Source organism: Pseudochaenichthys georgianus, chromosome 6 (genome assembly GCF_902827115.2).
Source record: "Pseudochaenichthys georgianus chromosome 6, fPseGeo1.2, whole genome shotgun sequence".
NCBI classification, from domain to species: domain Eukaryota; kingdom Metazoa; phylum Chordata; class Actinopteri; order Perciformes; family Channichthyidae; genus Pseudochaenichthys; species Pseudochaenichthys georgianus.
This window is the reverse complement of record NC_047508.1, coordinates 33,649,084-33,710,031: the sequence shown is the minus strand read 5'-3', so window position 1 is coordinate 33,710,031 and position 60,948 is coordinate 33,649,084. Positions and strand designations below refer to the sequence as shown.

The following is a 60,948-nucleotide window of genomic DNA, read 5'->3' as shown; positions in this document are numbered from 1 at the left end:
AGGATTTTTTTTAGTGGTGCACGATAATTATCGGCCCGAATTATCTAAATTACTCTCTTCCCATCAATAAAATCTATAACAAACAACTCCAGCAGTCGATTTAATCAATAGCACAGTCTATTCGAAATGCTGCCCCCGTCAGTGAGTTTACAGGTAAATATTGAACCGGGTTGATAAATGAGTGTAGCAGGGTATATGGGTCTAGCTCTTTCTACTGGAGGACTATCAATCAGCCCGACATTTCAAATAAAGTGTGGTCTAACAGCTCTCGAACCCCAGCGCCAGATCATACTGTGACTGGCATCGACTGCAGGTTTGGTTTGCGTGACTGGAAAAGCTTGTTTCTGTTCCTGTTTTTTCTCCCTTCTGTGCCTCCCTCTCTCCCTGGTCAGTGACGCTAGCCAGTACCCATACTGAGCAGGCCATCTGTTGGCTTCTCTTTAGTGCTTGTCAAAAACAAACCCACCACTTTTCATAAGCGCCACCCGCATCATGCAGCTAGATTCATTTTTCTTTTCTTTTTGGCATCACATGACAGTTAAAATATGCTACGAATATATACACTTGAAGTTCTGCGAATGGCTTCGGAAAAATGTGTTAGTGGTGCACGATAATTATCGGCCCGATAATCATCGGTCCGATATTAGGAATTATGACGTCATCCCGATGAACCCGATAAAAGTATTAATATCCCCGATAATATACAATATCTTTTTTGGGTGAAAAAAATACTGCGGTGTGGGTGGATTGGGATGAGGGGCGCTTGTTTTTCACTCGGCTCCTCCCGTTTTGCCAGTACTGTGGTATTGTGGTTTAGGAAGAGGGGAGTTTTTCACAAATCCAGCGCTCACTAACTCATGCCTGGCTGTGACGTAAATGGTGTGCGGCCGTGAAGCCAGGACAGTAAACAAACATGTCGTCGGTGGGACTATTTCAAAGTTTCAGAGTTAGATAGTTCGCTTGCTATGTGTATTAACAAATGCAATGCAGAAGTTCCACGAGGAGGGAAAAAGGCAACGAGCTATAATACTTCCAACCTGATTAGTCACCTGAAACATCGCCATCGGTGTGTTAAAAGCGTAAGAAGACGCCTGCGCTGCTAAACTAGCGGCGAATCCAAAGCCAGCTGCAAAGGCACCGAAGCTTTTACCTATTGACGAGGCTTTTGAAAAAGGCAAGAAGTTTGCCAGAGATGACCCCAGGGTTAGTTTTGTTCATAGTAGTAATGCTCATGTCATTTGCTCACTACTAGTCTTTTTTTTACCACCAGGTGTGCACAAACTACAGGTACATTTATATATATATATTATATTATTATCGGTTATCGGTGTCGGTCTTGAGAAGCAGGAAGTTATCGGTATCGGTTTCAAAAACCAATATCGTGCATCCCATGTTTGAATTCTGGCGGGGCTTGTGTGGTGACCACCTATTTATACACTGGGTTCATAATTCATACATGGAACTACAGTTGGGGGTATTGTTCCAACACGGACATGTTATGTATTTTACTATATAGTTGTGTGCCCTCCTCTCTTCACTCTCTTCTTCCCGGACTGCAACCGGACAACATGACCTGAGCTGCTCTCAAATAAAGTTCCCTTTTGCACCTTCATTGCACCGCCTCTGACTCCCTATCTCTCGGCACTACAATATGCTCTTTGGTAGGCCTATTGTGAGCCTGAAGTAGAGTCTCAGGCAGTATTTGCATGTATTTGAGTAGTGGATTGACTGCAGTCTGAAATGGTGAACAATGGGGGTTGCACTGTGACCTGTCCTTGTTAAACAAGTATTCATGCTGACAATGTATGCTTATATTCTAGCAGGCTATCTTTATCCGTACCCACTCCAGAATAATAATGACATGAGGTTGTCAGCTCTCAGCTCTCTGTCACCCACTGGTTAATCATCAGCCAGCTCACGGAGGGACAGAGTCATCCACATCCCCACAGGAGCTGAATATAGAATGGCTGTAATATTTACCTACAACATGTACAGGTGCTCAGTGAGGAGTTGAATTATTAATGTTAAAACTTAATGGGAACAGTTCTTAGGGAAGCAGGCTTACAGGTGTGTAGGCCTACTTTGCCTTGGCCTTTATTTGGAGCAATTCACTGAATCATACATGCCGACACTTACAGAATGATGCCACAAAACCAGGACTAGTGGATGAGATACTGTCTGAGGCAACTGTTTCCGTGTTTCCTCTAATCTATCCCAATCTGACAGTGGGAATAAATCATCCATGTCCAATTTGCTGAAGTTTTCCTAATATGGGTGTCAATTAGTGCAAGAGTGCTACTGTGGCCACAGCTTTACAGGCAGCAAACTGGGCTGCCGCAGGCAGCACAATGCATTAGCGCACGATGAGCTGTCAGAGAGGATTATTTCAGCCACGCCAGTTAGCGAAGGGGGTGGGTGCCGCTCTGCTGCAATAAACCAAGGAGAAAGAGTGGGCGGGAGACAGAGAAAGGGAGAGAAACACATAGAGGAAAGAGGGAAAGAAAAGAAAGTGTCCATTTCACCGGTTGGATTTTTCCAGAGCACCGAACACCGATGTTGGAACACTCTTCTGAGCTGGCCCTGGTGCAGAGTTTGTATGCCAACAGCATGCGTTGTCCCCCCTCTGCAGCCGGGATCTCTGTCAGGAATGAGGACCTGCCTATGAGGTACGTTTGGGTTGGCCCCTCATTCAAATCTGGGCTAGCTTTTGTGGAGCAGTCCGTATTTGGACTGCTTCTTTGTCTGGGCTGAATATTGTCATAGGATATATTGTTTCCAGCTGAGGCGTTCTCTCATGCTGTGTCTGTGTGACTGTGGGCAGGGTGGTGTTCCTCTGCTGTCCCAGTGTGGTTTTCCCCCCAGCATTCCAGAAACCATCAATTGTATTGTTTGATTGTGGCCATTCATATAAATCCAATTTCCCCTTATCAAAGAAGTGGATTAGAAGTGGATTAGTTGTATTGGAATATAACAATGAATATACAGATTCTCATGTCATTGAATTTCCTTTCTCCTCTTTGCAGAGTTCAACAAGGACTCAGATACTTGCATTAACTGTTAATAAAGAAAGAGACGCAAATGTGTCTGTGATGCTGGTGTTGTCTCTGAATTGAAAAGGACAAACCCATGTAAAAATATATCTACTGAAACCAACCCCAGCCTGTACTCCATCAGTCAAGAAACAACAACATATGTAATTTATCTTTAAAAGAACAAGAAGGAACATCTTGTAATTTGCATAAATTGAGAGGAACTGCACCCTGATAAGGCAGTGTTATCATTATTAGCCTAGGACATGCTGACCCAGTAGATTTCCTCTGAAAGGATGATAAGATGAAGTTCTCTCCATTTTGAGAGCCCTTTAGTTGGTCGCCATTCTGCAGCTTTTACGAAAGGCTCAGTTGAAAACAAGTGACTTCAAGTTTGAGGCGACGTTTTCAAACAGACATGATGTGACCCATTTGGGTTTGAAGTTGGCCTATTTTTACACTGTGCAGTTTGTCACGAAGGGGTGCAAAATTAAATTTGATGATGATGATGATGATGATGATGATGATGATGATGATGATGATGATGATGATGATGATGATGATGATGATGATGGGGGGGGAGTGGAACTTCAGCTCTACTGCATGAGAGCAAATAAAAACAAAAAATGGATCACAGCGGTAATAATACTAACCTAAGATTAAGAATAGGAGGCTATTATTAGAAGATGCAAGCAACCAGCCATCATCTCTTAGAAAGGACAAGGAGATGCATAAACTGGTGCGAAGGCATTATGAATTATACAAAGCTGTGTATATTGTACATACTCACGAAAGAAAGGAACTGCTCTTTAAAAGAATGCTGCTTCTTTTAAAACAAATCTCTTCAACAAGATCCCCTGAGATCTAATTGAGTCAAATGAAATATGTGGTTGCTGAGGATGGGATGACATTATTGTCTTTTTCCTCCATTTTAATGAAACCTGATTCTCCAGAGAGGTTTACATTATCTTTTTATAGCAGGCCCTCAAGCTTAATGGTAATGCATGTTGCATATAGTGGGCTTGTATGCATGTATGGAAAAATAGGTCGCATATCACATTATGCATACAAACCTCTTTTAGGCACTGTTTAATAAAGCATGCTCTGCACTGGTGCCAAGTTGCCTTGAAATTGCTATGGATACAAGGATTACATTGGATTCCATGCATAGGATGTTTCTTAACACTCGCTATGAATAATATTTTTGGATTTTGCAGCTGCTGGAGCAATAATGAATGATTTGATAATTAGGATAGGCCCCAGCCTCTATGCTAAGGCAAACACTACTTGACAGCAGCCCCCCTACTGTTCCCCCCAAGTTAGGAGGCCTCGCCCTGCAAGTCTAGCACAACAAAAGAAGATAAGCCTCCCCTCCCCCAGGGAAACAACAGCCCAGCACAAAGGGGAACATGACCTATGACCCAGGGGGAAAGCATGACTGAAGACAGCAGAATGAATCTGCATTTTAACTATTTGATTTGAAAAGATGTATGGACATTTGCGCAATGTAGGGCATTAAAAAAGCTGGAAATAGTCTTACTTATTCTCATAATCCAATATAAAATACAGGTTCCTCATTTGGACTCTTAATGAAATATGGAAACAGGGGCAGCACCATTAAGCTTGATGATAATGTCCTGGGTTTATATTTAAACAGTTTAAATGGCCCTCTAATCAGGATAATTAGTCCCTGACTCACCCATAAAAAACAAAAGACTGGACATGATCTGATTCTTATAATGTGCCTTTTTTCCTAAAGAGTCTACGTGATATCAGTCATTATACGAATACAAACAGGGATGTCACAGCAGATAAAACATAATAAACTACAAATAGGTCACTCACTACAGTCTTTATAGAATACCACGTGCAGGCCCTGTGGGACATCACAATAATTTTACATCAGGGGGTAGGGGCTCGTGAGGCAGCAGAAGCAGCAGGCAGCATGCTTTCAGACTTTTGTTGAAAAGGCCACGCCTCTGGTTTGCTGCAGCTCAGTGTGACAGCGGCTTGCCTGAATTTATTTCAGTCGGAGACGAGAGAGAAATTAGGAGGAAGGAATAAAGGCGGATACCGGTTCCCTCTCTCTCGTGCAGTTTTGAAGAAGACGCCCCCCCTCCCTGCACCTGTTCTGCTCCGTCTTGTCTCGCAGGAGTTGAGCCTCTTGCGAGTGAAAGTCGCTTCTCATTGTTAGATAGACGTTGTTTTGAGCATGACTTCGGCGTACAACCTGGATTTCCACCCTCTGGCCGAAAGTCGGTTAATGGCTTCGAGCGATTCAATGTAAGTAAACCAGCTATCGATGTGCATTGTGTTCCCGTCTCTTTGTGGACATATTTGTGAGTGTTTTTTTCAAAGATACAACCGTTCAGGGCGAATTAGCTACCGTTAGCTTACGATGCTAACGTTGCTAATCATACGAGCAGTGACGGTACGCTCACCTGGAGTTCAAGTAGTTTGTCTAACTTCGATAATAAGGGGACGTAACCTCAACGGAAGTCAAGTTAAAGTGAATGTAACACGACTCCCAAACACGACACGGTTTGGTGCTAACGTCACATTACTGGAAGTTGCTGGACGAAGAAAACGCAGTTTGCTAGCTATCGGATACTAGGCGCGCTACATTAGTCAAGTGACATGTGCTTCCGGAGATCACACGCTTCGGTATCATATCTAAAAACTGCATTTATTAGATTTTAACAACAACAAGCTGCCGAGTGTGTGTGTAAGTTAACTTGTAGGGAGACGGCACCACCTTCAGAGTTAGGTGAATAAGTTTACTTTGAGGTGTGTGGGATCGAAACGGTAAGTTTGGTGTAAAAACGGGCAGTTATTAACGGTTAATGGGAAGTGCGTTGAAGGGAGTTAACGCGATAGTTTGTGAATAATATGTAGTGTTGCACATCTGATACGTGATTTGCTTTTTGGTTTAAGCTGAACAGCAGAAGTGCAGCTTGTGTGTAGGCTGCACACGGGCTCTGCTTTGCCTGGCGCACAACCAGACCCTCCCTGCTTCTCTGCTAGCTCTCAAGCTAGCTAACCCCGTCCATGTTGAATGCAGAGTGCTTACTTAAAAACACGTGGTTTGCTACATTATTGAGCCATTAATGGACATCTTGTGACAGGGCATGTATACACAAGGGAGAAGAGACATTCACCAAACAGATGGATGCATATCTTGTTTTTATTTATTTCATTTTAGTACAGTCAGTCATGCACAACCATCCGAATATTTTTGCACATTTGTACACAAAGCTACCTCTTTTAATATCTGCACATGTTTATTTTAATAATAATAGATTGAATTTGTTAGCGCTTTTACAGGTGCTCAAAGACGCTTTACAGATATAGTCAAGATAAAATAAAATAAAGGATATATATTGTCATATATACCTAGTGTTTTCGTATCTCTATATTACCCTATATTTTCAATATTACAATAGATTTAGAAATAGAAAAAATGCGATTTGTTTTAGATAACTGTTTATGTATACACCAAGTCACATTCATGTATGTGTAAACCTTCTTGGCAATAAACCTGATTCTGATATTGTATCAGCACTTCTTAAGGGCGTTAAGACCATAGTAATTGTACTTTAACTCAAGTAAAGGATCTTAGTACTTCTTCCAACACTGAAATATAACACCTTCTCTAGATGAAGCCAGCTAATTTTCACGTTTGACAAAAACCCCAATCCTTTTTTAAATACTTAACACTTTTAAAGAGTGCTATATTTATTTAGCATTAAAATAATCCGACTCTCGTCTTGCTTTGCTTTCACTTCTGTAAATGTCATGATCCAACTGTTATTTTGTAACAGTATGTCTTCAGACTGTTTTTTTGCTGTCTTATCATTAACGAATGTCAGTGTGGTTGGCTGCAAGGCCAGTTCTTGATTTGTATTTTTGATCTTTTGTACCACATTTGGTTCTACTGTGATTTATAGCTGAATACATTCCCTCAAGACAACAATAATGGACATGGGTTTTGTCATTTTTCCATTTATAATTACTAACGGTACCTGGTTCCATCTCATAAAATGTGATGGGTTAATGCTTTTCTTTTTCTAATGGGATAATAGATTGTATGTCTTTTTAAGGTTAATGTATTTTAGTTGGACAAAGCAAGCCATTTTAAAATATGACCTTAGGCTGACGGAAATTGAGAAAATAATTGGTTGAATAATTTCTCATGAAAAAAAGTTTTTTGAGGCCATAACTTGCCTTAATAGGCCAAATTGAGGACAGCTTGTGGAAATAATAGGGTGTTTATATCTATGACAGGTTAGATTGTTTATACCAGGGGTGCCCAACCTTTTTTGAACCGAGAGCTACTTTTAAAGTTGCCAGTCTGCCGAGATCTACCAGTCCAAATAGAGAGGCGTAGCCATTACTGACAGTCTACTACCAGGTAAATACACACTTCTACTTGTATAAAACTGACCTTTGTACGATTAATACTTCATAAAATACTATCCTTTATTTTACCTCTGTCTAATCTACACACATACAAGTATTTAACTGAAGTTACACAACAGTGTTGTTGACCCAGAGTTGGCGTTTATTCACAAGTCACATACTACAGTGGGTAATGTTTTCAAGAAACATTGTACAGTGCTGCCACATATGACACAGGAAAAAAGAAAAGACTCTTTCTTTGCCATTATATAAAAATAGTGTTGCTACAAAAGTATAAATTAGGCTTACTAATGAGACAACTCAGATCTGAAGCTACACAGGAATCTGCTGCCAAAGTGCAATAAAAAAGAAAACATTAATAGAATCAAATCCTCTTTTTGTTGCATTTTAGTAGAGTATAAAAAGAAATGCCTTTTTTAAAGATCTTAATGTTTGTATTCTTATACCATTTTGTACAATAATTATAATAAGTTCAAACAAACTAAAACTTACAGCTGATTAATAACGGTATCTAACTTGAGTTTTTATTATATCAAAAACCTGTTGAAATGCTACTGTTATTTTTACTGTTCCCCAAAAACGCGTCAGCAGCCTCCAGGAATGCTTCTTTCACAACTCCGCCGTCTTTGATAGACTTCATGTGTTTCGCAAGAACGTGACTGACACGATAAGATGCTATGGTAGCAGCCTTGCTCTTGTTGTTGGGCCTGGTGAAAATGGACTGCTGTGCATTTAGCTGTCCTTTCAGGCCCCTCCCCTTTTGGGAGCGTAGGGCAGAATTAGGAGGGAATTCCGTCTCGTAGCCCGTCCGTTTGTGCACTGTTTTGAAATGTCGCTCCTAAATTACCCTTCTTCGATAAAGCCACGCTCGCATTGCAGATAAGACAGATTTAATTGGAATAAATAAAAAAATAATCATCCTCCCACTCGGAGTAAAAATTATATATTTTGGGCTTTTTTGCTTCTGCCATAATTGCGGTCTTGTGTGTGTGCGGACTGTCAGTGTCACTCCTGTTGACACGGACAACGTCAGCGAACTAGTGCAGTAAGTGCACTGCCCACCAGCCACGCCCCGACACATGGGGTCACGCCGGCCAATCACAAAGCTTTGGTGCGTTCAAGTGCATTATTCTGGCACAGGAATACTGGGAATCTCACGATCGACTGGTTGGGCACCCCTGGTGTATACTATTTCCCATTTGGGACTAAGGATATTATTTGAACAGTATCTCATCTATTGGACATGGAGATGGTAAGGTGCTGATTAGATCCTGTCCCAGCTGAATTTGATTGATTTATGTCGTTCATTGTTGACAGTGAGAGAGACTATTTGGGCTTAAGTGTGATCCTTTGGCAGCCAACACGGCCATAGTGCTATGTCAGTAAGCTAAGCGTCACAGTGATCCCCTTTTGTTGTGGTCGGGACGCTGTTGATCTGTGCAAAGTGTAGGATCTTGGCACAGAGTCTGGGGGCTGCCCCCGCCAGCTGTTCTGCTCACTGAGGGTGGTGGCGGTAGCGGTTTGAGAGTGCCATGCAGCCAGATGTTGAAGGCCAAGTGTGGGAGGGCTGTGATCCGGCCTGTCACCTGTTTCTGTGCTCCTGCTGCTTGCTTGGCACTGCAATAATTACACGACTGGCTGTCCTGGAGCTACGTGTACACACACAGCCTTGGAGCGCTCATAATCATGTCCCCTATGTAGGGTGGCGAGATCGAAGGTTGAGCAAATTACTGTGCATGCTTTGCAAACAAAAGATATTGTGGGACAGGGTTGCATAGCACCAGATGATCCCACCATGTCCATGAAATTGTCAGTACTGTGCGTCTGTTTAGTTATAAACAAAGCCTGTACCAGAGGCATATCAAATCAGCAAAATAGTGTACGGTACTATTAGATAAATAGATATAAATTAGCATAGCTTTTTTTATATTATGCACTGTTCGGGTCAGCATTCTTCTGACCTTGAATTCAGAAGCGTGTCTGTAGTCCACATGAATTAAAAAGAAAAAGCACTTCTTGAGAGGACAAGTCCAGAGTAGCAGTAATCGAATTCGGATTGGATCGAAGGTATGTGACAACAAGAGAACCTCTCGTTTGGATTGATGGCTTTGTGGGGCAGAAAGCTGCCGTCAGAAATTAGTTGTTATTTATCATATGAAGTATTTGTCTGCTATTTTATTAGTTCGCCTTGTATGGATTATATATTGCCCTTTTAAAAATACAGGCAATGCAATCAAGCATATTATTAACGCTACTTTCAGCTTATACTCCGAACAATGCACTTTTTATATTTTATATTATGGTACAAAAGTGTAAAAAAATTGATTAAACATACTTTACTGGCTCACTATATTGTAAACTGTTATATTTGTTTAGCATAGGAATTAGGGCTCCACGATATTGGGGAAAAACTGACATTGCGATTTTTCCTCCCTGCGATATATATATTGCGATATGAAAACATACAGGAATTGAAGAAAAGACAGTTTTGTTTTTTTCGCAAAACCATTCTTTCTTGAACTTTAATGCTATACAATTGGTATTTTTAAAACTATATTTAACCGGATGAAGGATTTTAGTCACGGACGTCTGGATCTTAAGTTATCAGAGCAACAAGCTGAGCTAGCTCGGTTAGCAGCGCCAAACTGCCCTGGAGAAACACATGAAACTACTTTATTCAGTGTTTTTACCTTTAATCACCAGGTCCGTTTGCTTTGGAGATTTGATTGTGATTGGTGGTTTGCTGTGCATGCAGAGCCTGCTTGTCACTCACTCAAGTACCCCTGACATGAGAGCCGCGCAAGTGTTCCTTTTGTAGCAAGCAGCAAAATTATTGTAACATGACGTGTTTGAGTTAATTTGCCTACTTAATATCGCAAGTCCTAAAAAAAAATCGCACGTCCTGCGATGTGAATATCGCGATTATCGACACGATATATCGTGCAGCCCTAATAGGAATCAATAAGTAAGGGAGTTATTTTGGACACAGCTAGGGATGCTCCGATCGCCAATTTCGGGGCCGATCGCCGGAATCAGTATCGGCCGATACCGATCGAGTGGGCAGGGCCTAAATGGAAGATTTAAACATCACTTTACATCTTCCATTTAAAGTGGTGTTTAAAACTCAGTTAATGGGTCTCATTCACTGGAACTTCCACAAACAACAATCAACTTAATTATTACATTCAAATGATGTACATTATTCAAGTTTACATTCACTTTGGATAATAACACGGGAGAAATGAGCGGAAGCGCTCTCTTTTCCTCTCTCCCCCTCTCTCCCTCTCCTGACAGCCTTAAGTATCTCATGCAGCTCACTGATCCTGTAATGAGTGACCCGACAGTGAAGAATAAATATATTTATAACTAGTGTAGCTTGTTCCAGAGGTAGATACAATAGCTAAATGTGTTAGGTAGGGCTGGGCGATTTTTTCGGTTTTCACGATTAATTTGCATTTTTACTTTCCTACGGTTTGTGAAATGGCTGAACCGAAAAATCGCGATTTTAAAACATTTCTAGACTCCGCAGATTTGTTTTGCTTTAAGGGACTCCGTAGTAGCTTACTCTCACTTTCCAGAATGCGCACAAAACTCAGCCACATTGCCTGTGACTACCCGATGGTTGTTGTCTCGTGCTACCCACGTCTGTAAACAAACGTATTCAAATAAACTGTACCTTCATTTAATATTCAGCAATAATAATATCTCGACGTCTATACAGTAGTTGTAGTGTTGAAATCAGTAGGTTTCGGTGTGCAACACTCCGTGTCATATCGCTACTAAATTCACCTCTATAGTAAATGGTATATTAGCCACATGCTAAATGCTAACCGGAGATGAAGGATTTTCAGAATAAAAGCTTAACAACTGCGCACGAGAACTTCTGGTTTTTCAGTATAAAACAGCATTTAAACTGACGGTATGTTTAAGGTACTTTATGCCATCAAAAACATTGATTTTAATTTATAACACTGTGCGCATGTGCAGAGCTGCAGATCAGGTAGTCACATAGCCTACTACAATCACATTCACCGCTTCACCGACAGATGTACCATAAAAATGTCCACGAACACAGATGAAGAACTCATTCCTAAAAAAGGTGCTACTTCAGTTGTATGGAAGTGGTTCGGGCACAAGCGGTCATACATAGAACACACAACTGTTCTGTGTAAGGTCTGTGGAAAGACAACTTCCTAGAAAGTTAAAGGGATGTTATTTTGTTTGAGGGTATTTTTTTATTATTCATTTCATTATCATTATTTATTATTTGTTGTATTTCATTTTACAAGTTTTTTCAGGGATGGCCTACAAGAGATTTTTTTTTCAGTTTGATTTAAAAAAAATCTTTGCACATTAATGACAACCAAGTGCCGTGGTGCTGTTTTTATTTTATTTGTTTTATTCTTGAACAACTGATTTGTTCACATAGGCCTAGACTACTTGGTAATCTCATTTATTTGTATTGTGTTAATAAAGAAAATATGTATTTACGTTTTGCCTTGGTCTGGTTTGTGTATAAAAAAATCGAGGTTTAAATCGAAAATTGTCCATTAGTTAGGGGAAAAAAAAAAAATCGAGATTTTATTTTTAGGCCAAATCGCCCAGCCCTAGTGTTAGGTCTAACTCTTGTGTGTTTCGCTCCGCTTACCGGTCCGGCGGGCAGAGCTGCAGGATTTCTGCTTCACACACGTTGCATACCGCTATTTTACTGTCTTTTTCGGACACCTTAAAATAATGCCAGACCGGTGAAGCCATTTTGGCGAGCTTGTTTTGCCGCACACAGAGAAAAGTGTCATGTATTTTACGTCATGCGATCGGCTCTCGCGATCGGCATATTTAGAGAGCACCGATCGATCGGTAGAGAGTGAGTATCGGCCGATCTCGATCGGTGACTGATCGATCGGAGCATCCCTAGACACAGCCACATACAATGATATGGTATTTGTAAGCATTACCTAAAAGCACAAAATTACATGTTAGATTGGTACTTTAAAAAAAAAAATTGTTCTATTGCTTATCACGGGTTAGGCTAATGGATGCCGAACTAAGTCAGGGCAGTGTCAAGGTAATAAAGTGTAATTGCAGCGTTTAGTGGTCTGTTTGTCTCTTCATTTGTGATGCATTGGTAAGGCTTCTGCCTGTTCGCTTGAGCTCCACCTGAAGATTTAAATTCAAGCTCCACCTGACACAAACAGAGGTGTGAGCATTGTTTATTTAGTTGGATGTGACTGTTTGGTCACAGAAGCTTCGCTTTAGCAACGTCATCCGTATCCGCCAGGGATGCTTGGTGTGAGTATGGAGCTAATGGGGCGGGCCTTGTCATCAGATGCTGGCCGTCTGTTAACATGAGGCCCATTCAGAGGCTGATTGAACATGTCTGTCTTCATCATGAAGAATGCAACAGTGAAATCAGGCCATATTGAGCTGAATTGGAGTTAATGCCAGGAGGAAATATCATAATGACTTCTCATCAGAACCACAATGTGCTGATTAGGGTCGACCACTTGGTATGGAAATCGAATAACACACAGCCTCCTGTTTCTGCTTTTTAGCCTCAAGCAACATCCATCCAGAGTTGTCATTTGTCCTTTCAAACCTGGGCCACGAGTCTGACTGGTTTTTCCTTAGGGGTCCTACAGCAAAGTTATGTAAATCCTGCTGCTGTCTTCTGTGACCAGTTTTGAAGTTGCAACTCAAAGCCTGTGCCGAAGATATTTTTATGCCAAGCTTTTTGAAAACTACTTCAACGTGTCAAATAATATTCTGCCTCTTTTTGTAGTAGAGGAGAAAATAGATGGAGCTAAAAGAGTGAGCCCTCATGTTGACAGCTGTCAAAGATATTACCATGTCATTAGAGGCATTCTGTGTCTCGTTGAATCAGCTTATAAGGCTGCTTGTTTCCTGAAAGAAAAGCAACTCATGATTTTTCTGAGGGTATTACAAGCAAACAGCTGTTTCAGTTGACTGATTTTCCTCTTTTCTCTGAAGCATTACGTTTACCCATGTGATCTCTGACTTTCCTTTTATCCAGAATAAAGCTTGACAGCCAAAACAGCCCAGGACTAATGATTTTTAGTTTATTACTCCAAACAAGAAGAGGCTCGGCCTTATGTGTAGCATTGCCCTAACAAGACTTGTTCATTTAATATTTTAATTAAAGAAACATTTGGGGTTGAGTACCAAATAACCTGGACAGTATTAATATAAATACATTTAAATTATGTTTGTTGGTTTATTTTAATATAAGTGACCACAACAAATGTGCTACTGCTGTGACCCCTGACGGTTTAGGGATGCTGCTTTCAAAATCTTGTGCATTACCAGTCAAATTGGCCGTCTTTCTATTATGGGCACAGCAAAGGTGTCGCTGGCATACTTGCGCGGTCAGAGGGAGCTCACCAACAGGACAGACACATGGTCCAAATAAATCACCTGTTTTTTTATGGGTGTTGCAGCAGTAAGCATGCAACTGTCGTGGCTCTGAATGACTTGTCAGCTGCTGCAGGGTGTCTCTGGCTCGACGAGCTGCCACATCGCATGGCTGTTCGTGGAAGCTCAGCAAAAGACTTCCTCATTCCTGTCTGGAGCACCCTGCTGGGCTGGTAGAGAGCAGAGCCGGGTCACATTGATAGAATCAACTATAGTATTTTTTTAGTTAGTACCTTTATCAATGATGTGCTAACATTTATTGTGTGTCTGTTAGTACCTTTTCCTTATAGAATATATATAATCTGCAGTAGGTATGACTGATTTAACATCTTGCCACTCCAGTTCTGCTGATGGACACTACTTAATGTCAGCAGGTGTCACTTCAAACTGATATGCTACTAGCAGATGCTATTTGGTTTCTTATAGAGAGTTGGATTTTACAGCATGGCTATTTCTTGGCCTGTACCAAGTTTTAAGTGGTGCTAATTAAATGGATTGTGTAACATTTGGACAGAGCCAGGCTAGCCGTTTGTATCTATTTCCAATCTTTGTGCCAAGTTAACTGGCCACTTTCTTAAGCTTCATATAACCTACTGATATGAGAATGTTTACAATGGGTCTCACAGTTAGAAAACACCCTGCAATTTGAGTTTAAAATTCACCAATGTTTCTATAGTTTTGATTCCCTCTTGGGCATGAACAAAACCTATACTCTAGACTAAAACACATTTACACACACATTTGAAAATTGAAATGTTCACCCAAAAAGTTGATAATTGCTTGTTTTCCTCCATTCACAATTTGTATGATGTAGGATTTTTAAAGATCCAAAATATTTGTTTAAATTAATTATACTTTTTAATTATTAACAAATGACCGAAAGAACGAGATCGCGGATATAAGCGGCCGAGATGGGTTTTCTCCGCAGGGTGGCTGGTGTCTCCCTTAGGGATAAGGTGAGAAGTTCAGTCATCCAGGAGGGACTCGGAGTTGAACCGCTCCTCCTTCGCGTCGAAAGGAGCCAGTTGAGGTGGTTCGGGCACCTAGTAAGGATGCCACCTGGGCGCCTCCCTAGGGAGGTGTTCCAGGCACGTCCAGCTGGGAAGAGACCAAGGGGTAGACCTAGGACCAGGTGGAGGGATTATATCTCTTCGCTGGCCTGGGAGCGCCTTGGGATCCCCCAGTCAGAGCTGGTTGATGTCGCCAGGGAAAGGAAAGTTTGGGGCTCTCTGCTGGAACTGCTACACCCACGACCCGACCACGGATAAGCGGGAGAAGATGGATGGATGGATTATTAACAAATCAGTATGGTCTTTTAAAAATAAACAAACAACACACTAACTTTACCATTAAAATATTAATATTATCAAGTGCATTTTTTGTGATACGTTATATCCCCTACTGACGCTACTACGGTTCTTTAAGGCTAGTTCAGCCGCATTGGCACTTTTAAACTAATGCTCTTATGTATATATCTTTTTTTTTTTTTTTTACTTTCTCTCTGCTGCCCTTTATTCGTTCCTTTCGACTTAAGAGGTCAATACAGCTCTTAGTCTTAGTGTGACTGTGCTCTCTGGTGCACTTTAAAATATTGTTCCACAAGGTTACAACACTTTGAGGCAGACAATTTGAATCAACTATTTTATTTACTTGTGATTTAAAAAATAGATGTTTTGTGTTGTTGCAGTTAAGCTGTCAACTTTGAGCGGGTTTGTAGGAAGGCCAAAGATCTTAGCAGTCTCTCAAGCTGAAGAGACAATGCACAGCTGCAGGCGGCTTGTGCGTTTTAATGAATGCTAAGGAGAGCCAGTCAAAAGAGTTCATTTTGAGCCTTAATGTTTTTGAATGCTGTGACACATTTCCAGTTTTTTTTTTTCTAGTGAGGTTTACTGTTTCTACAGCGGGATTTCATTTCAAATGGCCCTCAGCAAAATGGCGTCAGAGTGCCACTGGCAATACTGGATAAATGGTGTCACCCACCAGTGCTGTGGCCTAAGCAGACATAGCCGTTGATGTGTTCCAAAGCATCTCTCTGACTTGGCCCATTGTGCTGTGGAGGAACGGTGAATAGTGTTCTCCAGCAGGGCGAACACTATGTGATTGTTCCCCCTGCTGTGGTGAAGAAGCTGTAGGTTACTCTCTGTACCATCGCCAAAGCGCCTGAGGAGGAGATGTACCGCAAAATCTCTGTCTGCTAACCAGTGGTTCTCTCAGGTTTAGCGCTCTGCAGTGCTGCTTACCTTTAGCTGGTGGGAGGGGGGCACCCACCCCTTTTTGGTGGAGAGAGGCTTTTGTTTCACTGGAGCATTTCTTTTTTACCGTTTGTGTATCAGCGTTCAAATGTATTGACAGCCGCCAGGGGATAAAGAAAACATTCGTACCGAGGTGTGGAGCTGGATTTCAGAAGAACAAGAACTGAAGTGTGATTTGTTAGCATGTCATTTAGGTCCCTCAAGGAGTTTGGTGTTTCTGCGGAACGGTTGGGCACAATTTGTAAAAAATGGATGGCTCGCGTCCAAAGGTCTGTGTGTGACATTGTTCTTACATTAGTGTATCTTAAACAGTTTTTAAAATGTTGGTTGTGTGTGCTAGACATCTTTTGTACTATAGTCTACATCTATTGACTTGTGATCCTCTGTGGTACTACATAATTGAGAGTGATGCTTCATATTTGCATGATTTGTCTACGCCCATGAAGGTAGCTCCGAGACGAGACTTTTGCACCAGTCAGTAAATGTTTTTTTGCTTGTTTTTGAGTCCGAGTGAGACAAAGTTGCTGTAGTCGTAGATAGACTGGTGGGTATTGATTCTCTGTCCCAAGGCATGCCTCAAAGGAAAATGGCACGATTTAGTACTTCACTCATCTTCATCATTGCTCTACTACCCCGAACACCCAGATTGTTATTCGATATGTTGACTATGCAATCCATTGTTGTTAGACCATCCATTATTGTAAACAGTATATTGTTTCAGGAACTACTTCAGTATACACATCAGCTGGTGACAATGCCAAGGATTAATGCTTTAAAAACAAGACTCCCAGTATTTTTTTTAAATATATAAAACCTATCAAAGCACAATAATAAACCTAATTTTAGGTGAAAATCATTCTCCAAGCTGGCCTGATGGCAAACAATCTAACAAGAGCATTGTTCAAACTGTGAAATAATTGAGTATGTTGTGTTGGCATGTGGAGCTGTACCTACCTTCTTTAAAAAAAATGTTGTTTAACTGCTATTACTTGCTATTGCTATATCACAATTGGTTCAAGCAGGCACTGAAATTGGCTTCCAAAACAAGTTATTTAATGTTGGTATTTAGATTTTTAGGAGATTTTTGTATTTGAAAACCCTTTCTGTGGTTTCTAGCCAAGTACTTGACAGCGTGCAACACAGCGTATCATATTTGAATCTTTCAAATTATAATATTTGAAGACCCTTGTGTACTTAAAACAAATCTATTTTGTTTCTCTCAGCAACGGCAACGGCAGCAACATGAACGGGTCGCTGGAGCAGTTAGATCAGCCGGATCCAGACTCCATCAAGATGTTTGTGGGCCAAATCCCAAGATCCTGGACAGAAACAGAACTCAAAGAGCTGTTTGAGCCATTCGGAGCTGTGCACCAGATCAACATCCTCCGTGATCGCACCCAGAATCCACCTCAAAGCAAAGGTATGTTCCACTCTTTGTTTTACTCGTTTTACCATTTAATAGGCTATACCCCTTACAATTCATGTCTTTTTTAAGATAGTGTTGAGCCTTCTGTTTAATTTAAAACCTACATTCTTTTCAGTATTTTGTTTTTGAAACCCATAATAAATTGTCATATCCAAGCATGGGTCAGTACAGAGAAACGTAGCCCTTTTTGATATGCTGGCCGTTGTCCTCCTCCTGGATTTGCATGGGTTTAGTGGTCAAGCCCTATACACAAAACCCTGTTATAGCCACGTCATCTACCATCACATTTCAGCACAATCCCCCTTAGGCAGTGCACAGCATTGCCTGTCTACACACGCAATGCAGCCATTAGTGCAAACGGATGAGATGATTCAATGGTCTTTTGTTTCAGGGTTAAAAAGCAAGACTTTTCTTAATAACCCTGCCATTATAGGACTATATTTACTATTGTACTTTGCCGTTTGGCTTAAAAGCACCATTGTATGAAGAAAGTGTTACTCGACTGCTATTTTCCATTTAAGACGTCTATCGATGCGCTCACCTTTTTATAAATGGTGCTCGAGTTGAGCGGTTCAGTTTCAGTTCCAATTAGTAGAGACGGTGAAGTGCAGGCCTGCTGCCTCCACCTTCTGCAGAGAGCTGCAAAGTGCCACTGAAAGGGCTCAATCTCCTGTAACTAACTGCAGGTGAATAAAGAAAGCGACAGTTTCACTGATATAACTGTCCTCGGTTTACGACATTACCTACATTTCAAATGAGTTGATGGTTGGATTGCTAAAGGCACTAATCCACTCGGGCGGGATATTCTTTGATGCTGTGTTCTGCGTCTAAATGGAGTTTTGAGATACTAATGCTGTACCGAGCTGCCTGGCTATTATTAAAGAGCTCTGGCCGACCGTCGCTGGTGGTCTTTAAAGGTGTTATTGGCCTTTAGAGCCACTGTTCCACTAGTTAAGCCTGTAACAGTGTTGGTGGAGGCAGACTGAGGGAGAGTGTTGCTCAACTGGCTGTTCAGCCAAGTGAATAAGTGATTTGATCCATTTAGCACAGTAAATCATGTTTTTGCCTCCGCCCTTTTTCTTTTCAAGTGAAACAACAGTGCTGACAACAACGCTGCTACTTGGAGGCGGACATATTGCCTTTCTGCCGTTGTATTCTCCATCTCTTTTTTCCCCCCCAGCATTCATTCAAACGTCATTTGTGAGGCAGTACATTATAAAGTGATGACTGTTGGCTGTTCAAATAAGTTATTTGCCTTTTTTTAAATGATTAGCAGTATAATTGTTTTGATTTTCATGGAAAAAAGGAATTTCTTAACCTCTTAAGCCCGAAGGTCCCCCCAGTGGACCCCTCCCACCGTTTTTTACGAGACTATGTCTCAGGGCTTCTTAACATTTATGAAACTATTAATGTTCCATACCCTTTTAACGGTAAGAAACTCAGCTAACTGACAATATGAACCATGTTTAGCTAAAAGAAACACAAGAGTAATACCAAGCCTTTGAATTAGCATGGAGCGAAAAAATGCTAACTAATGCTAACGGACTTTTGCACAGCACTCACGGTAGAAATGCCCTTATTACTTATCGTAACTGCACAAACAAGATATCCGATTAAAGCTGAGACTCCACACATGTAATGTCATCACTGTACGACCCCGAATTCCTGGAGCTATCACCCAGAAAAGAGAAAGTAAACAACATCCGGTTTCAAAAATATTACAATAATTACGTCTTACCTTTTTTGATTTGTGATCAAAAGTTGTGTTCAACGGAATAAAAACGCCGCTCAAGGTTAATCCAATGTCTTTGTGTCACGTAGAATTTTTTACTGATAATCCATCATCATGTTTATGGCAATATACTGGGTATAAAGTTTTTCCGACTAGGCTTGTACTTTCAGATATGCTTCATTTGCTTCTCTATTACGTCCGCAATGGTAATGTTTACGTGGATTTGGGAACTGCCCATCGATTCTATTGGATGTAATGGTTAAGAAAAATGTGTAAATCGACCAATGGGTTCCAGAGATATGGTCCTGCGTAAAGTATAAAGAATGCCAGCTAGCGTAAGCACATTAAGCAGCAGACTTTCCTTGTTGTTTACTACGTAAGGAAGCAGGAATTGCAGGACCCAGAGCGCACGGAGCACAGAGCGGACAGCAGATAACGGAATTGCAGTTTTATTGCTTATAGATTATCAGAACATTTCAAAGGGGACACAGCCACATTGGATATTAACCTACGGATTAACTACATCATCGTTTTTATCGTTGTAATGCCATTGAAGACCAGTTTAGACCAGGCAAAGACCAAGGTAAGCCATGTTAGCCTAGCGCATGTTAGTACCGAGCGCCTCTTGTTTTGATGTACGTTTTTGTTGATAACGTTGCGAGCTTGTATCTTTCAGTGTTGAGGTGGGCACCGTTAGATTCTGTGTCTTTACGATCATAAACGATGTGTTGGATGTGCAGCTAGGATAAGTAATAAGGGAGCTAGGAGTGATTTTCGGTGCAGTAATAGGTTAGCATTTTTCGCTCGGGGCTAATTCAGAGGCTCAACGTTAGCATTGTGTTTTTTTGTGGGGAAAAAAATAAACGATCAGTTAAATGAGTTTTTCCCCGTTATATGGATATAAAATATTCATAGTTTATTAAATATTAAGGTTCCTTAGACGTTGTTTCCTGCAAATGACGCGATTTCGGGTCCGTGGGGCCGAAGAGGATAACAGAGTATGTTTTTAATTTTATTTTGTACACTTGTATTTGGATGGAATGAATACCTATAGTGATAATTCAAAGTAATAAAATAATTTTTACAGTGAAAAAGGTCAAAGGGAACTGATGGTTCCCAAATTACCCAGAGGTGAGTCCTCTGGGTAATTTATTTTTCTAAACCTCTCTAAAAAGGTAACATTTCACTTGTTTTGCATCAATATTGATACAGGGTACTTATTATGTTATAGTTTGGATTCCTAAAGCTTTTAGTCTACTAACCCATCATTCAAGGGTGGTTTTCACTATAAGTAATGTTTTTTTTTTAGGCGGACATTAGAATTTACATGTTTTTACTATGTTCCATCTGAATTTACTTTCAAATAAAAACATCTATATTGAGTCTGATACTCCAACTCACAGATGTAACCTTGCTTTGAGAGAAAAGATTATTAATTTACCCCTTTTAGAAGTGAAGATATAGTCTTTGTTGTGTTAGTGGAATTTTCGAGCCTGAAACCTGAAAACAGGCTCAGGGCTTAAGAGGTTAACTGAGACTATTTTTTCCAAAAGAGACTTTAGCATAGATTGTAAAATATCTTGACATTTTGGAAATTGTTTACTTTAAGGCGAGACACGGCAGGCAAAAACATCGTTTTTCAACCTATTTTGATTCTATAACATGTTTTCTTTCAGGATCTTGGAAAGAAAATGTACAAAATACACATTTAAGTGTTTATTTGACTATAGTTTGTCTATTTGCGTCTGTAGATTTCTCCTAAATTCACCAAAAGTTAGCATTCTAACGTAACATAAAGTACTGCAACCGCTGTTTGCACCATGTCATCAGAGATATCGTTGGAAAGCTCTGTCGCTCCTGCACAATCTCATCGGATCCAAATATGGTCATTTCCTTTGTATCAGCAACCAATAGTGAAAGTACAGAGGGGTCTTAAACCAAGAAACAAAATCTCATTGGCTGGTGTAAATTTCTGACAAAGTGATTCGTTCAGATGCGTCACGTGGTGTGCTAAAACACTTCCTGGTTAGCTTTCCGCTAGAAATTTAAATCTCAAAATGGCAAAAGAACGGCGAAAAAAACTTTCACAGAGAAGACGACAACAATCGTCACTTGCACGAAGCAAGGTTATACCCCAAACATGAAATACCTTCACGGAGTGCGTCGATGCGCAAGCTGTCATCCAAAGAACAGGAGGGTTTAGCTAGCGCCTCACTGCAATCTTTAAAGGTAGTTTCCTCAAAATGAGTTTTTTTCTCCTACTCTGAGTCTGAGTCCGAAATGTCCACTTCAGTAGCACGTAGATACACCAAACCTTCCAGTTATATTCCTATCAATATTATGAAGGCTTTTACAGAAGGGTTTGTTCATATATCATTCATAGCCTGAATTATACAACATTGTATACCTAAAAACATGGCGAAAATTGATATTTTAGGGCTGTTGACAGTATTTTCTGATTTATGGAGTGATAAAAAGAGATATCCAAAATCCCTTCTGTGAAAGCCTTAGATACTAATATGACTACAAAATGAAACAAGAATTGTGAACCTGGCTTTATCCAAAGTTCAGATTTAGATTCCTGAAATGTGTTAAAATATGCGCATATTTAATGTATGTATTGTATATTTAAACATGCTATTTCAGAAACCTTGTAATACAAAAAACAATTGCCTTACTGTAAGTAATTAACTGGAGATATGTCTAGCTGATATCTTTAAGTTAAAATAATTACCCTATTCACCTGGGGTGTCTCGCCTTAAATCATTTTTCTTTTGAAGGTTAGTATTATGCTATAATTTGAATATACTCCTCGTAAAACCCAACCAGAGCGGCTATGCATTAAATATTCATATATATATTTTATAAAAATATACAATCAAAGTTAATATGCATAGCTGGAAAAATAAACAAAATGGAAATGCACATTGATTGCTGTGTGTATAATTTGTTTAATTTCTCAGCACTGCATTTATGGTAATTTCAATATTAACATTTAGTTATTTCGTTTTTTTTAGCTACCTTTTTTAAAAGTGTAAAAAATCTATGCAACAACCCTAATTACAGCACACCATGTGACCTACAGCACTTAATTCACATGATCTTTTTAACAAGATATACACATCCGACAAGGCCAACATATCCTACATGTGTTCAAAGTTACCCCAGCAAAATCTCAGGGGTAATTATAATTCTGTGTATAAAGAGATGTACAGCCAACACTGCAGTTCATTGAGAGGATGGATAGTTCAAAGCCTCCTTTTCTTTCTTTTTTTAGCAAAGACCTCCCCTGTTCTATGTCGAGTGTCAGCTGTGATGGCCTATTGACATGTTAATGCAATGTTAATGTATTCTAATAGATCATCTGGCCTGATCACAGCAGCCTTTGGCTCACTCAGACTGTGTGAGGTGAATATGGTGCAGACCCACGCCCATTAATTTGCTCTGCCTTCCCCAGTAGTCTGGATGGCAGTTTCATTAAACCAGGATGGCCTGATGATATTTTCCTTAAGTTTATTTGCATGGCAAATAATTCACCGTTCACACCCTTCCTATGTAATCAATCTTCCCTTTTGTTAGATTTGTTGAAATTGCTGTAATCCCCCCTTCATTTGAGTTGTTTACTTTGCCACGGATCTATGACTTCATCAGATTTTGAAGTGTTTTTTGGGTCACGTCTACTTCAGGTCATGAAAAAATCATCTGATAACATCACGCTTCTCGATGGTTTATTTAGCCCCAGTAAATGGGAGGCAGGGCTAAGCAGCAGAGAAAGAGAGGCAGAGCTCAGCTGGTTGTGAGAGAGAGACACAGAGCAGCTCGATGCATATTAGAGTTCAACAGCCCTCCCCGCGGCCTGGGAGCTCCAGTAACAGCATAATACACACTATGTAGGTCAGAGACGCTGCAGTGCTCCACTTCCCCAACCCAGTGAAACTGACAGGCTGGAACGCCACTGGCGGTCTGCTGGGACGGAAGGATGAGAGGCTTTTTTTGTTCTCCCTCCCCCGCTCTTCTTTTCTTCATCCCCCTCCCCCATCTCCTCTCTCCTCCCATGATTCCTCTTCCTTGCTCTCACTCCTTTTCACTCTTGTCTCTTTGTGCTGTTTTTATGCCTCCTGTATGTTTGTTTGTATGCGATTGGATTCTTATGTAATGCAGCACCACTCTCTATGATGTGTTGGTACTGTGCCCTGGCATGCCTGGGTTTTGTTGACCTGTGGACAGTGCATCAGTGCCTCCTGACAGCTACCTAAACCCTGTGGTCATCTCTATGGCCCGGTCACACAGCAGCCTTCAGCTATCTCATTACTCCAGTGTCCCCGCTACAAGCTCCTACATGCTCTGTGTGCAGCATCTAACAGTTGGTGCTAAGAATAACCTGTCACATGTTTTAAACATGTGATATGAGGAGAACATGCACTCATACGACTAGCTCCTTTTCTGCTCTGCAGTTGTTGTGGTATTAGATTCACTGCCTGTATGCGCTGTGTTTCTAATGCTGTTTTTGTCTCCTTCCCCCCGCCCATTGTTTGTCCCTGTTTTTCTCTCTCTGCAGGATGCTGTTTTGTAACTTTTTATACAAGAAAAGCTGCACTGGAGGCCCAGAATGCACTGCACAACATAAAGACTTTAAGTGGGGTGAGTAAGCACAGTATGGTCTGCATTTAGCTGCTTGAGCCCTTCTACAGCCCGGCTACAGCCCGGCTGCAGCCTGTGAGCTTTTTGCTGGCTGATAATGAGCTCTCGGCTCACTGAACGCAAGTTTGCCCTGAAAAAGATCTGGTCCCCACTATGCACTGACATCCAGGGAGGACTGCCGCTGAATCTCAACACACTGAACTGATAAGCCTCCTGAACGCACGCGCGCAGGTGAAGTGTGCTTGACCAGGCAGCAGGTTATTCACTGAGGCACGGAACCTGATTGCCACAAAGTGGAACAAATTATTAATACTTGTCTTCATGAATCATTGATGCACATCTACATTTTTATGTTCTAAAGTTGGAGGAATAAAGAGAAGAGGGATGAAGTCTCTTTTTAACAATGACGCCTTGTTAGAGTGAATGTTGTCTCCCCTCCCCTATTTCCCCTCCAGATTTATCTTCAGATTAAAGCCCAGTCAACCGGAATAAGTGCAATTTCTTGTTAAACCACCACAAATCTGGCCCTCCTGTACGCCGTTCTAAATTACTCTCTTCCCATCAATAAAATCTATAACAAACAACTCCAGCAGTCGATTTAATCAATAGCACAGTCTATTCGAAATGCTGCCCCCGTCAGTGAGTTTACAGGTAAATATTGAACCGGGTTGATAAATGAGTGTAGCAGGGTATATGGGTCTAGCTCTTTCTACTGGAGGACTATCAATCAGCCCGACATTTCAAATAAAGTGTGGTCTAACAGCTCAGCTCTCGAACCCCAGCCCCAGATCATACTGTGACTGGCATCGACTGCAGGTTGGGTTTGCGTGACTGGAAAAGCTTGTTTCTGTTCCTGTTTTTTCTCCCTTCTGTGCCTCCCTCTCTCCCTGGTCAGTGACGCTAGCCAGTACCCATACTGAGCAGGCCATCTGTTGGCTTCTCTTTAGTGCTTGTCAAAAACAAACCCACCACTTTTCATAAGCGCCACCCGCATCATGCAGTTAGATTCATTTTTCTTTTCTTTTTGGCATCACATGACAGTTAAAATATGCTACAAATATATACACTTGAAGTTCTGCGAATGGCTTCGGAAAAATGTGTTAAATGTAGTTGTGCACGATAATTATCGGTCCGATATTAGGAATTATGACGTCATCCTGATAAACCCGATAAAAGTATTAATAGCCCCGATAATATAAAATATATTTTTTGGGTAAGAAAAAAATACTGCGGTGTGGGTGGATTGGGATGAGGGGCGCTTGTTTTTCACTCGGCTCCTCCCGTTTTGCCAGTACTGTGGTATTAGTGGTTTAGGAAGAGGGGAGTTTTTCACAAATCCAGTGCTCCCTAACTCATGCCTGGCTGTGACGTAAATGGTGTGGGTCCCTAGTTAAATGGCATGAAATGACGGATCCTTAGGCAATTTCTCACTTAACAAACACAGCTTTGGAAATGGCATTTTGTTCAGAGATGTTAGGCTGACTCAAATGAGATTTATCAGAGCCTACATTTGCTACACATTTTTCTGTTTGTATGTGATTCAATATATAGTCTCAACCAAAAACTCACTGTACAGTTGAAAGCAAAATAGAACTGCCTTGCTTGTCACCCCTCCTTGTAAAATTGTTGTAAAGAAAATGAGGGATGTTGACAGGAAGAATCGATGAGTTCAATCACAAGTCTACACTACAGCAAGAAGTGAAATTGGATACCAGAGAATTTGATCCCCGCCATTAACTCGTAGACATTTCCTCCTGAATCTGGCCGTGGTGAGGGAGGATGGTGGATTTAGAACAAAACTCAAGGCAGAGAGGGATGCCTGAAGATGGAGGACATGAGTGTGAAGATATGAGACTCTTGTGATGACGGATAACAAGGCCAGACACCTGCATATTTCAAAATGGTGACAGATGCAGTGTTAACCATTTCCCTCTGCTATTTTTTATAGATGCATCATCCTGTCCAGATGAAACCCGCTGACAGTGAGAAAACAAGTGGTACGTGGATTCATGTGACATGAGGACAGGAGGGTACACAGATAATGTCTGTTGAGAAAAAATCTTTTTAGATTTAGCTAATTGATTAAGAGATTTTAAAAGAAGACCAGTGAAGGACTTAGTTCAGGGAATGTGCCGCAATACACAATTTCTATACAGTGTCAGGGGTTAGGAGGATTAAGGGCTTTAAAAGGCACCGAGGGGAGAAGAGTAGAGCAGGTAGAGGATATGGTGAGCACAAATGAATGATAAAGTCATCTGTCTCTAAGTAGACGAAAACAAAGCGGCAAGTTACAGAGATTTGTACAAGAGGCTGCCACCTTGAGTGAGAGGCAGAAAATGTGTCAGCGAGACGAGGGAGCTTATAAAAAGAGAAGTTCAAGATTTAACGCCTGATGTGACTGCTGCTTTCATAGCTCCATAATTGTTTGTCTGAATAGCTTTCCTCTTTTCAACCTTCTTGCAGCGGTAGAAGACAGAAAACTCTTCATCGGGATGATTGCAAAGAAATATGGCGAGAACGAGATCAGAATGATGTTCTCGTCTTTCGGACAGACCGAAGAGTGCCGAATTCTCCGGGGACCAGATGGTCAGAGCAGAGGTAGGTGTGCTTTCAGCGTAGGCACAGTGTTATCTGCCTCACAGCCGCCATCTTCAGCGAGTACAAGCTGTAATCATGTCTTTATACAGGCCCCACCCTACTTCTTTATTTCTACCCCCTCCAAACCCTCCAAAACAAGTGCTATTCACCTCCAGTGGCACCCATTCCATCCCCACAGTCCCATCCCTGTTACACTCAGCCTCCACATCTCACTTGCCGTCCGGCACAATGGGCCGTCTCCTTAGCAACCGCTGGCTGCCGGTGTTCGTGGGCTCAGCTGGCAGTCGGCTCGGCTCCTCCTTTACCGCCTCCTTCATCCCACTCTACAAAGGCTGGAATTAGCTTGTCGTCGCATCTCCTACATAGCTCTCGACTGCATGAAGCCTCAGATAGCAGGCGGCTCGAGGCTCTCAAGTTGATATATACGATAAAACAGAGAGCTGGCCATGAATTTCTTCCTCTCTTTTAGTAAATTGACAGTCTCCACAATTTAATGAAATTAACTTTAAAACACCCTTTGATGTGAGCAGATCTTACACATTTTAGCAAATCAAAGCCTTTCAATGTGTAGTTATGTGTACATTTTGTGTTTTTTTTATAATCATTGACTGTTTCACCATGACACCACCTAGTCAAGCCTCTTCGGGTGGCCAATGTAATCTGTCAATCACTGTGCTCATGTGACATGTGTTACTGTTCTCCTTGTTGTGTTCTTTCTCCGTGTGCTAACAGTGAGGGTGGTTCTGTGTGCTTGGGAGTTGCCATTCTTTGTACTGTAAAGTGTTTTTTGGGTTTCATAACGAGTTGTCCAAACCTTTTTGTCTTGTTTTGTTTCTTCTTGTCCCTCCCTCCCTCCCCCCCTCTCCTATTGTTCTACAGGCTGTGCGTTTGTCACATTTACTACCAGGGCACAGGCACAGAATGCAATCAAAACCATGCATCACGCTCAGACTATGGAGGTACTGTACCCCTTAGCACCTATTTCTCATTTCCCCCCTATCCCCTCATACATTCTGCTGCCCCCTTGTGTTGAAAAGCTGAAGAACATGTCCAGGCAGATGGCGTCCATTCATCACAGAGCATGAGTCATTTCCAAAACCACTCTTATTAATTACAAAATTACATTGTCGTCTGAAAAATAATTGAATAAAACGTGAAACATTGCCTCTCTCATAGCTGCTAAATTCAGAGCTAACGTGAAACGACAGGAATTGTTGTCGTCTCCAATCTTTGGGCTGAACTAAAACATCTCATTTATTGATTCTGATTAATATTTTAGAGCCTAGCCATCAAAGTCTGCCATAATCAATAAGACCACAGGGACAAGAGCTGCCACCATCAAATATAGGTTAACAAATAATTAACCCAGACTGGATCAGCTACACTACTAGACTTCTTCAAAAACTGGGTCCATGTCATCATGTAGCCGATGGTATGTTTGTGGAAGTGGAGCAGCAGTAATTTGACAGCTAGCAGGTCAGAGGCTCCCCAGTGGAGCAGCAGACCAAGTCTAATTAGGAGCCCGACCAAACATAATACTCCTCCTACCAGATTAAACACAGGCCCCAGTGGTGCTGCCACCTATTTTCCTGCATTTCATAACCTCCCCAATTCTCAGCTGCCATGGGAAGTGCGGCTGGTTCAAAAGCCATTTCCCCTGTCCAGCCTGGTCCCTTTATGGCGCTCAACTCTGAAAATACTTAAGCACAGCATGCCAAATGTCCAAGCGTCTTTCTGAACAGTATGGGACTGTCTGTTTGTGAGATTGTGTGCATTTGTAATGCCTTTTTTCTGTTAAGGTCTGCTGACAAATCCTCGTTTGTCTGTTTTTTTTTTAAGTGTTGTCTCCATCTGTTGTCTGCTTGTCTGTGGACTCAATTACGCTCAGTGCTAAAAAGAATCACTGTCTGCAATTTTGTCCTGTGCCCCTTTTGGAATGTGGCCTGGCTCAGCTATGCATGGAAGATGTCCTCTGTGTTAGATATGAATGCAACAGGCTTAAGTCAAACTGTCTTAAGGCATTGATGATACCCTTTTTAAAGAAAGTCCTTGCAATGACTGCGGCCATACATTGATAAATGAACTGGATTCTTCAGTGTGCTTCTGAGTCTGTCTAACGTCTCTGACTTCTACATCGCTTCAGGGCTGCTCCTCACCTTTGGTGGTGAAGTTTGCCGACACGCAGAGAGATAAGGAGCAGCGGCGCCTGCAGCAGCAGTTGGTGCAGCAGATTCAGCAGCTGAACAGCGCCTCCACTTGGGGAAACATTGCCGGCCTGGGGACCCTCACACCGCAGTACCTGGCAGTAAGTGTTGCTCAAACACGCAGAGCTGCCTCGTGAATTGATATACGGCACGGTTTAAGTTTCAAAATGTATTTATAGTTAAGCCATATATTAACCATATGGGCCGCTTGACAAAGTACAAGTTAAATAAACTAAGCTACATACAATATAAAGGAATACACTTATATAAATAATAAAGGGTCTTTATAAGACAATACATTATACATGTGAAGTGTTGGTTGTAAATTTAATGTGTAGATGGAGCCAAAAGAGGACTTGCTTTGATCTTAATTCTTGAGGTTTTGCTGTTGTCATATTGATGGGGTTAGGTTTATCTTTAAACAGCCTCTCAACAAAACTGCCAGCGATATGTTGTAATTAATTGTATTGTCAGGTGATCTTGTGTTGTTATCTTGTATGTTTAACAGTGACTGACTATTCTGAATAGAAATGCAGCAGCCATTTTGTCTGCAATACACAGCCTCTTAGGCTTAACCCTTTGAACAATATTTGTATTACATTTTCAAAATTAATTAACTTGATAAAGGCAACACTTAAATTGTCAATACTGTTCTGAAAAAAAACAGCTTGTTAGCAATGTTATTATATTGTTGATAAATGATGAGATGTATCCCTTATTCATTTCTGATATCAATTCCTTCCTTACTCTTTGTCCTCAACAGTTGCTCCAGCAGGCCACGACCCCTACCAACCAAGGCAGTTACAATAATATGCAGAGGCTAGGAGGTGAGTGCAGCCTCTCACTGCTCTGAAGTCCTTCTCTGTAAATGAACAAGCCGCCACTTCTCATGTCAACAACCTTGTGACTCAGTGCCTGACGGCCACCTGGCTCTAACTCCCGTAAACCACATGACTCTTTCAGATCAGTGGCGTATTAGTAATGGATGCCTGTGTAGGCGGCTTAAAGACACGCAGCACATAACCATTACTTACTCAAATGTTCCGTGTTTTTAAAGAAGAAACGGCAAACAGTATAACTATGGAGGGGCACTGTATGTGAAGCTCTAATACGCTAAAACAACTACTGCACTTCCTTTTAGTTTTGAATACAGTAATCTTTCTATTAAAGTCCTCTAAACCAGCTATAATAAACAGTTTGGATTTATTTTGGTACAGTCATGCTACCAAATGAAATGGTTTGATGAATCTGCTTAGATACAGGAAGTGCTCAAAGGTTTGTGTGAGTTTATCAAATTTAGAAGTGATTCCATGTCAGCCACAGCTTGCCACAAAACATCTGACTGATAGTGTATTTAACAAACTTAAACTAGCTTTATTAAATGTCAGGTCTTTGGCAGGTAAAACATTTTTAGTCAATGATTTTATCACTGAGCACAATCTCGATTTTATGTTTTTAACAGAAACTTGGATTGAACAAAATAACAGTGCAGCTGTTCTTATCGAATCAACCCCTCCCAACTTTAGTTTTATGAGTCAGGAAAGAATGCATAAGAAGGGAGGTGGAGTTGCTATTTTCTTCAATGATTCCCTTCAATGCAGGAAGACATCTTATGGGAACTTTGCTTCTTTTGAATATGTGGCCCTTCAGCTGAAATGCTCCTCTCGAGCTCTGTTCCTAAATATCTATAGACCACCCAAATACTGTGCAAGCTTTTTTGATGACTTTACTGAACTGCTGTCAATAGTGTGTATTGACTTTGACCGTCTAATAATTAATAATAATAATTCCTTACATTTATTATAGTAGGGGTGTAACGGTACACGTACCGAAATTATTCGGTACGGGCCCTTCGGTTCGGTACACGTGTGTACCGAACAAATATAACGTTAAACGTAAAAAATTGAGAACGTGAACAACTTCTTGAAAGTAATCTCAGGTGCTGCGTCGCAGCATTCAGAGTAATTTTCTCCCATTAGAGGCTTCTCAATTCTTAAATTTCCCCTCCTCGACTCCCCTCCTCGAGACTTAGTCCCGCCCACAGGAGATGCGAGCGGAGGACCGAGGAGGGGAAGCAGCAGACGTTTAAAGAAATGAGAACTCCTCTCCTCTGAGCGGTCATATTAAAGCGACGTCCGTTCATTATTACGTGGCAACAGCTGCATCAGCTGTCAGTGTTTTGTCATAGCGCTGTATTTTATAATCTCTGTTAGATCAGCTGAACATTGTTCCCCCACATATTTACTTTGAATTCATTGAGAGTGCGGTATAATGAGACAATAACAGGCTACAGATGCGGACACACACACACAAATATATGTATATATATATATATATATATATAAGTATGAGAGCACTCTCATAATAACGTAACACAATCAGAGACTGGATATATCCCCTCCCCTCCTCTCTCTGGTCGCTGAAATGGGGAATTGAAATTATGGGCCAAAAGTTATATTTACAAGTATTAAAAGTAAGGACACCAAACCAACTGAGACCCGTCTATCCGCCGCATCTACGCACACACTGTACCACACACACACACCTACACACTGTACCACACACACCTACAGCTCCTAAAGCATGTAATCAGGCTACAGCCGTTGTGTATTTTATTATGTGAAGCACTAAATGGTTTTTAGAAAAATATTGACTCTTTGTTTGTAGATATCTACTCAACTAAAGCAAATGAAGAGAGTAGGCCTGTTATACTGAGTGATATATATTCTACACACTGCTCTGCTTTCTGCACGGACCTCACAGCTGTTCTCTCTGGAAATATCACGACGCGATGAAAGCAGTTTCTAAAATAATATCCAGGGGATGCAGGCAGAGCTGTTATTGGCTGAGATAAGTCCGGCCGTGCGTCACGCCTCCACCGTTCCCGGAAATGCATCCGCGGAGGAGCCGTGGAGGAACCATCAGTGTATCCTCGGTTATAGCTCCTCCAGAGAGCCTCCTCGATGCTCGATCCTCGGTGTGCATTTAGAGAAATGAGACAAAATGGCGCGCTGAAATTCATTTCCGGGTCACTACCGAGGAGTCGAGGAGGGAAAATTTGAGTATTGAGAAGCCTCTATTGTGTTTAACGCATAGAGCGAGCAAGTCAATTAATTGGATGAGCTGGTCAGAGGGATGCGTTCAAATGTAGTCAGTAATTTGAGGAACTGTCGAAATGGCGAACGCAGATAAAGTTGAGCTCGAAAATCCTCCAGCATCAATGAAGTCTCCGGTTTGGGAACATTTTGGTTTCGCAGTTACGTACAAGGATGACGGACAAAGACAGGTGGACCGAACCAAAGCTGTTTGTCGGCATTGTTCAACTAAAATTGGTTACGCGGCTGGCAATACATCAAACTTGCACACTCATTTGAAAAGGCATCACCTGAACGTGAATATCACCGGTACCAAAAGACTGAAGTGCAAACCCAACTCCCGCTAGCATTTAAGCCTCCACCACTCGCAAAAACTTCAGACCGAGCCAAAGCTATTACAAACGGCAAATATCCTTATGTTGCCATGTTAGCAAAGCGCTACCTGGCTGTATCTGCTACCTCTGTCCCTAGCGAGAGGGTTTTCTCCACAGCAGCAGACATTGCTAGTGCCAGCTGATCTGCCCTTTCGGCAAGCAATGTGGACAAGTACATTTTTCTTTAAAAAAACATGAATATACAATGACAAGCAAGTCATAATGTCAAGCTGGCTGCTTAGGTACTAGTACAGTAAAGTTCAAATACAGATTATTTCAGTTCATCGAAAAGCTGTACCTTAATGTTAGTTTTATTATATTTTATATTTATTTGAGTGAATATTCATAGTTTAATAATAATTTAAAAACCCAAAACTAATTTATGTTTTGTGAGTACTAGTACAGTAAAGTTCAAATACAGATTATTTCAGTTCATCGAAATGCTGCACCTTAATGTTTATTTTATTATATTTTGCATTTATTTGAGTGAATGCATTATTCACAGTTTAATAATAATTAAAAAAAAATATGTTATGTTTTGTGATAATTTTTTCTGCTGTACCGAAAACGTACCGAACCGAACCGTGACCTAAAAACCGAGGTACGTACCGAACCGGAATGTTTGTGAACCGTTACACCCCTACCGTCTAGTCATTGTTGGTGATTTTAACATCCATGTTGACAACCCCCAGGACAGAGGGGCTAAAGAACTGTTTTGTGTTCTTGATAGCTATGGACTGACTCGGCATGTGACGGAGCCCACGCACAATAAGTGTCACACTCTGGACTTAATTATCTCAAAGGGTCTGAATATCTCTAAGGTTGTGGTGACTGATGTTGCACTCTCTGATCATTCCTGTGTTTTCTTTGAGAGCTCTATTTCTGTTCACAAAAATGTTCAAAAAGAGGTAACCACAAAGCGATATTTAACTGAAAACACTAGGGAAACTCAGAATTTTTCTTCCACACTTGCCCCTGCTAACATCTCAGTAAATGAGCTAGTAGATCATTTTAATTCAAAAAATTAAAAATGTTATAGATGCCATTGCTCCAACTAAGGTAAAGGAAGTGTCTGGCAAGAAAATATCTCCATGGAGAAAGGCCATCACCGTGAGAACAGAGAAAAAAGAGTGTCGAAAAGGTGAACGCAGGTGGTGAAAAACAAATCTCCAGGTTCACATTGAAATCTATAAAGAGAGACTTGGCCTTTATAATTTGGAATTTAAATTTGTCCGACAGTATTTCTTCTCTGACATCATTACCAAAAACAATGCACGTGCCTTCTTTGCTACCGTCGACAGACTAACTAACCCCCAGTGTCAGTAGCCTCTGAATTTCTATGCAATGATTTTGCCTCCTTCACTGACAAAAATCAGACAAGCAGTCAGTGCCTCTGCATCAGGTACAGCAAATGTTTTGTCTCTGTGTCCACTTAAAATCAATTCAAACACCATGACACAATTCCATCAGATTAATGATAAAAACCTAGAGGACATTATACAACTTCTGAAATCCTCCTCCTGCTGCCTTGAAATTATTCCAACAGGGTTTTTGAAAAATGTTTTTCCTTGCATGGCCTCAGATCTACTTCATATAGTAAACAAGTCTCTTCACTCAGGTGTTTTTCCAAAGGCCCAGAAAACTGCAGTCATTAAACCGCTCTTTAAAAAAAAAGCATAATCTAGTTGTTCAGTAATGAACAATTACAGGCCCATATCAAACCTGCCATTTCTAGGTAAAATCATAGAAAAAGTTGTTTTTCAACAGTTGAGTAATTTCTTGCATTTAAATAGCTGTTTGGATGTGTTCCAGTCAGGATTTCGTCCAAACCACAGCACTGAGACTGCTCTTGTAAAGGTCTTCAATGATATCCACTTAAACACAGACAGTGGCAGAAATTCAGAGTTAGTATTATTAGATCTCAGTGCTGCGTTTGACACTGTTGACCACAACATATTACTAGACCGACTGGAAAACCGGGTGGGACTTTCATCAACAGTTCTAAATTGGTTTGAATCTTACTTTAAAGGACAGAAACAACTTTGTTTCTATAGGTAAATACAAATCTAAGTTGACAAATATGACATGTGGGGTTCCTTAAGTCTCCATCTTGGGGCCTCTTCTCTTTAACCGGTTGCACCCCATCCCCCCGCCACCGGGGGGAAAAACGCATCATCTGCAGGAAACATCGTCTGAGGGCTTCTTAATATTTAATAAACTATGAATGTTTCATATCCATGTAATGGGAAGAAACTCAGCTAACTGATCATTTTTTGCAAAAAAAACACCAAGCTAATGCTGAGCCTCTGAATTAGCCACGAGCGAAAAAATGCTAACGGCGAATGCACAGAAAACGCGGTATTACACCCTTATTACTTCTCATAACTACAAATCCAACCCATAGACTATCATCGTGAGAGTACACAGAATCGATAGGTATATATATCATCACTCCATGATAAGAACTCGTGACTTTATAAACCAAAACAGACATCACAACACGTGGCGCTAGGTAGCCAAAACGGTAACACCTTCATCGTTGTCTGATCAAAAGTTGTCTTCATTGGCATTAAAACGATAAAAACGCTGCTGAAGGTTAATCCAATGTGTTGTGTCCCTTTTGAAATGATTTCTGATAATCCATAAGCAATAAACCTACTTTTCAGATTTCAGAGCGTGAGATGGGCAAAACTGCATGCACATAGCCCCCACTTTTTTTTGGTAACGTTAGTGTGCATGTGGAAACTCCCCTTCGATTCTATTGGCTCTAACGGTTAAAAAGAGATGTCAATCATCAAAATCGACCAATGGGTTCCAGAGAAATGGCAAAAATGCCCATTTCCACCCAAATCACCCAGATGTGGAGTTTATTTTTGCTAAACCTCTCTAAAGGTCAAATGTCACTTGTTTTTCATCAATCTTGATATAGGGTACTTATTATATGTTGTACTTTGGATTCCTAAAGCTTTTAGTCTACCATCCCATCATTCAAGGGTGGTTTTCACTAGAAGTAAAAAAGAATTAGAATGTTCAATCTGAATTTTCTTTAAAATAAAAAACATCTATATTGATTCTGACTTTTCTACATCCAACTCACAGGTTTATCATTACTTTGAGAAACAAGATTACTAATTTTTAGAAGTCTAGTTATGGTCATTTGTTCTGGAAATGTCATTTTCAAGCCTGAGACCTGAAAAACAGGCTTGGGGTTTAACAGGTTAACGTCTACATGCTACCGCTGGCTCAGATAATGATAAACAACAAAATAAGTTTACCATAGTTATGTCGATGACACACACATTTACATAACCATTTCACCAGGAGACTATGCTCCAATTCAAACACTGAGTAAGTGCATTGAACAAATCAATGACTGGATGTGTCAGAACTTTATCCAATTAAACAAAGACAAAACTGAGGTTATGGTTTTTGGAGCCAAGGCAGAACGTATAAAAGTTGGCAACAGTCACATTAAAAACAATTACTAAATCAGCCTACTATCACCTAAAGAATATATCTAGGATTAAAAGACTAATGTGACAGCAGGATTTAGAAAAACTTGTCCTTGCTTTTATCTTCCGTAGACTGGACTACTGCAATGGTGTCTTCACAGGTCTCACTAAAAAATCTATTAGAAAGCTGCAGCTGATTCAGAACGCCGCTGCTCGAGTCCTCACTAACATTAAGAAAGAGGATCACATCACTCCTGCTCTGAAATCTTTACACTGGCTTCCTGTGTTTCAAAGAATAGATTTCAAAATACTGCTGCTGGTTTATAAAGCACTGAATGGTTTAGGCCCAAAATACATTTCTGACCTACTGCTAAATTATGAACCATCCAGATCTCTCAGGTCTTCAAGGACTGGTCAGCTTTCTGTCCCCAGAGTCAGAACTAAACATGGTAAAGCAGCGTTCAGTTATTATGCTCCAAATATCTGGAACAAACTCCCAAAAACCTGCAGGACTGCTGCAACTCTTACTACTTTTAAATCCAGGCTGAAGACTTTTCTTTTTGCCGCTGCTTTTAATTTAAACTGAGCGGTTGTGTTTCGTTTTTGGTTAATGAACATTTGGGGCTAGTAACCCCAGGGAATCAGTGTCTGGGGACTTTGTCCTGGCTGGTCTTCTCTGTGTATGCTGCTCGGGACATATGTGCCATACAAGTGTACATAGCTCATGTTCGGAGAAACCTTAAAGAAAGGCATCAGTAAAATGGAACTTCTGTGTGAACTATTCATATCTTAAACTGTACTGTAACTTTTTATTCATGTATTTTTTCTTTTATTATCTTTTCTTTTTAATGACTGTTTTTAAATGCCTTTGTCTGAATGTCTTTCATTTTTGTAAAGCACCTTGAATTGCCTTGTGTTGAAAGGTGCTATATAAATAAACTTGCCTTGATTTATTAAATAAAATAATGTTGGAAGATGAAAGATAACTTTCTAAGGATGGGTTACATGGTAACGTGACCAGAGTGAATGCAAAGCAGCATATTAATAACATGAATCCCACTCAATGTTAAATGGAGGAGGCTGAGAAAAAACTATTGTTTTTAATTGAAGACAGTTTCAAAATCACTTCCCAACTTAAACTGTAAACATGTATTATCCAAACATGTATTTTCCATTTATTCTCGAGGATTGTGTTCCCCCGAAGACTTTATGGAAAGCTTTTTGTGAGGATTTGAGCATAACTTTGGAAGACCTTGATGTTCACCTCTGTTTCTCGGTTCTAGTAGCAGGTGTGAACCCCCTCCAGCTGCAGAACTTCGCCACATTAGCGGCTGCTGCGGCCGCAGCGCAGAGCTCTGGCAACCCAAATTCCAGCAACGCTATGTCTGCAAACAGCGCAGCCCTGGGAGCCCTGGCTAGTCCAGGTAATTAAATACTGGCATGAAGTGTAGAATTTGCATGAAATGCAGTAGTGGAAGAAGTACAAGTGTCTTTCACTTAAGTCATAGAAGCAACACTTTACTCTGAAAATATTCCACGAGTAAAAGCCCTGCATTCAGAATCTTTGTATAGAAGTAATTTTAGTTCATTTATGGCGCATTTCCACTGCAGGGCCTCGCACGGCTTAATACGGCATAGTTAGGCCTTGGTTGGCCAGGCTTAGTTTATGCTGTGTTTCCATTACAGTTTAGTAGCTGGGGCAGTAACTATAGTAACACAGTGTAGGTGGAGCCGTGACGTCATCTTCAATGCGAACCACAAAACCAACATCAGCCGTTAGCTGTTAGCACTCAAGAGCTCACAGCTCCTCATATCTGTTCAGAAACTAGACAAAAGTTAAACAAGTACAAACCACAGACTGTGTGTCATGGCGAATACAGTCGCTGGTTTATTTATGTCTGTATAGGCCATTGTTGGGAGTGTGGACGGTCGGAGCATATACAACGTTAGCTTATCTGATCTCCATTCAGAAAACACGCATTTTAAAAGGTTTTTCGCCTGCCGTCTGTCTGCAGACTTGTCAAAGCATTAATTCATGGTTTTTACTAACCGGTATCAGCATGTTGTTACTTCGGCATCAATTTTAAACGTGTATTACAATTAAATCACTGTAAAATATGTTTGTTGTAGTTGTAGCCACTCACGTCAATAGTTTAGCATATTCAGCCTGGTTGTTGGCCCGGAAAGAACCACAATTTTGTAGGGCCAGAAAAATTGTGAAAAGGTACCCGTTAGCCGGAACTACCCCTAGTGGAAATGCAACAAAAAACGGGCCGGGTTTGGCACGGCACGCTTAAACCGTGCTACGCGCTGCAGTGGAAATGTGCCATTAGAGTAGATTATTAAGAGTGTTTAGCTTGCTATTTTTGGCCTTGTTGGCTGGTGTCTCGTGTCCGTTACCCTAGTTTATCTTCACGCAAAAACATTTAAATCTAAGTGTAAATAAAAATCCCTTACCCACTGAGATGAATGTACACGTTCACAGACAGCCCCCCTGCTGTGGCAGTATCAACAACTGCTCTGCAACCCTCCCTCCTCCCCATTTCCCTAACGGCCCCTCAGCCATTCCTCATGTGTTTTATGGGAGTTAATCAGCCCCATATAACATTTTATGGGAGCCCCATTTCCCTTTTTAATCTGTGTAAATATACATTGGCTCCATCTGTCTGAGTTTGGCATATTGCTGCTGCGGTAATCACCTCTCCTCGTTAAGAGACAGATTTGAACGGCCCCCTTGCTGCTGTGTCATCCAAGTCATATGAGGTGTTTTGAGCATGAGCTAATCACCCTTGTGGTAACCCATATGTCCTTTTTATCGTGTTTTTCAGTTGGATCATCTGCATCCAGCGCCGGGGCTGCCATGAACACTTTGGCCTCTCTGGGCTCCCTGCAGGGTCTTACTGGGACCTCAATGGGCCTCAACCTCAACGCTCTCTCCAACAGCGTCAGTGGTAAGAAGGACCTTTTTTATCGTAGCTAGCTTCTTTTTTAGCTTTTTTAACATTAGTTATTTTGTTTTTTATATGGGGCCAAAAGAAAAAGCTCCTGCGCTGCTAAGTTTTATTGACTAGTTGTCCACTTTTTTAATGAATTCTCAGAAACAAAGACCGACTTATTTATTTACTACAATGTAATAGTAATAGCCCTAAATGCTGAACTGTTGCTCTGTATCTGTTGCATGTTGTACATAAACCCACTGGCCACTTTATTAGGTTCCTCTGTAAGAACCTAATTTAATCCAATAAAAGGCCTCAGCCATAAATTCTACCGTTGTCAGTATACCTCAGTAATCAAGAGAAAGTGGATTTAATGCCTCTTGGAAGGTTTCATAACAAAACTGGCCATTATAAACTTTGTAAAGAATGAATATGAGGGAGAGCACTACTAACCTGCATTAGATCGAGGTGAACCTAATAAAGTTGTTATAGTGGTGTAACTTGACAAGCAAAGTTGTAAAAGTTGTTTTTTCTGCCCCCTGGTGGCCAGAAAAGCCGAATTCCCTCCTAATGATTGTCAATCTGTGTTTTCAGTGCGTGATCCGTTCGCTTCTCTCGGTTTGACAGGTATGGGGGGCATGAATGGCCTGGCAGCCTCAATGGCCAACGGATCAGCCGCCAGCTCCATGGACGCTCTGACCCAGGCCTACTCAGGGATGCAGCAGTACACGGCCTCCCTGCCCTCCCTCTACGGACAGTCCCTCCTGCAGCAGCAGAACATTGCTGCAGGGGGTCAGAAGGAAGGTGAGCATTATCACAACGCACTGCTGCAGAGATTATGTGTTTTCATAGACCAACCCTGGTTCATTCTACAATCGCCAATGTGTGTGATTTTGCCTTCGGATTATTGCAGGAAAATAAATCTTTAATTAGATGTTTTTGTTCAGCATAACTATTTTAACAAATAAACACCAATTTAAGGAGAGCTAATGCAACTGGCAGGAATAGAAAGACAATTTTACTCCATAAATGACTTTCATGCTCTCCCACAGCTTCAACACCACTAAGGCAAAAGTGGACTAGCCCTTTGTTAGCAAACTCCATTTAAGAGACACGTAAAAGCTACATAAAAATGGCAAGTGGAATATAGTTTTTAGGAGATTATTCTTAAAGCACTTTTTGTTGCGGTCAGTTTTCTCATAAATATATTAAGGTATTTTTATTAACGGTGTAATTCAAATCTACCGCCGCGCGCAGCACAGACACACAGCTGCTGCCCTGCCGCAGCACCGGAAATGGAACTGCTGGGAGAAAAACTGACTATCAGAGATGTAACGTTATCTTTGATAATATTTCGTCAACGAAAGTAAAGAGAGATTTTGGCATAGTTTTTATTTAGTAAACTACATTATCGTCTCGTCACTTTTCGTCAACGATATTGCATGATGATTTCGTTACAGTTATTGTTTACTGCCGTCGGTGCCGTCTCGTTTTCGTCATGGAAAAAAAGGTCGTTGACAAACATATTTCGTCATAGTTTTAGTCAAAGAAATTAACACTAATTGGAATGTCCGTTTTTTTCTTTCTCTTTTTACCAAATGGAGTAGGGCCAGAGGGTGCCAACCTGTTCATCTACCACCTGCCCCAGGAGTTTGGGGATCAGGATCTTCTGCAGATGTTTGTGCCTTTCGGAAATGTGGTCTCTGCCAAAGTCTTCGTTGATAAACAGACCAATCTGAGCAAGTGCTTTGGTAAGTGTGTTTTCTTTACAGCCCTTTTGATTATATCTTAAATGCGTGCTTTGTTGTGGTTGTCATGTATGTATACAGTAAGCCACCTACCTGCACATGTTTTTATTTTCAATACAAAATAATTAAAAAAAACTTTATTGTGAAGTTGTGTCAGGAGAAATAGCCAACGATAATAACAAAACTTGTCTTATGGCTTTCTCTGGTGGGAAAGTTATTCTGTCCTGTTGACCAAGAAATCTATGGGAAAAAGCCTTGATTTTGCTTTTAATACATTGCCCTTGAGGTAAAGGGCAATGTCGCTCTAACCTTCGTCTGAAGCTGTATTTTAAAAAGTAGTTTAGTTTGGTGCATTTAGTTAAGATTTAAAGGGCTCAAGGTGAAATGGTGTATTATATTTCCTTTAAATGTTTGTAACGCGGGTCCTCCACATTTTTTTGTTCTCAGGGTTCGTCAGCTATGACAATCCCGTGTCTGCGCAAGCTGCCATCCAGGCCATGAATGGTTTCCAGATCGGCATGAAGAGGCTGAAGGTTCAGCTGAAGCGCTCCAAGAACGACAGCAAACCCTACTGATCCTCGCCCCGGGGCCCCCCCCTCCCCAGCTCTATGCTAGCACTGCTAGGGTAAGTTCACCCTCCAGCCAAGGTCACCACAGCAGAGACTCAGTGGGGCAGGGGGAAAGGAGCCCGCCACAGGAGGGAGAAAAATTGGTTGCAATGATCTTTCTACATTTTACTGTATTTCATTCCTGCGGTTTTATCATGTAATTTGAGTCGGATTTAATATTTTAATGTATATGATTATTTATGACTATCACTGGAGTCGGTGTTCGCTGGAGGTATTTTTGTGTCACTGTAATTAGTGGAGAGCATCAGGTGTGTTTCCATGCCATTTCATTGCCTTCAGGTCAAGCTAGAACAGGTTGACTAAGGATCAGTTGTCGTTGACGCCAGGCCACGCAGACCCCGAGCTTCAACCTGTGTTTGGCTTTTTACATTTAGTCTGTCTCGTCCGTTTGTCATCCTTAATGTTAATCTCTTTTGCACTCTAGCCCCACCCCCCCTCGCCCGTCTTTCCTCTTTCCGTCTGCCACCTTTCCCTCATTATCTAAGCCATGTTGAGCTAGGCTACCTCTCTTTTTTCTATTAACCACCTCTTCCAGTCATTCCATCCATCCTCCGTCTGCCTCAGGGCGACGGGCTCTCCATGGATCTCTTTGGGTGCCAAGTATTCAGTCTGCATGTTGGAGTCTCTACCATATGTCGTAGTGGTGTCACTTCCGTACATCCGTGTATCGTTTTTGTGTGTCGGGTCTGTGGGGGGGAGGAGGGGGGGAAATGTTTGTGTCCTTTACTGTACGTGGTGATTGGCATTGTTTTTGTTGGTTTTTGTGCCTCATGGCTAAACGATTCTTGTGCTGTGGCCCTAACTTTCTCTCCTCTTTGTCCTCTCTCTCTCTCTCTCTCTCTCTCTCTCTTCCTGTCGTGTTTTTGTTCCTTTTTTAGAACAAATCTCCATGCCTGTTTGCTCATCATTAGCCTAGCATGTCTTCATGATGTTGAAAGCCAAGCCAAACTCCTGGCCTCATCATCCCACCATTGTCTGTGATGTCTCTCTAAGCTCGCCTGACCAATACCTGGCCACCCACTGACCCTTGACCTTAGCTCAACCTGATTTCTCTGCATGTATATTCATTTTGTTTTTCTTTCTGTATAGAAATGTGACAGGTGGGAGAGAGGTCAAGCAAATCAATGTGAAAACGTACCTGCGTTGAATTCATTTAAGATATCTTTTTTGTTTTTGCGAATGTTTTAAAAACCTGTGGGATTTCTTATTTTTAATTTAGCTTTTTGGTTTCTTTTTACCTCTCTCAGTAAAGTTCACTTGAAAGTTGAATACAGGGATTGGCACACAGCTGTGCTATTTGGTGCCATTAGCAATATGTTGGCTTCTTTAAAAAATAATAAAAAAAATGAAATGCTTCAGACCACTTTCCAACACTTTTGAAAGTCTGGCCAGTAAAACCCCTCTCAGTGCTCTGTGATCTCTACATTTTGCGGGCAGTGTGAAGATTTACACCAAGGCTATTTCAAAAATATATTTTCACTTAATTTACAAAAATATCCAGTGTATTTACCTTTTTTTTTGAACTATGATGGCACAATAAAAGGTACATTTGCTCTGTTTAGAGAAATGACTACCTACATGAGTCAACTTTTTTAGAACTGATTCACAAATAGACAATCTGTGGTTTAAATGCACACTTAGATTACCTATATTTTATACCATTGAATCTATAGAAGATTAACAGAACCCAGGCAAAACTTTGGGTTTTTTGTAGATTATGTTGTAATGTCATCTGTGTCGTGGGGGGGGGGGGGGCGGGTCTTCAGTGTATTACATTTCTAACGAGGATTAAAAAAATCTGTTTGATCGAGGGTCATTTCTATTAAATTAAAAACACTTTAAGTAAAATTCCTCTGCATTAATTGTAATTTCAACTTCTTGGTAAAAAGTAACTTTTCTTTAAGGGTCACAGTATGTTGACTATTTTTTTCTCCCTGCGTTAAAGACATTTAGTGTTCAACTTCCACGGTACATGTCGTTGGCTTTCTGTGAATTTGTCATTACAAATTTAATTAATGGATGTTTCACTTTGGTTTTAGTTTGGATGCCTGAAATATGATGATTTACAATGTCTGTTAATCATACAGATGCCAGACAATGTGTATTTTTGTTTTAATTTGTTGTTAAAGTGCCCATGTGTCAAACTTAAGTGTTTTTGAATTCACACGTTTTTTTTCTTGTGATATTGCCTAGTTTTCTTTACACACACACACACACACACACACACACACACACACACTTTCTGTGGTTGCAAATGTGGGAGCCCCTGAAGAAGAGATCACTTGGACACGACCTGTGGGTCTCTGCACATTTTATAGACACACCTGCTTTTTTTTATTCATTTATTTTGCTAATTATTCTTTAAAGTGACTTCTAGTGTCATGTTTCAGTCGTACACGATGCACAGCACATAGATATTACTGAATCCACCACGACTAGTGTTGGTTTACAAGTACATTCCATTTTTTCAGCACAAAGTTTACACTTATTTTTACCGGGTGGTGTTATGTCTGTTGTACTACACGTTTTTAAGAAGACCCTGGTAAAATAAAAAACCACTTCACCCCCAAAGAAGGGTTCCCTAAAACTGCGTACCTGATGGCGCTAAAGAGCTGTCAACTCAGGGGCTTTTTTGTGTGTGAAACTAGACACTCACGCAGGAATACGACAAAAAATGCACAATTATCACCATTTGACCTTTTAAGTTTTGGATTTTTATTTTATTTTCGTTAATCAAAATACATTAATATTCCAAAAAATATACAAAGAGGAACCAAATTTGAAACAGTGCTCGAAGGAAAGTGTTGGGAGTTTTGTAAGGAAGAGTTAAGCACAATTGTGGGAGCTAATCACTTTTGCAGAATGTTGTGTGTGATTATGATCCCCAAATGTTCAAGGTACCACTGATTTCACTTTTTAATATGGGCATGTGCTTTTTACAGTGTTTTTCTATCCAAATGCAATACAATATTCAAAGTGCCATATATACGTCTAGAAACTGCCTACACATCCTTATCAGGCCTTGGGTTAGAGATTGCTGCAGTTCGCCTTTTTTGTCTATTTATGCTAGTGTCATGAACGCTCGTGTCACCTGCTCATGTCCCCCCCCTCTTTTTCCTCCCCCACTCTGTGTTGAGTCATTGGTAAATATGTATTGTGATGTACTCAATTTGAACAGTTGGTTTAAGAAAATTGTAGATAAACAATAAACTTCCCTATACATTTGAAGGTTAAACCTCTTTCTTAGTGTGAACATGTGTACTGTAACACTTTGCGATACAAACGATCGGTAAACCAGATGTGAGGGTATTTGTGAAGTCAATAAAGTTAAAAAGAAAAAAACAAGGTCAAACTCATTTAAAGATATTTTTAAATGATCCAATCGTGTGTCAAACACTGAAATGATTGCAGATCTGTGGTCGGTATGCAGTGTATGGTGAAGTGTTACTGTGAATGAATTTTAAAAAGCACAATGTACAGTCCACCGGTCCGAACAGGGGCTTGACTCACTTCAGGGGCTTCCATCACAAAATCCCGCTCTAACAATCACTTTCTTTCTTTTGTTGTGTTCATATTCTCAAGTGCTATTTTTTTTTGACAAGTGTGGTAGCTTTGCATCTCTATAGATATTGTCTTGATCCAAAAGAAAATAGGAAAAAAAAAAACTTTTCCTGTGTTATTCTTGTCTGATAATCGGTAGGACTTTGTTTACGTTCCACCAATCATTTAATAGATGTTTTATCTTGTCTTGATGAAAGCCAAAGTGGGTGCATCTTGATGTGATCTGTATTATATATACAGTAGTTTTTTCTGTTCAGTCAATATACATTTTTTGGAAAACTGGGTGGGATTTGAGAAAAAAAAGACATACACAGGCTTTCCAATTTCTACAACTGGTTGTTCATATGTATTTTGTACCAGTGAAGCTTTTTATATTGGAAATTAAAGGAAAAAAAATCTATATTGGAAAAAAAATTGTCTGGCCTCTCAATGTGGCCTCGCCTTGACCCGGTCTCGAGTTTGGCCTCTTGGTGGTGTCAAGCAATTTTTTTGTTTTTGTTTTTTTGTCTCTAAAAAAAGATGCCTGATTTTGATTTTACTCGGATCTCTTCGTGTTCCTCACATCGTTAATTTCAGTTTTCGGGGAGGGGGGGGGGGGGGTTGGGATCCTCTAAGTCGTGGTAAGTTTCATGTTAGTATTTGTGCTGTCCACATAGTTTAATGGTCATCAGGATATCGACAACTTGTGTGGTTAATTGTCTTAGTTGAAGAGTTAAGTATCCGTTTAGTTTGAGCCTTGCTTTTTACCTGTGTAGAGGTTTCTGTTTTTTCCCATAGCGGAGTGTGTAGCCGAAAGACTCCGTGTTCTTTTTTGGTCAATGTTTGTTCATGTGTGGTGTGTTTCTTTGCCTCTGTCTCCAAATTAAACCATTTCCCCTAATATGGACTGTGAGTCTTTGTGTGTTGTGCTTGTCCAGTGTTGTAAAGACATTTTACAAACCACCCCCCCCCTCCCTCCCCTAGTGTGTCATGTCTCGCTAACTTGTTTCTCTTCGTTGTGCTTCTCTTTGCTTACTTTGAGCAGTAACAGACAGCTGGTTTATCTTAATGTTAACCTTTAGAGGTCTGATGGGGGAAGATAGATCTACAGCCACACTGAACAAAATATAATATATAAGACAAAATAGAAATGCTCCAATACTTTTTCTATAAATTAAAAGGTTATTTATTTAAAAAATGATGGTTGAAATTTAAAAATAAATAAATGTTATTATACGTGATTATAACACAGGGTGTGCCTTAGCTGGTCATAAAACAAGACCAGTCTAATAGATTAGGAAGTCTTGAATCTATTTTGTGAGAAAAATGGGAGTTTTTGTTATTTGGGTGTCTTATCCTTGAAGCTGCACCCGAAGGTGTTTCCAGAAACAATTTAGTGCGCACAAACAAATATAAAGTTGAATTAAAATGTGCAAAGACCTTAAGTTTAGACTCTTCAGTGGTAGTGAATGAATTAATCAATTAGTTGGGGAACAGAAGGTTAACGTTTTTACCAAGTTGGATGTTTAAAACTGCATCTGCAAAATTGGTAAGAGAAATCTTTACATTTCATAGACCGAAGAATAAATAAATGGAAACATCTATGCAACCCTGAAAACCAAAGAGCCGACATTTGTTGGTTCTTGATTTTCAAATACAAGGATTTGCTTTTTATTTATGTATGGAATGAGCTCCCCATTGACATCAGGACAGCAGAAAGCCTACACATCTTCCGGCGCAGACTGAAAACTCATCTCTTTCGACTCCACTTCGAGCAATAAAATGACTAACAAAGCACTTATATACTAATACAGGAATGGCTTAGCTAAAGCCAGTTGAGTAGCACTTGAAATGTTTTGGCTCTATGAAACCTGATTACTTATATGATTCTGTTTTCTTCAAGTTTGTATCTTCTTGTTGGAATGCACTTATCGTATGGGATTAGTTTTGTATCATAAAGATAAAGTAACACTTTCTCAGAATAAAGCAAAACTATGAGTTTAAAAGAAGAAAAAAACGAAGTCAAGCAAAATAAAATTAATTTCAAAAATAAAACTATAAGTTGCAAACAAATCATTTGTTTGCAATCATGTAAGTAAACTATAAGTCTTTTTTCTATGTTTTAACATAGGTTTTTGTTTGCAGTTCTTGTTTCTTCTTTCTCAATGATCAGACTTTTGCTCTCGCTGCAGCTCTCTCGTTTGCGCTCCCTCATTTTTTGTTTGAGATTTTGACACAAACATCCCAGGTGGGCGGGACCTTCTGGGGTGTGTCCCCATTGGCTACTCAGCTTTTGAGTGACAGACCACTACACCACAGATCATACAGTGCAACTCATGCAGCAAACTCCGGAGTCCACTCGGCCACGTTAGTGTTGGTGTCTCCTGGGGGGTTTTCATGAACATATCGGACTTATTTTATGGATTGCAGGGCATTATACTTGTGATGTGTAGTTCATACTTTATTCCAACTTTAAATATTTTAATACCTGAACACACTGCTGCTGTTAAATAAGTTCCCAATTTGGGATTGATAGTGTCTATTTATTTTATAGATTAAGAAAACACATCTGTATTTTTAAGCTAAAGGTGATACACAATATAAACTGTAAAACTGTATAAACTATTATTTTTCAAAGACATGTTACATTTCAAAAGCATATATTGCTATGTTTAGGACAAACAATTAAAGACTGCTTTAATTGTACAAATTCTGCAATATAAAAGTGGCAGATTTGCTTTATTAAACAGACCAGACCTAGGCTGCATACCAACACAATTAGGAACATGCTCACATCTTACTATGTTGGTTTGAAGATCATTCATACACAATGGATAAAACCGGTGTTCTCTCATTCTATATCCTGTGAGAAAATGATATACATTTAGCATTACACATTTGACATACTATTCCTAGCCTGAGGAAAATATGAATAATCAACAGATTTGAATGGAATCTAACATTTTCATGTAGAATAAAGACAAGAGTGATTATACAAATTACATTTATTGAAATTTGAACCAGAAGATGAAGTCTCAAAGAATGTTTTAAATAAAAGGACATACAACAAAAAGGTGGATAATAATAAAATCTATTAAATGTATACGTAAAGACATTTGGTCAAATGAAATGACACTGAGCCAGTGATAACAGTAACGCCAGCGTGGATGAAGCTGGTGCAGTTCTTTCTTCATGCCCCCCCTCCGTGCTGTCCCCTCAGAGGAAGTGGGAAAACGGGATAAGACTCTGGACGCCACTCTGTCTCAATGATCCACACTGTTAATGAGGAAAATAGATGTTTTAGGAAAGGAAAAATATTAAGTTAACAAATAAAACACAGCTCAGGGGCAGACATGGACGATAGGTTTTCCTACAAAGTTAACTCAGCCTCCATTGATTTTCATATCAAATTAGCGTGTTAATAAAACAAGCTATCATGGCTTATACTTGCATATCTAAACAGAATCATGAAAACCTGTTGGTAGAGTCAGGCACACGTCCGTTTGACTGTGTGCGCTGGTGTCTGAATGCTCACTCACTGCTAGCTATGTAGCTAACTGTTAGGCTACTTAGCTTGCATTGTTATGGATCTAAACGGTAGCACAAGCTAACTTTCATAGCACAGCTTTACTTCTCACTTAACACAATAAAGAAACAGACCATATAGCACAAACAACACAAATGATCCATACTTACATATATTTTCACTTGTATTATAATAATTGAAATGCTGGTTCTTCTGGGGGTCTTCTGTCCACGCTCAGCTAGCTACCGCACCGCAGCTGCCTGCACTGTACAATCGCTGGAGGACTGGGCTGTCACTCAAAAACTGAGTAGCCAATGGGGACGTAGCCCTGAAAGTCCCGCCCACCTGGGAGGTTTGTGTCAGAATCTCAAACAAAAAATGAGGGAGCGCAAAAGAGAAAGCTGCAGCGAGAGCAAGAGTCTGATCATTGAGAAAGAAGAGACAAGAACTGCAAACAAAAACCTATGTTAAAACAAAGAAAAAAGACTTATAGTTTACATGATTACACAAATGATTTGTTTGCAACTTATAGTTTTATTTTTGAAATTTATTTTATTTTGCTTGACTCAGTTTTTTCTTCTTTTAAACTCATAGTTTTGCTTTATTCTGAGAAAGTGTTGCTTTATCTTTATGATACAAAACTAATCCCATATTATTGTAAGTCGCTTAGGATAAAAGCGTCAGCTAAATGCAATGTATTATATCAATGTAGATATATTTAGATTTTAAACAGTTGGTTGCACAAAACAATACATTTGAACACATTGTGTTTTCTCCATGTTGTGTTTTGTTATCTAGGCATAACAAAGTATAGTGAAATGATTAACCAAATGATTATTAGTTGCAGCCTAAATTCATAGAAAAGCTCCAAAAGCTAAACATTATAAAAAAAATCTTGAGTATTTTCAAAATATTAAATGAATCACTTCAATAAATCAGGAAATGCAGCTTTCTGATGCAACTGCTTGTTATAAAGTGAAAAGACTACATTGTGTAAGTTAACCTGCTTCAGCTACTTCAGACTGTTTTTCTCAGTTGCTCTATCTTTAAGTCGAGAGAAGGATAGCTGTAGTAGAATTGTAATTATACTATTTATGTGCACTGCAAACATTACAGAAAAGCTGCACAATGCATTTAAAGTTTGGGTAATTCCCTGTATTACAATGAAGTTAAGTTGACCATGTTTTAAAAGTTTCCTTCACCTATTCTAAAGTGTGGATCTTTCTGTGTCAGACTGTCCCTAAATGCAGAGAAAACTAAGCTGTTGTTGCTGGTCTCAAGAAATGGAAAATAAATATCATCCTGTATCAGACAACATATAGCAGGATAAGGGAAATACATTGCCCTATACATTTTTACTTAAATAAACGTATGAAAAGCTGCTACATGTCCTTTTTAAATTCCACATGCCTTGTGGAGAAGAAAAAAATTACCGTAGAAAACAACGTGGAGACTTGCTATACACAACTTTGAAAGGTGGAGAATGGAGTTTACAAGCAGCACTTGAACACAGCATCGATCTCTTCCTTTACACTTGTTGCGCTACGTCACGGGGGATACTTCAGGTACTTCGGAATTGTTTAAATCTAGCTCAAACACAAGGAGAATTTGTTGTAGATTGTAGAGAACCTTGAACTAAAATGACTAACTCGATGTTTTCAAGAAATCTGGGACAAATAAAGTAGTTAAAAACTAAAGTTGAAGGTGTGCCTCGTGACGGTGTTGTGAGACGAGTAGGTGACAGTCAGCCAATCAGCTTCCGATGCGGCGCCTCCTCCTCCTCCTCTGACGCTGAAGTGAGCTTCCGGTTCGACAGTTGAGGGGAAACTTAAGGTAAACCTATATTTTACAAGTCTAAGTTTAGCCTAGTGGGTTTTGACCTACACCTTGTCAAATGTGATTTAGATGTGGCAAAATCAGCTTTCAAATGTAATGTTTTTCTCTTGTTTGATGTTTAATATGCCTGGCCCTTTTTATATGACACAAGGTAATTCATACAGTATTTGTTCCATAAAATACTTATTTTTGCCTTTGCAGTCTTTCTTCTCTGGAATAACTGAGTACAGACTTGAACAGTCCTTGTGGTTTCTGACCTGAACCCTGTCCACTCCGGTCTGGATATAAATAATAATGGAATCCCCCCTTTCTAGATGTGAAAATCTACCTTAAAAAATTATAAAAGTTTTCACACATTTGAAAGAGTTTCAGAAAACAATATCTAGAAGGACTAACATGATTTTGCAACATTATAAATACAATGAATAAAGTGGACAATCGGTCTCTGAGGTTTATGTCCGACCCCTTCCCATTGCACCAGCGCATTCCTATGAGTATTTTTAGCACATCTTTTGCACAATACTACCACTCACAAAACTGCACATCTCTTCCACTATAACATTCTGATATACTTTAAACTTTACAGTAATTTGTCATTATCTCACTATTTCTTTTTTTGTAAAACATTTTGATTTTATTCTTTATTCTAAATCTTATTAATGGAATACTTACAATAATGTTCTAATGTTATCTTATTTTATAACTTAATGTCTCTGATTGTGATTATGTATGGGTCATAATAGTAGAGTAAATCCTGTTATATTTTACTTTATTTTGTATTATTTTTAATATTTCTCTAGTTCTCTACCTGTGTTTTTAATTCTTGTTTGTTTCTTGTTGTGGTGTATGCACCACGACACCAAGTCAAATTCCTCGTACGTGTCAACCTACCTGGTAATAAACCTGTTTATGATTCTGATAATACCCTAAAACAAACTCCTTGTATGTGTAAATCTACTTAGTAAATACCTGATTTGGATTCCCCTTAACTTTCCTCTTAGCTGTGACGAATGTGAGTCTAACTTCAGCCTTCTCGTCCTCTCGGCAGTATGGCTGCCGTCCTGTAGCAGTTTCTGTGTGCAGACATAAGATTACAGCTTTAGCACTTTACAACATGTCGGCGGTACTTTTCCTGAAGAAGTCTCTGAGCAGACTCCCTCCGGCTGTAGCTCGGCAGCTGGTCCGGTGCTACTATCACACCGAGAGAGGGGTGTTCGGGTACCGACCCAAACAGACCGAGAGCCGACATGAGTTACTGAAGGACCGCATCGCAGCGCTGAACCAAGGTCAGTATAGGGTTAATTTAAGGGGTTGAATAAGGTTTGTATTACAGTATAAACAACTTTAAGACATCCTATAGATGTGAACTAATCTCTAATGATGACAAAGTTTAACTTCCTGTTTGTAACGTTATTTTAATCAAGTATTCCAGTTTGTTTGTACGTGTTTAAATTCCAGTGGTGGGAAGTAACTAAGCACATTTACTCAAGTATTGTACTTAAGTAAAACTTGTTGGTACTTTTACTTTAGTTGAGTATTTAAATGTCATCCTACTTTATACTTTTACTCCACTATAATTTGTTGATAAATGTTGTACTTTTTATTCCACTCTATTCATTTAGCAGATTGAGTTGCTAGTTACTTTGTAGTAGTGTTGTCACGATACCAACATTTTGGTTTCGATACCGATACCAAGTCAAGAATTGCGATTCCGATTCTTTTTCGATACGTTTCTTAAAAAAGGGAAACAGTCTTAAATGTAATTATTGTGCTTTATTTCACACCAGAACCATAACCATAACACAAACTTTTAAACAATGAGAACAATAAACAAAATAAATGACTATAATTCATATTAAATAAATTAAGCATCATCTCAAACAACGTTTTTGTTGTATAAAATATAATTTTTTTTATATTTTATTAACATGTAATAGTACAGTAATATAAATAATTGACAAAATGTATATTGCAGATGTTAGCCACATTGGTAAGTTAGCTAAAAATATAGTATTAGACAGTTATCATTGCCATTAATTGCCTCAAACTACGAAAACGTTCGTTTGTCATAAAATAAATTACACTTATTTGACTTAGATTTGAGGGCATGGGCTTGAGCATGATGTAATTATGCGGAGGTGTTACTGCCGGGCCGCGAAATAGCTGTGAGTTTATTGTAATATTTGCAGAATTCTAAATATTAGGGGTGTAACGGTTCACAAACATTTCGGTTCGGTACGTACCTCGGTTTTTTGGTCACGGTTCGGTTCGGTACGTTTTCGGTACAGCAGAATTTTTTTTCACAAAACAAAACATATATATATATATATTTTTTTTAATTATTATTAAACTGTGAATAATGTATTCACTCAAATAAATACAAAATATAATAAAATAAACATTAAGGTGGAGCATTTCGATGAACTGAAATAATCTGTATTTGAACTTTACTGTACAAGTACTCACAAAACAAACTATTAGTTTTGGGTTTTTAATTATTATTAAACTGTGAATATTCACTCAAATACAAAATATAATCAAATGAACATTAAGGTGCAGCATTTCGATGAACTGAAATAATCTGTATCTGAACTGTACTGTACTGTACTAGTACCTAAGCAGCCAGTTTGACATTATGACTTGCTTGTCATTGTATTTTCATGTTGTTTAAAGAAAGATGAACTTGTTCCACATGGCTGCTGAAAGGGCAGATCTGCTGGCACTAACAATGTCTCCTGCTGTGGAGAACACCCTCTCGCTAGGGACAGAGGTAGCAGATACAGCCAGGTAGCGCTTTGCTAACATGGCAACATGAGGATATTTGGCGTTTGTAATAGCTTTGGCTCGGTCTGAACTTGTTGCGAGTGGTGGAGGCTTAAATGCTAGTGGGAGTTGGGTTTGCACTTCAGTCTTTTTTCTTTTGGTACCGGTGATATTCACGTTCGGGTGATGCCTTTTCAAGAGTGTGCAAGTTTGATGTATTGCCAGCCGCGTAACCAATGTTAGTTGAACAATGCCGACAAACAGCTTTGGTTTGGTCCACCTGTCTTTGTCCGTCATCCTTGTACGTAACTGCGAAACCAAAATGTTCCCAAACCGGAGACTTCAATGATGCTGGAGGATTTTCGAGCTCAACTTTATCTGCGTTCGACATTAATTTTCGACAGTTCCTCAAATGACTGACTAAATTTGAACGCATCCCTCTGACCAGCTCTCATAGCATGCCCTCTCATCCAATGAAATGACTTGCTCGCTCTATGACGCGCTGAGCCCAATGGGAGCAAATTACTCTGAATGCTGCGACGCAGCACCTCAGATTACTTCCAAGAAGTTGTTCACTTTCTCAATTTTTTTACGTTTAACGTTATATTCGTTCGGTACACTTCGGTACACACGTGTACCGAACCGAAGGGCCCGTACCGAATAATTTCGGTACGGGTACCGTTACACCCCTACTAAATATATAAAAATATTTTATCATATATTTTATCGTGTGGCTCTGCTCTGCTCTGCTCTGCTCTGCTGTTTGTGTCTGTCCGACACCGGCATTTGTTTTCAAATGACCATGAACAGTAATTTACACACATCTGGCTAACTCCATAGGTAGCCTATATGCGGGTGTTCCCAAAATAAATTAGTTTAATCTTAATCTCGATGTGGTGCTAAATGCTGTCGGACATGCACCGGAACGAACGTAACTATCATAATATCTTCTGAAAACAAATGACACACACACACGCACACACACACACACACACACACACACACACACACACACACACACACACCATAATGCGCCTTCTCCTCGTTTTCCCATCACTGGATTATCCGTAAATCATACAAACAAAACCAAAACGTTGATTTATCTGTTTTCCCGTTTTGGTTTAAAAACTGAATAACGTCGTTTTTTTTGGTTTTCCGTTTTTCCGAAAAACCAAAAAACGATACCGGTTGTTTTTTAAACGTTGTTAATATGTTTTGGATGCATTGTTCTATTATTTGTTCAGGCTGTTACATAGGCTACAATTGGCCTCTGTTGCTACCTGCTGGTGAGTAAATATTCAAATCAGTTAAAATTGACAACCGGTCCGCGATTTTTTTTAATGTATCTCATTCGCTAACCTGTTTATCTTTAAATTCTTTAAACAGCTCTGGATGCCGGTCGGCGGGTGCATAGCCAAGTCTGATGTGTTGGCTCCCTTGGTTTGCAGGGATCTAAAACATTTCTCACAGACAGGCCTTGTGGTGTCCGTAGGCTTGCCCTCACTGTCAGAGATATAGCTCAAATACTTCCAAATGTGGCTTCTGGCGTCTTTTTTGTCAACAAGCCGAGGCGCAGCGGCAGTTGCACTCCCACTTGCAGCCATGCTTCTCGTTTTCTCACATGCTCTGGCAGCTAGAGCGTGGCCGAGTGCACGAGAGAGGGGAGGGACTTAGAACGTGCTTGAGAGGGGCGGGACTGCAGGCACGGCTGCAGTGCAGGGAATGGAAGCAGAGCACTGAACACACACGGCTCTTATTAAAACGGCGCTTTCTCACCGGAGTACTTTTCCCTGTCATTCTTAAAGTACCGATACTAATGAAACGGAGGAATCGTACCGTTTTTAACGGGGGGTATCACGGTACCTTTCAAGTATCGGTACACCGTGCAACACTACTTTGTAGATGTATGTTATTGATACTAAATATAAATCAACTAATACATTATCATATATTATTGAAGGTTAAGCCACCCAGTAGTAATTAAAGTAATTCAAATGTACCCCAAATGTACCAAGTGCAACATTGAAGTGATGAAGACATTAATACCATCCATCCATCCATCCATCCCATCCATCTTCTCCCGCTTATCCGTGGTCGGGTCGTGGGTGTAGCAGTTCCAGCAGAGAGCCCCAAACTTTCCTTTCCCTGGCCACATCAACCAGCTCTGACTGGGGGATCCCAAGGCGCTCCCAGGCCAGCGAAGAGATATAATCCCTCCACCTGGTCCTAGGTCTACCCCTTGGTCTCTTCCCAGCTGGACGTGCCTGGAAAATGGCTCGGTAGACAGAGAGCTTTGCCTTCTGGCTCAGCTCTCTTTTCGTCACAACGGTGCGGTAAAACGAGTGCAGTACCGCTCCCGCTGCTCCGATTCTCCGGCCCATCTCACGCTCCACTGTTCCCTCACTCGAGAACAAGACCCCGAGATACTTGAACTCCTTCACTTGGGGTAAGAACTCATTCCCTACTTGGAGTGGACAGTCCATCGGTTTCCTGGAGGTGCTGATCCTCATCCCAGCTGCTTCACACTCGGTTGCGAACCGATCCAGTGAGTGCTGAAGGTCGCAGACCGATGAAGCCATTAGAACCACATCATCTGCAAAAAGCAGTGGTGCAATCCTTAGTCCACCGAACTGCAGACCCCCTCCCCCACGACTACGCCTCGAAATCCGATCCATGTATATTACAAACAGGATTGGTGACAAAGTGCAGCCCTGGCGGAGGCCAACCCTCACCGGAAATGGGTCCGACTTACTGCCGAGGACCCGGACACAGCTCTCGCTTTGGGAGTACAGAGATTGGATGGCCCTGAGTAGAGACCCCCTCACCCCATACTCCTGCAGCACCTCCCACAGTAACTCCCTGGGAACTCGGTCATACGCCTTCTCCAAGTCTACAAAACACATGTAGACCGGATAGGCGTACTCCCAAGCCGCCTCCAGGATCCTTGCGAGAGTAAAAAGCTGATCCGTCGTTCCACGACCAGGACGGAATCCGCATTTAATTGCCCAAAATTGACTGCAAACAAGCAGAACTATGGAACTGTTCTTCTGTTGCAACGAAGTCCAACTGAGCCTCTCCTTTTAACCTATAATACAATGATTTAAAATATATGCTGCCTTTGGGTACTTAAGGTATATTTTGATGTTAATACTTTTTTACTTACTTGAGTACAAGTTTGCATGCAGAACTTTTACTGGTAGTATTTTAGTATTTCTACACTGTAGTATCAATCAATCAATGTATATTTATATAGCCCAATATCACAAATGTTACATTTGTCTCAGTGGTCTTCACAGTGTGTACAGAATATCAGTATGACAATACGACACCCTCTGTCCTTAGACCCTCACATCGTACAAGGAAAAACTTCTGAAGAAAACCCAGTTTAAAGGGAAAAATGGGAGAAACCTCAGGGAGAGCAACAGAGGAGGGATCCCTCTCCCAGGACGGACAGACGTGCAATAGATGCCGTGTGTAAATTGAAAGATAATACATTGGCAACATAGGTAGTCCAAATGTTTGGAAATGCATGTGTGTATAATAGGAAGATGAATCCACGAGGATATCCATCCAGGACCGATGATCCAGGACCACAGCCACGACTCGCGATCCAGGGCTCGCGATCCAGGACACAGGACCGCAGGATCATCCATGACTCCGGATCCCAGCGTATATAGACACCAAAAAGAAAGACATTTAGGGAAGCTGGGTTAATCGGAACATGAGAGTACACGGGTATAGACAGAGAGAAGGAAGAAGTAAGATGTCCCCCGACAAACTAAGCCTATATCAGCAAAACTAGGGGCTGAATCTAATCAGCCCTAACTATAAGCTTTATCAAAAAGGAAGGTCTTAAGCGCACTCTTAAAAACGGATAGGGTGTCTGCCGCCCGAACACAAACTGGAAGCTGATTCCACAAATGTGGAGCTTGATAAGAAAAGACTCTGGCTCCCATTGTACTTTTAGAGATTCTAGGAACAACCAACAACCCTGCATTCTTGGAACGCAATGCCCTAGTAGGACAGTAGGGTATAATGAGTTCTTTAAGGGAAGATGGCGCCTGCCCGTTAAGGGCTTTGTAGGCGAGAAGAAGAATTTTAAATTCTATCCTGTGTTCTATAGGGAGCCAGTGTAAGGCAGCCAGAACAGGAGTAATGTGGTCCCTTTTCCTAACTCTGGTTAGTACACGAGCCGCAGCATTTTGAATCAGCTGAAGCGACTTGACTGACTTCTTGGTACTCCCTGATAATAAAGAGTTACAATAATCCAGCCTAGAAGTAACAAATGCATGGACTAGTTTCTCTGCATCGTTTTGAGGAAAGATATGCCTGATTTTTGCAATGTTACGTAGATGGAAGTAGGCGGTCCTTGAAATTGATTTTATGTGGGCGATAAAGGATGAATCCTGATCAAATATAACACCAAGATTCCTTACAGTCTCACTGGAGGCCAAATTAATGCCATCCATAGTTAGTATATCTTTAGATAATTTGTTTCGTAGATTCTTCGGGCCAAGTACAATAACTTCAGTTTTGGTCGTGTTTAACATCAAAAAGTTTAAGGTCATCCACGTTTTTAAGTCCTTAAGGCAGTCTTGAATTTTATTTAGATGATTAATTTCATCAGGCTTGATTGATAAATATAGTTGACTATCATCCGCATAACAATGAAAGTTTACAGAATGATTCCTTATAATATTGCCTAAGGGAAGCATATATAATGTGAACAAAATAGGTCCGAGCACTGAGCCCTGTGGCACTCCATGGCTAACTTTGGTTTGCGTGGAAGATTCATCGTTAACACGTACAAACTGAGAGCGTTCAGATAGATAGGACCTAAACCAGCCTAAAGCAGTTCCCTGTATGCCAACTAAGTGCTCTAGTCTTTGCAATAGGATATCATGGTCGATAGTATCAAATGCAGCACTGAGATCGAGCAAAACAAGAATAGAGACAAGTCCCTTGTCAGAGGCTATTAGAATGTCATTTGTGACTTTAACCAGAGCTGTCTCTGCTATGATGTGTTCTAAAGCCAGACTGAAAATCTTCAAATAAATCATTGTTTTTTAAGTAATCACACAACTGTTTTGCGACCGCTTTCTCAAGAATTTTTGAGAGGAACGGAAGATTAGAAATAGGTCTATAGTTGGCTAAAACCTCTGGATCGAGGTTGTGCTTTTTAAGAAGCGGTTTTATCACTGCTACTTTGAATAATTGTGGAACATAGCCTGATAATAAAGACATATTCATAATATTTAATAAAGAAGTGCTAATTAATGGAAAAACTTCCTTCAACAGCTTAGTTGGAATTGGGTCTAACATGCACGTTGATGGTTTAGAAGAGAGAATCATTGAATGTAATTGTTCAAGGTTTATGGCTGAAAAGCATTCTAGTTTACTATCTAGTGTAATATTAGAACTTACGTTTCCGGGAGCTGTTGATAACACTATACTGGTCAAAGGCAAGAGGTCATTAATTTTGTTTCTAAGAGTAACAATTTTATCGTTAAAAAAGCACATAAAATCATTACTACTGAGTGCTATGGGAATAGAAGGCTCAATCGAGCTGTGGCTCTCTGTCAGCCTGGCGACAGTGCTGAAAAGAAATCTTGCATTATTCTTATTCTCATCTATTAATGAAGAGTAGTAGGCTGCTCTCGCTTTACGCAGTGCTTTCTTATATTCATTGAGAGTAATATGCCAAATTAAACGAGATTCTTCAAGTTTAGTGGAACGCCATATCCTTTCAAGTTGTCTAGACTTTTGCTTTATTTTGCGGGTTTCGGCATTATGCCATGGAGCTAATCTATGTTTTATTTTCTTCTTTTTCAAAGGAGCAACAGAGTCTAATTTTATTCGCAGCGCATCTATAGCACTATCAACAACATGATCAATTTGGGGTGGTGTACATTTTGTATTAGTTTCCTCCCCTACATGCAGACATGCTATCGAGTTAAGTATTGGTGGAATCTCTTCCTTAAATGTCGCTATAGCACTAACAGATAGGTTTCTGCTGCAAGAGCTTTTGACTAATGCTTTGTAGTCTCGTAATAGTACTTCAAAAGTTACTAAGAAATGGTCGGATAAAGCAGGATTATGCGGTTCGACTAATAGTTGCTCAATTTCAATACCGTAAGTCAGAACAAGGTCGAGTGTGATTATAGAAGTGGGTTGGTTTATTTACACTCTGACAGAAACCAACAGAATCTAATATAGAGTTAAATGCAACAGTAAGGCTATTTTTATCATCGTCAACATGAATATTAAACTCACCTACGATAATTACTTTGTCTGTTTTAAGAACCAAAGTTGATAAAAACTCAGAGAATTCTGATAAGAATTCTGAATAAGGACCTGGTGCACGATACACTGTAACAAATAAGATTGGCTGCAAAGTTTTCCAGGTCGGATAGTATTGCTCCTTTTAATGACTAAATCACCTGAATACTTCTTCCACCTCCTTCCCACTAAAGTTGTCTCATTGTTTATCAGACGATGTTGCTGTTGTTAGCCGAGGTCGCTATTTCACCTCACTAACTTATCGGCATGTTTTCTTGCAGATCATGGTCTGTCCCGTCTGGTGGAGGCATACAGAGCACATGGTCACAAGGCTGCTAAAATCAACCCGTTACAGCCCAATAAACCTGTTGCTGACAGCGTCCCGGAGATAACCATGCTGACCGACACCGTCACAGGAACACTCCACACCTCAGGTACAGGACAGCGTGCAGGGAGTCCTGCAGAAGGCATCCAGAAGTTTGTCTCCTCTTTTAAAAGCTTTCAGTGGTGGAATACATTTACTCGAGTATTGTATAATTTAGAGGAAATGTATGGGAGTCATTCCAGTTTCTTTATACTTTTACAGGACAACATTCAAGAGGGAAATACTGTACTTTTTAGTTACTAGTTAGTTACATATTCAGATTATTAATGCAAAGTACAATCATTTATAAATTGTACGGTATTTTTTCGAATTCATATCTGAGATTAATACTGTAGTTAAAGACAATTTAGCAAATAAGCTCCACCTTTTAGCACCGGCAACATTAAAATGATTAGCACATTGTTGCATAAATTAATACAATAATAAAATATCAGCATTTTGAAATGTCCCATTCTGCATAATTAATGCTTTTACATGAATTTCTGGGATGTCGCTACTTTTACTCAAATCAAAGATCTGCATTCACCATTTACCAGGGAGTATAACATAATAATGAGTGAGATATAGTTGGAATTAAAGACAGTGGTGCTTTGAATGTGTTAACTTTGAGGTGTGAAGCATGAAAAACACCAAAACAATGCTCTCCTCTGCTCATAAGTGACTTGTCGATGTTCTCATGAATCATTTATTGTATTTCTGAAGGTCTACGACATTTTGGCAAAGCAGAGGGTTCAGTGGAAGAGGTGCAGACTTACCTGGAAGGAGCGTACTGCGGCCACCTGTCAGTGGAGACCAGCCAGCTGAGCAGCCTGGAGGAGAGGGAGTGGTTCGCCGACCGCTTTGAGGAACTCAAGAAGAAGAGTTTCTCCACCAAGGAGAGGAAGCAGCTGGCCAAGGTCATGCTGGAGTCTCAGGTAGGCTAAACGAAACTTCCCATCAAAGTGGTAATTGAGAAAATGTACAATTTCTTAGAGTAATGGCATAACAAGCTCCAAATTCATTCAATCATCTCTACTTTCATATAGCAAAGTCATTTATTTATTGTCCATCTGTTTCTTTACTTTTCTCTCACCAACTGTAGGAATTCGACCACTTCCTGGCCACCAAGTTTGCTACTGTGAAGCGTTATGGAGGAGAAGGAGCAGAGAGCATGATGGGATTCTTCCATGAGCTATTCCGTCACTCGGCCTTCAGCGGAATCACTGACATCGTGATCGGCATGCCGCACAGAGGCCGACTCAACCTGCTGTCCGGCCTGCTGAAGTTCCCTCCAGAGGTTAATCTGCACGACACAGGCACATCTAATGAGACATGTACAATTATCTGTGACTTGACAAGATAAGATTGTTTACTTTGCACCACTGTAATCAGCAGCACGAGTAAACAGGATGTCACAGCCTGCTGCCAAAGGGTAAACAAGGGTAACTTCAAACTACGTTTTCTCTGCAGCTCATGTTCCGTAAGATGCGCGGCCTCAGTGAGTTCCCAGAGATGTCCTCTGCCACCGGGGACGTCCTCTCCCACCTCACCGCATCATTAGAGTTGGATTTCGGAGCTGCGCGTCCTGTCCATGTGACCATGCTGCCCAACCCCTCCCACCTGGAGGCCATCAACCCCGTGGCTCAGGGCAAAACTCGAGCCAGGCAGCAGCTCAG

General features: G+C 40.4%; 2 protein-coding genes across 12 annotated transcripts in view; both read left to right on the top strand.

Moving 5' to 3' along the window:
- Positions 1-2,392: 2,392 nt before the first annotated feature.
- LOC117448156 (CUGBP Elav-like family member 2) lies at positions 2,393-45,411 on the top strand. 11 transcript variants are annotated; one of them, XM_034085308.2, is made up of 14 exons: positions 2,393-2,666; positions 17,353-17,549; positions 23,846-23,928; positions 25,877-25,925; positions 26,392-26,526; positions 27,406-27,485; positions 28,670-28,831; positions 29,494-29,557; positions 36,938-37,075; positions 38,480-38,602; positions 39,215-39,391; positions 40,192-40,338; positions 40,783-40,960; positions 41,843-45,411. In XM_034085308.2, exons 1-13 carry the CDS (start codon positions 2,554-2,556, stop codon positions 40,908-40,910), a joined length of 1,596 nt encoding a protein of 531 aa, XP_033941199.1. In that variant the 5' UTR covers positions 2,393-2,553; the 3' UTR covers positions 40,911-40,960; positions 41,843-45,411. The 11 variants fall into 11 exon arrangements, with proteins under 11 accessions (XP_033941199.1, XP_033941196.1, XP_033941197.1 ...); XM_034085305.2 differs by having other exon boundaries at positions 39,182-39,391; XM_034085306.2 differs by having other exon boundaries at positions 36,935-37,075.
- Positions 45,412-49,607: 4,196 nt separating this feature from the next.
- The window catches only part of dhtkd1 (dehydrogenase E1 and transketolase domain containing 1), a 20,516-nt gene continuing 9,175 nt past the window's right edge, over positions 49,608-60,948 (top strand). Inside the window, exons 1-6 of the mRNA XM_034085098.2 lie at positions 49,608-49,863; positions 50,915-51,152; positions 59,190-59,342; positions 59,996-60,207; positions 60,375-60,569; positions 60,743-60,948. The exon at positions 60,743-60,948 is cut by the window's right edge and continues 64 nt beyond it. Of these exons, the coding sequence (XP_033940989.1) occupies positions 50,981-51,152; positions 59,190-59,342; positions 59,996-60,207; positions 60,375-60,569; positions 60,743-60,948 (938 nt within the window). The 5' untranslated portion in view covers positions 49,608-49,863; positions 50,915-50,980. The remainder of the gene's footprint in view (positions 49,864-50,914; positions 51,153-59,189; positions 59,343-59,995; positions 60,208-60,374; positions 60,570-60,742) is intronic.

Coding starts and splice junctions, on each gene's coding strand:
- LOC117448156 (XM_034085302.2), top strand. CDS start 2,554: ATGTTGGAACACTCTTCTGAGCTGGCCCTGGTGCAGAGTTTGTATGCC. Junction 28,832..29,493: donor TCACACCGCAGTACCTGGCA/GTAAGTGTTGCT, acceptor TGTCCTCAACAG/TTGCTCCAGCAGGCCACGAC. Junction 39,392..40,191: donor TGCAGGGGGTCAGAAGGAAG/GTGAGCATTATC, acceptor TACCAAATGGAG/TAGGGCCAGAGGGTGCCAAC.